Genomic DNA, 72,089 nt, shown 5'->3' with positions numbered 1-72,089 from the left:
AAGCATAGTAAGTAATTTTTACAAATTTACTACACTTCTTGTGAAACCACCATTTTTATTTTATTAACTGACTCATTCTTTTGATGCATTTAGCCTCAAAATTAACTTGCTCAGCTCTGTCCTGTACTATAAAGAATATTTTGGTTATCACTAGAAATCAAGAGTGATTGTGTAAAGTAGGCAGCACTGATTCTCAGAGGTGGCCCATGAAACACCAGCTGTAACAATGGAGTTTGGTGCTCCATTTTGTAAAACACGCTAGATAACAGCAGATAAATATTTTTTGTCCTTGATATTTCTGGGTCTCCTTGTCATTTTTAGACTTTTAGCTGTCTTAAGGATGAGGTACATTTTGGCATAGCGTCAGAAGCCTTGTTTTCTGTAGCAGCAGCTTGTGATTCACAGCTGCCATCCCATTTCTAGACACATACCTGGTACCTGTGGGAAATGTGAATCTTATCTAAGACTTCTAGATTATTTTCTGGAAAATTCTGATATTTTGAGGGACACAATGGACACAAATGGAAATGCAGAATGTTCTGTCTGAACATCAGGAAACACTTTTTCACTGTGAGGGTCACCAAGCACAGGCACAGAATGCTCAAGGAGGTTGTGATGTTTCCATCCTTCCAGATATTCAAAAGTCATCCAGATGTGAACCTGGGTAACAAGCTCTAGATGGCCCTGTTTGAACAGGGTGGGGGTTGCACAGGACAGCTGGATGTTTCTGCCAACCTCAGATATTCTGTGACACTGCCCTTCTACTTGCCCCTGGTCTGTGTCAGGCAGCTACAGTGTTTATCAACATGGGACATGTAGTTAATTAACATTTTGCATAATCAGCACATGTAAATAGTGTATTCTACCCCACTATCTGACTTTAGAGGCAGTGGTCTGAAGGGAGAATTTTACGAAGATCTTAGATAAGAATTCAGAAGAATCTTAGACTAGGTAAAACCAGTATGCAGCATTTATGTGCATTCACAACAACATCTGGGGCAGTCTAGTAGTCCAGTATCAACCAGTATCAGCAGAAGAAGCTGCACCTTTACAATAATGAATTACTCACCAAAAGAATTAAGCAATCCAGTTGTCTGAAACTTTGGAAAATTTATCTTGGACAAGGGGCACAAAAATCACAAATCAAGTAATGAGATACAAGCTGAAAGGATTAAGCTTTCTGCATAGTTCCTCAGGTGAATAGGTTTGATAAGCTTGAGGGAAATAGCAAGAAACCTATAGTCACTCCCCACCCCTCCTGCAGATATACCAATAGCAATGTGAAAATAAGGAAAAAAGATACAAAGAACAACTTCACTGACAACACTGAATGCAATCAGAAAGGTTATCCACATACAGGTGCTGTTTATGACAAAGTTTCTCTCTACTGTCTTTATAAATAGGTTCTTTCTACTGATATTTCATTTTGGAATAGTTTGAGAGACTTAATTTGTTTTGCCAGGTTCGTAATTATTTCCAGAATTAACATCAGCTCCAGTTTTAACAAGCACTAACAAGGTAAGTTCTAATGTGCCCCAAAAAACAGTTATATTCTCAAAACCTTAAGCCCACCAGTCCTGCTTAAATTGACACATGATGTCATTTTTCCAGTGTATTAAATTTTAAACCATTTTGAAAAGAAACGGCTTGAAACTTGTTGCACCAATGATGTAGAAAGTGTTTCAATGACCAGACAAAAAATTCATTTGAGGATACTAAAAACAATAACAGAACTTTTCCTTTCACTTCTTTTCCAAGACTTGATGCTTCAATCCCCTTCTGTTTCCTGTATTTCCATTCTAATATGAAGGTTGTAAAAAGCATAACAGGTATGTAATAATTTATTTATAACTGGTCCAAGGGGGAGAGCCAACAAACAGAAAGGATAGGTTAACTGGGGCTTATTCACCTAAATCTTCTACTTTAGCACAGAAGGAAAATCATTCAGTCAGCAGCGTTGCATTGCAGGATTGCATGTATCAATGACAGAGCAATCAGACCAGATGCTTCTCCACTTCTAAATATTTTTTTTTGTTTTTCTCCTTTTATTAAAATAACTGCTGTTCTTACCATAGATGTTCTTTCACAGATGGAGACATAGTGGTAATAGCATTCACACGTTAAGTCCTATTTTAAATCATTGTTCTATTATTACCAGGGGATTGATTTCAGTAACTACATACCTTATCAATTCCCTCCATATTTCATGGAAAACACACCGCTACTGTTTTCTGCTGTAATGTTTTAACTTGTAGTCTGTATGAATTCCAGTGTTATTTAGCCTAAACTGAGTCCAAACTTTTCCTTTCCAGAGTGTTTGCTCAAGCACTAAAGCAGTGCAAGACCTTCTGTCTTCATAACAGATGCCTAACAATGGTGATGGGCACCTAGCATTATTTTTTAAAGCTATTTGAGTTCAGATCCCACCAGCAAGGATAGGATGGGTTGCAACTGGCTGGAGCCTATGTAGGAATTGAGCAGCATCAGTTTTTAAACAACAACAGGAATCAACCATGTAGAGACATCCTGCTCTCTGCCAGCCAGAAACTAACAACATCTTGGTCTGGGATTGAACTCCCACCTGTCCCATGCTTATGGAGAACTAAGCAAGAAGGTTTGGCATAGTGGTAATTTTATAATAAACTAGGTAGGGGGGAAATAGAATTTGGAAAATATTAAAACTCAGTTTTTCAACTTGTTGTTGCTTTCTGAGTAACATTTTCTGTTGATTTCTGAGTAACATTTTTCCTCTTGTTTTAATCAAACTGTAATTCTGTGTTCATACAATATTCTCATGAGTGATTTTTTTAATGCGAAATGCTAATTTTATTTCTCAAAAAAATCTAGAATCTCTATGTCTACATCAGATAAATGTATTTCTCTCCATGTGCAAAACCACCAGAAAAAATTCAAAGCTGATTTTGATTAGTTTTTGGTTCAGTTTCTTCATTATTTTTATTTCCTCTATGATTTGAGGAAGATGTGGTGATCTTCTCTTAAATTTTATTTTTTTAAATTCTAGGCTTTGTTCTTCAGTCTAGAGTCTTCAATGCCTGTCTATGTCTTCTAAAAGGACAGAGATAAAAATGTGCATGTGTGAGATATAATTTCAGTTTTATGTGGTTTATTGTAGGGCTGCCTCTGACTATATCTATTTTAATTTTTTTTTGACAGAAAAGATAAAATGTGAACTCCAGGCATTAGGAAACCTGCCATATCTCTCAATGCATGAAAGACTGCAGTGAGAAAACCTCAGAGGTTTCTACATTGCAACTGAGGTAGAATAGACTGCAATGACATTGGGGATTTAAGTATTCTGCTGTCAAATATAGCAAATAAAGTAGTACCTGTCACTACTATTTTTTATGACTTTCATAGAGGATTTCTGCAAAAGCTTTGTTACTCCCTGAATGTCACTGTTCACATGGAATTAATAAAACAGAGTTGGAGAATTAAAGTCAATATTGAAAACAAAATACAGTATTAATGGTCTCAGTATAGTTCATGACATGAACATTTAAAGAAAAGGATACTCCTTATTCTTTTCCTGAAAAAGGTGAAAACTAATTCCCAGGTTTAAATCTCATTTCCTCTGAGCAAATTTCATTTCAAGCTTTAGGTGTAAATTCAGCATAAGATTACACAATGATGACAAGTATTTATCAGCCCTTTGCTGATAAATCTGTATAAGGGATTTGTAAAATCCTGATGTTACAAATGGGCAGCCAAGCCCATTTGCTTTTTGGGGTTCTGCAAAAACAGACATACCCTTTCAGTAGTAATCTTCCAATAAAAAGGTGTTTACCCTGAATTGGAACAAAATCCATAAATTTGAGTTTTTCCATGGAATGTAAATTTTCAAAATATTTTCTTTTGGGAGAATGAAATGGAATATTTCAAAAAATCCAAGCCGCAGAGCCAGCTGGCTAAATATTTTAGATAGAAATCACACCAGACCATGGATTCAGCTGCTCCTAGGAGTGATGAGCCCCATAAAACAGCAGGGAGGCCCAGTTTGCCCATCTGGCAGACTGGAGTCTGTCAGGGATTTCAACAAAATTAATGTGTTCCTGTAAGATGATTTCATTTCACCGAATCTGAGTTTTCCAGGGAAAACCAATGCACAAGAACATTTGTCTAATTCTATTGTTCATAGTCTGCATTGCAATAATTTATTGTGTGTTTGTCAAGGGTTTCCATACTCTTTTGCAGAATTTGTGGTCACACCATGATGGGTGTTGGTGTTGCTACCAGGCAACCCAACAGATACAGCATCTACAGACACTGAAATGCAACATCTCCCCTAAAAGTATCTCTAACAAAGAGGAAGGAGGTAAATTCCATATGCCTCCTACATCCTAAGGGTTGCTCTTCTCTTTCTTGTGGCTGAGTATGAGAAATGAAAATGTACCTCATTTAAAAAGGATAATAAACCCCAAGTTTACAGTAGTATAAAGAACAGGTCTTTGAGTCGAACAAAGAAAAAACGAGTGGAATAATGGGCTCTGCCACTGCTATTACAGCTTCAGAAAAGCTGAATTTTTCTTCCTTTTCCCCCAAATTATTTTTCTATTATATTCTGTTATAACAAAAAAACCTTCCTGTCATTTGTACGTAATTTAATTTCTATAACATACATATGCACCTAAACATAAGCTCTGAGACTTGAAAATAAAATCAGGAGACAGAGGAAATCACAGGAGCTTTTGTAGAAGGCTGGGAAAAAATCATGTGTAACATTAGTAATTAATACTAGAAAGTCAAAGATTAACAAGATAAAGTTTTGCAGATCCTAACTAATAGCAATGAGCTTGAGACATCAAGTACTGCTTTAAATGATATCAATAACACTTCGCTGAAAAAATTTCGAAACCAAGCAATAAATGTTGAAGCAGAAGTCGAAAGGTTGAAGCTGATTCCCTGATTTCAGCAATTAAACCGCAGAGATATGTTAAAAAAGGCTTGAAGTGTGAAACTTTGTTGCTTGTCTTTGAAAAACAGAACACAAATAAAAGTTATTTGGTCAGAAGGGTACGCAAACATTCCATATAATTTTGTTGGTAAAGGTGTTAGCAATTGCAGTGGTCAGTGATGTATTAATTTTTCAAAATTCTGTGCTGAAGAGTTTTGGCATGGCAAACATATTTTATGGTGTACATACAAAAATAGTGTGGAAAATTTTATCATTAAACCTATCCACTACTCTTTCTTGACCTCTTCATTGAAAAGTGATAGGTAGCAAACTAAATTCTTGAATATTGTGTCATCTCATGAATATGACAAACGCATCAGTTTCTACAAAAATATAAGCTTTTCTTCTTTATTGAAAAAAAATTCCAAAAAGTTACTTGAATTCATCCGTGGAATTTGAGTGTGTCCATTGCCAATATGGAAAAGGTGGTGGTCTTTAGGTTATTTGGTTCATTAAGTTTATAAAATGGTATACACTGATCTTTTGTCAAAACGAGACAAATATACAAGAATGTGATTTTAGTTGATGGAGAAATAAATAAAAATTATAAAATCTCCAGAGGGCAAGTAACAAAACTGTTATTGACTTTTTTTCACAATTCTTACACACCAAAGAAATACAGTATGTGTTCACATAGAACATATTCACAAGGAAGACAAAAATTTAGATTTTACCTTGGTTCTTGCATGTTCTTGTACTCCTAATATTTCTACCTTTAAATACCACAATTTGGGGAAAAATATATACGTCAATAGAAGTAACAACTTTTTAAAGAAACTTATTTATGTTTCACTGACCCTATCGTCATTTGTCTTGATCAGTCATATTGTTCTAATTGAGATTCCCAGATGTTCAGTCTTTATTTCATTATGCTTAGAGTTTGTGAGGCAGAAGTCATCACAAACAGCTAAGCAGTTTGTAGCACTCAAAGACTGATTGCAAGAAGTTCAATTTTGGGCAAAATAGCTAACATGGAGTGTAACCAAGGAGGCCAAAACACCACTGAAAAGTGTATGAAGTCTTCATATTAGCAGTAGTAGGGTTTCACTGCTAATTGTGTTTCAGACTTTCTCATGATTCAATATTTTCAACGGAGACTATGTACTGTGATATTCAAGGACGAAGGAATACACAAACCAGATTATTCTACCCATTTTCCATGCTGTAAACCATAAGAAAATAGTGACCATTATGAGTGTTTCTGCAGGATGTATATGGACAAAATTTATTCTACCTTTGTGCATTTCACAGGAAATGATCTCATGGAAATACTGAACAAAAGAAATTGAGAACTGGAAGGACTCTGCTTTTCTCAGCCAAAGTATAACATAATTAGCAACACAGAAAACTGTAATTGTCCAGTGGTCTGACCTCTGTGAATAATTTCAAACAAACTGAAGAAAGTGAGACTTTTATGTGAGAGTACCTGTGTTTTATGTGGGATATTCTAGTCATGTAAATAAAATCAAAATTAATTGGTATAGAATAGGATATTACAGTGAGAGACAGTTTTGTGTGTATCCATGAAAACTAGCCAGTGTTTGTACAAACTCAAGATAATGGAGAAGGTTGCAGTTTGTGGGATGATGGGGGATATATATTATCTCAACCCGTAAAACTAAAGTCAACCAAGTATCTCTCAGTTTGCCATTTTTTATGGTTCTATCGTATTATACTCTGAATATGTGACAGACTCCTTGTAAAACAGTGTCTTTTCAAAATATACTAATATATCTGTTAATTCCAGAATTAGCTGAGTTCCCTGAAAAGATATTTGAATTATCTTTATTTCCTTTTATTGAGAATATTTCTAGGTACAACCTATCCAGTCATATTTTCATATATTACAATTTGTTAGTAAAAGTTACTCCAAGCACATCACTGAAAAAAAATGTGTAGGTGAAGATCCAGAGTTCAGTCACCTTTCTGTTTTTAAGTTTGAAAAGTGCAGGAAAATCTCTGCCTTTGTGAAGAAAGAGTGAAAGAACTTGCTGACTTCAAGGCAGTCAGGATTTTAATATAACTGCTTTAAAGCCTTATCCCGCACTTCATCCAAATTTCTCTAGGATTTTGGAGCCCAGTCTTGGGAGCTGCATAGGTAGATTAATGAAGCTCAACCCCTGAGCCATGGGAGACTGATGCAGGCAATCTGATGGGGGTTCCCATGAGTTTTCCAGCCATCCTGCTTTGCACACCACATATCTGAAAGCACTGCTGAGACTGACCTGCAGACACCTGCTTTCCTGTTAATAAAGTACAACTTTATTAACTTTTGTAATAAACCTGCATCATCAACTGAACACCTTTTCACTGGTAGTCATTACAGCTGGGTTTAACTAAAATAAATGGCTGATAAGTCAGGAAATAGTGCTGACTCCCCATTGCCAAAGTGCAGCTGGAACACTGTAACCTCACAAAACAGACTGCTCCTGGGGTTATCAGATCAAAGTGCAAAAAAGTCGTGAAAAGTACAGACAGGTCAGTTATGAAATATGCAGATAAAATGTTGTTTGACCACAAAACAGCTTTCAGAGAGGGGTGAAAAGGAGTTCAGGACCAAACTCACTTTACATGTTTAACTGCATTCTGTAAAACCATTAGTCCCATCAGGCATTTTTTTTCCAAATAATATTTCTCTTTTAAAATGAAGCACTTAAATTAATTCCTTTGGTTTCTTCTCCTTAAAATCCTTCTAAATTGTGTACAATTTATTAATCAGCTATTGTTCCTTTATAGGAGACATATGTCCCAATAGAAGCAGAGGCACATGGAAAAAGTGGAGTATAAATGGCAAAAGTAAAATGCTTAATATTGAACAGAATGCTGTCTCACTCTAAATGTTCCAGATGTGAAAGTTGACATGTATGATTTGACATTAAAGTACAAAATAAGACACTTTCAGGCACATTTATTTTTTTCACATTGAAATATACCTTTTTGTTTCACACATAAAAACTATATTCAAGCATCCTGCAGATTCTAATTACTATTTTTAAAAAGGATATATATTATATAGCACACTTGCATGCTGTTCCTAGGCTCAGAGTCAACAAGTGGTATTCGTAATTACTAAGAATTACAGAAAGGTTTGCCAGTAGGTCAAAATTCTAATCTTGTCTTGGGCACCTTCAGAGGAATGAAACTAAACCTAAACAAGGGATTGAAGATAGAAACATGGGAACCCCTATATTTCATTTCAGCTAGAAGTAAGAAAACTCATCGTGAGAAGAGACTCTACATAAGATTAATCTGTACTAATCTGAGTTCCCCATGAATTCCAAAAATTTACAACACATCTTGTTCAAAGCAGAGGACAAGCTGGAAGTAGAAAGATTACAATATTATTGATTAGAACTGATCAAAGTAAAGTTCACTAGACATACTTACATTTATTTTTAACCTTGAACGAATTAGGGGAATAATATTTTTGTCATTATTATATTATAAGTGTATAGTCTAGAGACTGGTGAAACACCAATTACTTTGAAACACCGAACATTTAGAGTCTGACTTCTTTCCTTTCAATCATTTCAAGTATCTGAACCACAAAAGCAAGGTTCATAAAACAAGAAATTTCATAAGAAACTCAGAAAGGTAAAAAAAAAAACCTGAAAAAGCTAGCAAGTTGTATTGGACATGAACAGCTTTGGTAGGTAATGAAGGAAGAAAAGTGAAGGAAAATAAAGACAGTACATTTAGCCCGTGACAAGTAGAGCAAGACCTAAGTCTTTGAATTCCCAAATTGCACATTATTTTATAAAACTGAAAGTCCTCTGTGCAACATGGTGCATTCTTCTGCATTCTACTGTCTTAATTCATAAAGATATATTGAGTACTTTTGCTGATAATCCCAGGACACTAAGAGCAATGAAGTAAAATCAGAAGTACATTTCTTCATCCAGGAATCTGATCTAGAAGCCAAAACCCATGGTAGCATTAACAGTGATCAGGATGTAGAGTTTGACCTCATGCTTTGTTCATGGTTAAAGAACAGAGAACATCTGGATCCCAGAAAACAGAAACTTTTAAAGGGAATTGTACCTCACACTAAGAAGCCAGTAGAACTCTACTCAGAATTACAAAAATCTTTCCTCAGTCATCTCATCATCTCATTTCATATGAGCAAGAGACACAGCATTCTAAAATGCATAAAGTAGACCCTGATTTCTAATCAGTGTAAAGAAAACCCAAAATTTTTTGTATATTTTTACCAATGGACTCAGGTACCAAACAGTGGTTGTAGCAAAAGTATACTCTTATGGGCTCTACAGGTACATTTGCACATTTACCTGTTTCTCACATAAGACGATCATAAATACATTCACTTTACTCTCTCTTCCTCCAATATCTCCCTAAGCAGTAATTATACTGTGTCTGTAGTCCTCTAAAGTGTAAGTCAGCTTCCGCACAGTAAAATTAATGAGCAGCGTTGCTAAGAGCCAGGTGCTGCAGCCTAAATGAAATGTCTTACGGAAGCTCAGGTTTTGGACCATTAACCATGGCTAATCATCATAGCTATTTGATAAACAGAAACAGATGTCCCTCCAGAGCTGTCTTAATTTTGTTAGTGTGCAGGTACCAGGTACTACTTTAAGCCAAACTTTATGCATTGCTCTGAAGGCTGTTGGACAACAGGAGTGGTGACATTGATACACGTTTTATTCTGATTGTATTCAAAAATATTGCTACTCACTGTAGTGGTTAAAGACAGTGGAGAAGAACTATTCTTTTGTTGCAACTGGCTGAATTTACAAGAGCTTCCTATGCACTTGTGACTAAATGCATAGTATCTCTGAAAGTACACAAAATATGCTAAGGTATCTTTTTTTTTTTCTCCAAACAAAATGCAACCTTTTAAAAGTGTTCTGGGGAAAGAGAATGAAAGATGCCAGATGACAAATGCTAAGTGCTCATTGCTTAGCAAATATGCTGAGCAAATACCCCAAACTTGTAAAGCCATTAAGTACAGTAACTCATTTCACTGAAGCCCAGTGCAGGAAGACAAATAAAGGGTTAGCACTACACTCATGATAATAAAGGCAACTGAGTTAAATCCCAGTTGAATGTGAAGAGACATTTATTTTGATGCAACTGTATTGTAACACATTGCTTTATATTGCACTCAAGTATTTAATTTAGAATAATGAAAGAAGGCACGACAAAAATGACACCACCTTAAGAAAACTCAAATGATATAACAAAATAAACCTTCTTATGTGAAACTTTCATCTACTATTTTTACTTTCCTCTCTGCAACAAAGGAATAGACTATATATTCACATGGATCCAACTGAGTATCATCCAGCTGGTTTACTAACATATAGTATCATTAATCGTTGAACCACTAGGTATTTTCCATTGTTACTCTGCAAGTTAAGCAACCAAACTACCATCCCTTTCAATGTTACTGAGTATGAGAAAAAAACAGAAGGTGAGAGGGTTGACACAAAGATGTGTGGAAAGCTACAGTAGGGAGGTGTGTGTGTCTAGCTCTCTGACAAAGGCAAACTACATAGAAAATAAGAAGTCTGCCAAGTTCATTGAAGACACAAGGTCTGTCATAACAAAGAATTTAGGCATAAGCCAAGGGCATTTGTCTGAAAGTAGAAATTATTTACTTTTCCAGCAGAAAAAGTCTCAAAGAAAATTTGCACAGAATAGCATACCTTGCTCACCAAGGTATAGTACAATTATTTTAGTAGCTGCACCCATGTATTACTCTGATAAACATATCTTATGTTTTGACAGTCAACCTATAGCTCTGTATTAACTAGCAAAGAATGATTTCAAAAAGGTAAACTGGCTACCTGAACAACCCGAAATTTAAATCAAAAGGTAATGTCTTTTGGACACAGACTTTATCAGGTCTTAAAATGTCATTTAGTATGATTCAAAGAGAATTCTCTGAGATTTTAAGAGCTTTATAATGAAATGTTCTAGTTCTACATTATTTTTTATGAATTACAAAATTGTTCATGAATTGTAGTCACTACGAGTTGTTTGCTCCCAGCATACCATAACCAAAGGACATGCTGGGTCATCTGAAGGTCACCAAGTCAGAGCTGGAATTGGTGAGTGATGTTATCTAAACCATGTCACTCTTCTGTGACTGCTACTAATGCTGGTGGGGCCAAATATAAAGCACAAAGTGCGAGATTACGAGCCAGCAGCTAAAGAGTTTGGATCCTGCTTATGACAAAAGGGAAAAAAAAAAGGAGATGAAAAAATGAGTATTTCATTTCCACAGCTAAATACCAAACTGCCTGGTGTGGTCAGTGGTCAAGCAAGGTTGACCAGCACAGATTCCTCCTGTGCAGATAAATGAAAAGATATGGATATGCTCCCCTCACACCCACACCATTCTTGCCAAGAGATCTCAAAAGTGGTGTATTCAAGCATTCAGAAAAAGGCCAGTGTTTACTGGAATCTACTCTGAGTCGCAAGAGGATATGTATATTATTAGGCCTCAGAACACTCATTGGCTCCACCTGGGGAAACAGTTTCCATCCCTCAATGCAGGCTGTAGCCTCCGAAGGAAATGCTGCAAAGAAAATCATTTAAATGAATAGAAGCAACACAGCACAATGTGAGCCAGTGAAGTCGTACACTTGACGACAGCTGGCTGCTAACCCAGAATGGTTCCTAACCAGTGTTGTTGGTTGTTAGCACTTCTGTTTCAATATGCACAACAACAAATTCTTGCTCCATCACAAAAGGTGGTCACACTACCAAATGCACAGGTAACCCCTTTATGATCTGCAACCAAACAGAGCTGTGTATCAGACAGACCATTTTGGTAAATGATACTGGAACATCTGTCAGTGACTAACAACCTTCTGAACCCTACCTGGAAAAAGTAGGGTTTTTTCTTACTTTGTGAATCCTGATCATTGTGCGATAAGTTGTGGACTATTTTGACATTGAAAGTTTTCAGAATTAACTAGTCTTTATTCAATCTGGAAAACAGCAAGTATGTTTATACAAAGCTGTAAAGAATAATAATAAAAAGCAATATAAGCTTACCAAAGTTTTCTAGTTTCTAATAGATCTCAACCCCTAGTCTGTGATAAACTGTTGTTGACCTTAATCATCAGATTTTGGCTTTCTAGAGCAAGCAGATTTCATATTCAGTTCATATATTATATAGCCAAGCCTGAATCTGACTATGTGCTATCAGTGGGCTCAGACAGGACAAATGGATTTTCAATATTTAAAGAGAAAGGGTAGTACAGAGCCTTAACTAAATTGCCTTTCCAATTATATATATACGGTCATCAATTTTTTTCCTGTTGTGGATACAAGCAATCCTTCCCTCCTTTCAATGACTATATTAGAACTCAGATTTTTTTACAGTATCCCTGATGCTACTGTGAAGAAAAAATTTTGCATTCTACATAAGCAGTTGTTGTAATCTTAGCTCTATAGCAGAGAAGTATCATTCTCAGTTGACTCAGATGTCTTAGAAAGCACATGTACAACTAAAATTAAAAGATTTTATCTTGAATTGCAGGTGGTGACACTGTCTGCAAAGCTTTGCTTGTTCATTTGAATGCATCATGTTGGAAAAGAAATCAGTAAAATCCTAATTACAAGAATGTCAGGAGAAAAGTTTGGGTTTGTTTTTCTTTTTTTCCTCTTCGCCTATTACTTTGAGTCAATTGTCATGCCCTCTTAGATAAAAAAATTGCACACATGAAAAAATCACGTTGAGACACTGCATAAAATAACAGAAGGGCAGAGAAATGAGTGTTTTGGAATTGCAAGTTGTTTTAATATGAAAATATGTTTTGAAATACTATAATATTTGCTCAAATAGAATGCAATTTCTGCAGTATTTTTGTGTTCTTCAACTTAACACCCTTGGTGCACTTCACATTCTCTTTAGATCTGAATTCTTTCTTTTTTCCCTTTTTCAATGAAACCAAGACAAACATCCATTAAGAGGCCAGACCACTTAGTTAACACCACCTTTTTAAATAATAGATGAGGAGGAATTTCCTTGTGAGTAATACCTTACTGTTGAATTAACATTAAGATGTTGAAGGAAAAGAGTCACTACTATCATAGTTTACATTGGAAAAGGCAGGTACATTAACATTTCTACCAAGCCACAGTATTATACTGAGCCAATTTTAATGTACAGGGAATAGAGAAGTAGCTAGGCACATTTTACAGAAAAAAAGTATTAACATGGGCACATCAGCCAAGAAATACTTATATTCTTTCCTTCTCCTCCCTCCCTTTCTATTCTCATCACAGATTTTCTCTTGTCTTAGGAGTTCTTATTTCTTTTGTTGTATTTTATTCCTTAGGACATAGATAAGTTATTTAAATAAATCCATCTGCTCCATAATTGTTGCTTATTCTCACGGACAAATGTATGTTGGCTATGCTGATTCTCAACATTGTCATAGGATGTGGTATGAGAAAATTAACTATAAAAAGAACAAGGATTAGAAAGCTTAAGTTTTCCCAATCTGTTATTCATTTCTCTCACTGAATGCATTAGATAATAACTTGTAATGGTATAATTTGGCCCAGGTTCTCAAGTGTGTGTGCTAAATATCAGTGGCCTGATTTTCAGAAGTAAGATACTCTCTTGAAGACACACAGACATGTTCAAAAAACATTTAATACTTTTAGGAATGGGCAAAGGTTGCCATGTCTAGATCTGCATTTAAACCCTACCAAAGGCAGAATTCAGTTTGGATCATACCCAAATTTTGGCAGCTATTTGGAAACGAGCTCCCATGAATTTAGAAAATAACATTTTTAGAAAGAAACAACAAACCCTGCTTACCAACTTAATATGTTTACCCTATCAAGGCTCTCCCTGAGTCAAAAGGCTCTTCATCACCTGTAATGTGAAACAATCTGTAAAGTGAGTGTTTATGAATTTCTAAAGAGGAGTCTCTGAATCAAACTTCAACTGAAGAGCTTGTCTTCTCTCTCTGTCATCTCTTAAATCCATATAGAAATGAAAATAGTAGCAGTTAACAGAAGAAACTCTTACAACTGTCAAAGAACAACAAGGAAACATTAAATAAATACTGTTGAAACTGAAAATATGGATGCTGAAATATTAAGTGATTAGTCTGTTAAATTCATCAGTGTACTGGTTTCATGAAATACTCTCAACATTGACCTGTGTCGGTGGAAGCCAACCAGCCCTAAATTCCCAGTAAGCTGCCTCACAGTCACTTGCCAAGCTCTCTTAAGCAGAACTACTGCCTTTAACCGGGTAAGAGTAGAGGAGGCTCACAGAAATGGAGAAAACCTCTGGTTGTCAATTTTTCAGACAAAATGTGTCTCATGACCCTTCACAATCCTAGAAAACAGCCCTGGTCCTACCAATGAAAAATGAGCAAAGATAGTGGTGCAAGCATCTTTCAATTGATATACTACTTGATAGGACTTCATACATTTATATAAAACTCTGTTTCCACTGTCTACGTACATTTGTGTACATTATGGATACAGAAAGAGAGCATGAGGTGCTCTCACAGAACAACAATACTTTTTTAACCATTGCTACACTATACAGTATGTGACAATGGAGAATAAGGTTGACATTATTTGAATTACAACCTTTTGAAGTAGATGACATTTTCATTATAGGAAGATTTTTCATTGCCATTTCCAGGAACTAAATTATACCTATAACTAGATGCATCATAATTATAAATCACTGGCTCATAGTATTTTCCCAAGTATTTCCAAGACATTTTCAAAAGTATTTTATTAAAATTATAATTTTAAAAAGAGAATGCCTTAATATTTCTAAATGTTCATACCAAAGCTGAATGCATATTTGCAGAAACATATTTATGGCTCGGTAGTAACTTCTCCATCCACATAAATTTATACAACCTCATCAGAATTGCACAATTTAGTCATGTCCAGAAATAGCTAAGCAATATTCTGCATAATACACTTAAAGTGTATCTTAGGGTGTTTGTTAACAGAGTTAGATGGTCATTTCCATCAAAGTGTTGGGTACAGCACTTGCAGAGTCATCCAGCGTATATTCACCAAAACAAGTGTGAAAACAGGACATCTGGGAGTTGCACAGAGATTTTCATAGGCTGTGACAAAACTATCTCTACATACATGTTTTTAAGATTAACATGAGCTGAGATCTGCACTGCCACAACTGTACAGTGATTATTCCCCAGGTTAAAGAGTTTAAACTCTATAAATTCTGTAGCTAAACATTTGGCTGCAGTGTAAGCATATCCTTAGGGAAAAGTTCTCATCATATGGATGCACAAAAGTCAACAAGAATGTATCAGTAATGCTAAAATATTGTCCACAGGATTTTGGTGAGATCATGAGCCTTAACAGAATGGAAAAAAAAAAAGTCATATATTTAAGTAATTATTTCATTGTGTTTACATTTTGTTTCAGAAACATTTAGAGCATTAGAACGTGTGGACCTAATAAATGTTTCAAATTGGATACATTTTTAGTTATTCAAGAGTGAGAAAGCATCTTAAACAATACACTTTTAATTCTATACTTTGTATGTAAAGGCTATTCCACCACCACAAAAAATTTTCATCGAAAAATTCAGTCCTAAAAATCCTTTTCTATTCTAAGGTTTAGAAATATTATAACTTACTATTATTATTTAAAAACACTGGAGTGTTTAGAAGCAGTCAAGAATGCATCTATGTGGCTAAGTACATACACATGAAAAACACACTTCATGATGGCAACACTCACTCAACTCTAACTTTAACATAGCCAGAGGCAGCATTATAATCATGAAAACCTCACTTGAGATGTCCTGTCTGCATGCACACGTTGATTTTTAAATACCAATTCCCAGTTAACAAAATGACAGGTTCAAACAGCTTATACCACAAATTCCTAGCAAGCTACAGAATTAATTCATTTATCAAGAAGACTCTAATTCTGCTTCCAGTGATTATGAATCATCATAAAATCCATGATTTATTAGATGAATTGTATGATTCACAGTAGCTACTGTACTATGAAAACAAAACTATAGGGCTGGATACAATATAGTTTGGCTCTTTTAGGTTAATCAAGATGTAAATCTCTGGGATTCTATAGAGTCAGCTCCAGCTCAGATCTCTGAAAGGACTTCTTAGCTTAAACCTCCAAGGTAGAGGCCACATTTATTTCCACTCTACATTTATGTCTTCTAACACCATGGCTTTCAAAATAGAAAAATATTATTTTTCCAAACTGAGAAATGTCCATGTACTTTTTGTATGTTAGCTTTAGGAAAAGGTTATAGGGTGCATATTGCTCAGAGTCCTACTCCCTGTTTGGTGCCTCCCTGGAACACTTGAAGCATTCCTGTAGGGTCAGGTTTTGTGAGATGAAAGAGATAAGTAACTAAAGTCCTGGATCTCTGTGGGCAAAACATGTTTTGCTGCAATGGCAATGCAAAATAAAAATGGTTTTAACTTTTGCTTAAATGAAAAATGAGCAGAACAGGATTTAAGCAAATGATGCGAAAAAAGGCTGACTTCACTGTCTTCAGTAACATGGCTTTGATTAGCAAGTTGAAGAAATGTGGTGTGGAACTGAAACACATTCAGCACGTATCCCTTCTTTTTTTCTGAAGGAGGACTATAACACTGACAAGCAGACACCAAAAAGTTGATGCTTATAGGATGTCTTTGAAAAGATTACTTTAGGCAGACAAATCTGCTGGAGGAGCAAGCCGCAATCACCCATCATGGCAGCTCTGCCACAATCAGCCTTGTAGTCATGAGAAGTCTGACCCACACCACCAACCTCTGCCAGACTGTAGTCACAGCTGCCCTTGCTCTAGATCCTTTTCCTCTGGTCATTGTGAAAGAAATGTACTGTTTGCTATAGTCTGCTCACTGCTGACAAGCTAATCTCCCATGATAGAATGCCTTTCCCCCAACAAACATGCTCAGGCTGTGTTTGCTGTCAGCTGAACAAACCCTGCAGAGCCCGTACATACTGTATTTTGAACTCTGATATTAAAAATGGTCTAACGATCTTCTGCATTTAGGCTGCAGTGAATCTGAGGGAATGTCAGTGGGTTTTTTTATTTTTATGCTGCTAATAATCTCCACAAACTCCAGAGCCCTTTCTTTTTTTAATTAAAAATTGAATGCAGAAAAACATTTATATAATCCTCACAAATTCAAAATTAAGTTGACACAATATCCTAAATTCTAGTGGAAAAACTTAATCTTAAGGGCAGCCTGAGACAACCACTTTCTTGCCCAGAAATGTATGAGATGAATAACATCAGTGATAAAGCTCTTCTTTCCTCTGCGCAGTCTGGTTGTGGGCTTCTCCTGTAACTCTGTGAAGCCCCCTCTGGGAAGCAGCAAGCAGTCAAACTCCTTTCTGATTGAGCTAATGGAATCTGACTCATATCAAATGAAAACAGAGGATCCCTGCACAGATGCACCACTGCAGTACCACTGATAGTCTGATGGGTAGATATTTATGTTCCCTGACAATGACAGACTAAGGGGGTTGCAGACAAAGAATCATTGATTAGAACAAATAAATTAATTCAAATTCAAAAAAATTGATCTCATAGTCAACAATGTTTAGCACAATTATTTCTCGTCAGGATCATCGGTTCAAATTTTTGTCAAATATTGATAGGTTCTTGGTCCTGTCAGACCATTTAAGTGAGTGGAAGAGTTTTGTCTCTTTGCTGAAGCTTGCCCTCTATGCAAAGACACTAAGATGTTTGCAGGTCAGGATATAAAAAACTATAACCCTGAAAAGCAGTCAGCCTGGGCAACAAAATTGATACCTCATCATTATTCATTATTCAAGTCCAGATTTTGTCACAGAAGTTTTTACTTCTAATAGAAAACCTGTCACAGAGCAAGAAAGACATGAGGCTGCAGCAAAGAAAAGTGGTGGTTCTTTATAATTATGTTTTTCACAGAGTAAGATGTGAAATAGCCTTTTTCTTACTCACTTTGGATGTTTGCTGTTTTTTATGGCTCAGTATTTCTCCCAACTGAAAGTCTAACATTTAATGGCATGATGATTTAGTTGGCAGCAAATGACAGGTTCTTGCCAGGCTCCCCATTATGTTCCCGTGGCAGGATTAGCATTCACCTCTCTTATATTGATTTCTAAAAATTAGGTGGGAATGAACTAATAGAGTAGGTGGTTGGGTTTTTTTCTTGTAGAATGGTGTGTTCCTGTAAAAAAAAAGTCTTACATTTACTGCTCTAAACTATTTGCTAAATTTGAATTAGATAATGAAAATCTCTTCATGACAAATTTTAAATTTACAGTCTGAGACGATATTCATACACATACCATATACAATGCTTTCAAATGCAGTCAAATAGTTTTTGTGTATTACACTTTGAAAGAAGGAAACAACAAACTTGGCTAACACAGTATTTAATTTCCATATTTTTCCATAACTTTCAACTGTTTTAAATTGAAGACAGTAAATTTAGCTTGCTAATAATTGCATCTTGTCATGTTTGAGCCTACATAGTATCTATCTGGGGAAGAGAGGTTCTTAGGTTCTAGATTTGTAGGGGAGGAATAATAACAGCTTACAAAATTCAGCAAACCACTGATGTAAAATCCTCTTATTGTGTAATAAATAGTGAAAAGGCTTAGACAATTACTTTCACAGTCAGCTTTAGTTGCATGTCAGCTTTATTTATGTTTTTGTTTTTTTTTTCTGCGCAGACTAGGAATAATCTCCTGCCTGATGAATGCAAATACTCAGGATTAAGGGTTCTGGGGCAGGAAGGGCAAGAGGAAATAGTGAATTGCTGTCATATGCAGAGGTTTGGGCTGGTGTCAAGTGCTGTGCAGGTGCAGGATTAGGATGCAGTTCCCTGTTTTTTCAGCAAGCCCTTCTGTTCATGACTGTATTTGTGCTTGCTGTGCAGGTTACCTCTTTCAGGGGCTTAGCCACGTCCCTCCCTGCCAGAATTCAAATGCACTGTGGGAAACAGGGGAATTTTATATAAAACTTCTCCTGTTGCTTAACAAAACAGTAGATTCCCAGATGTTGTTACAGCACTAGATGCTTTGTATATGCTATTTATGTAACTGGGTCTTTGCAAGTAAATTTCTCTGGTATCTCCAATATATAAACCCACATATTCTTAAGGAAATCAGTTTGGAGTTAATTAAACATACTAGGGATATTTTTGTTAGTACTGTACTTTACATCTCAGTCTTTCAATTACTAGCAGTTACCTGTTCTGAAAGAGGCATGAAAATTCCCTGTACAGTATTTGGAGAGAGTTAAATATCTAACACCTATGAAAGAAACACATACTATCCAATTCACTGGGAGAAGAAATATAGAAACTACCATTGAAGAGAATGTAGTCCTGAAATGCAAATTCTCCACGACTTCTTTTTGGGGGAGACTTGGGGTTATTTTTGTTTGTTCGTTACAAACCAGGAGTCCCTTGACACATTTTCTTGACAAAACACAGTTAGAATTTTGAATACAGTGTGCAGACACACACTAAGTGGTTTAAGTCTATAATGTTCTTTTCAGAATTAAATTCCACAAACATTACATTATTTACAGAAAATATTATGAAGATGGCAAATTGTATCTTGGCATTAATGTGAATGCACATGGTAGAAAGCGAAAAGGATCTTGGAAAGCAAAGGGATCACCTACATAAAACAATGAGATACAAACAGCAGAGCTTTCAGAAAATTATTTAAGCCAAACTGCATATAAAATACCATGAGACAAATTCTTAATTACCTAGACGATTAAATATTTTCCCGATTTCAAGCAAATAACTTTCAAGTGGTAGGGATGCTCTTAAGTGTCTTACTAATCTTCTGTACTCATGTAAGAGTGTTTGCAATGGAAGAAACAGCACTATTTCAACACTGAGGTCTGGGGGGAAAAGACTGATGAATGCATTCATCAGCCAAGTTCCCAGGACCAAAGAGTTTATTGAGTACTGTCTCTCATAGCTCAGTAGAGATCTGGCATGACCTAATCAGCACCTAGGAGGACCACTCGTCCTTCTCTGGCTTGCTAACAGTTTCTAGGGGTCACAATGGGGGCTTTTACAGGAATGACATCTCTTTTCCCAGTTAGAAAATGGGAAAGTCCATAGAAACAAGAAATGGAAATTCAAACACTTAAAATCAATCAGTTGAAACTAGTGAGTAATCAGCAATCTCAGGAGCAGCTCCTCTTAAGGTATGTATAACTTGGGAAAACAAAGCTACTAGCTTTGGTCCTATCATGCTCAGGGGTCATCCAGCTCAGCCTTGTCTTCTTGTGGGCTCTCAAAGAACATTTAGAATAAATATCCAATTCAACATTTTTCTGCTTTTTTCCTGCTTGACACCCTCCCTTTCTCCCACTGGTATGCCATTATTTTGCCCCAAACTAAAGCTTTCGTTCTTTTGTGTTCCCTTTCTGAGTTACGGGATCACTGTGATCTACCTGCCTTAACTATATCAACAGTTTTTCTAACAGTAGATCTGAAGCTCAGAATTTATATTTGATTAAGGTCATCCAACAGCTCTGACTCTCAAAAACTAACTAAAAAATTTCTGACCACGTCTTTGAGAAGATTTTTTTTTCCCCCAAATCTAAATATGTTAGAAACTTATTCCCTCCTTTTTGCACTGAAAATATGCTATACATTCCTGTAAGGCCCATTCATTACCAAAGAAATACAAATACTAATTGGAGGAAGTAACATTTTTCACAGTGAGTGTGAGATGCAAACATCTACCAGAACCCTCCTGTTATATTCCACATAAAAGATGAAAAATACTTGGGAGTTAGCTAATCCAGTTCATCCATTTTCTCAAATATTTATTTAATTCCTTCTGACTGTACATAATCAAAATATCTAGATTCATTTTTTTTCCTAACAAGACAGGTAAAGACACCCCTTATTATATATGTACCAAATGTACAGTATTTCCGTTCCTACCTTCTCTCCTTGAAATACACTCTTTGTTTTCACAAAGAGCCAGAAGTGTCCCCAGGTGATAATGAAGAATCCCTTCCTATTGACTTCCGTGGGAGCTGGGAATAAAGCAGACCACCCAGAATCATAGTTTTAAAGAAAAAGATCTCTTCAGTTTAGGAGAAGATTATTGCAGGCTCCTTTCCAAGTCAGTTCTGACCTTTAAAATTAATCTTTAGCAAACCACTCACGCATCGCTAACTTAAACAAACACTATAGCTTTAGCTAAACAGGAGAGTATATTTCCTTCCTGCTGATTTGTTCCCAATTATGTGTTGTAACAGAGGGAAGTGGAAGATTCTCAAAGGAAGTAAGCAACAGATGCAAGATATTTGGAAAGCTATTATAATTTGTGTAAACATTATCCCTGAATAAACCAAGCATTAGCCAAATTAGGGAAATCAATCATATTCATAACCAACCTTTTTGTCCAGCAAAACTGATCCATGTCACAACATGGATGCTTTTCCAAAACAAAAGGTGGAGTCTTATAAAGTCCTGAAGTCCTTTTGCTCCCACTGAGTTCACTAACAATTGAGAAGTTGAGAAGGCTGCAATTCAGCACCCAGACAATGGCCTCTCCAAACTGCCCAGAGTGAGAGTCATGTTCATAAATACCCTTTCATTTACAAAGAAAATCACAGTTCTTTTTCTGCTCAGTAATACACAGTCTTTTTAAAACAAGGGCCAACAAGGCAAAAATTATTAACTTTCTCCCAAGACTCAAAATTGATTGAAAATTTGTGGAAGAAAATGGAAACGTGTCAAACTATTACTTTTTTGTTTCAGTACCTAGGAAATATTTCTAAGGGATGCATGAAAAGTGACTAGGAAAGGCTTTTTCTGTCAGCAGGTTGAAGCTCACTATGAATCCTTTAGACCTCCCCTGGGATGTGGTTTTTTTCAGAGTGTTACATGTCAGAAAATGTGGACATGGTGCTCCAAGGGCATAGGTTAAGGCCATCCTGCAAAAAGAATGACAGCTCATCCAACTGCAACTAAGTAAGCTCATCTACTATAAGTCATCTGACTGCAATAGCTTGAAGTAAGACTGATTCATACCTGTGAGTAAAGGTAGCTCAAGGTCCTGACAACACCCTGGAAGGGGGTCCATGGGAAGCAGAAGATCTGGCATACTCTGTCTCTACCAGCTTCTCTGTCATCCCATTTTCAGAGCAGCTCCCAGGTGCTCCCCAGGGTGCTGGGAAGGGCACTAGCAATGCACTGAACTTTGTGATTTGAAACACAGGTTCTGGCAATACCTGCAGCTATCCTTGAGGTCAGATAGTTTTCACAACAGTTTCACAACAACAAGATTTTGGGTTTTCATGGCACGTAGAGTACAGGTCTGATAACTAAGTGATGGAAACCTTACTCATAGGACAACTGAAGGGGTTAATAGCAGGTCTATTAGCTCCCAGGATGGAGATATCGACTGGGAAAATTTTCGGGTGTATCCTTGATGATAAGGAAGTCAGCAGCCTAATGGAGTAGCCCTAATGGAGAAAACAAAAGCAAAAGCAGACTGTAAAGTTGATAGGCCTAGGATGTGGGAACTGCAATAAGGCCTTGAGCTTTGCCAGATGTATCACCCATAGATCCTAGCCAATGAAAATGCTGTTGCTTGCTTACCTAAAATAAGGATACTGCTTGCTGCTAGCAAGGGGTATAAAAGGCAGATGAAAAAATAAAGAAAAAAGACATCTTTTCTGCACATAACTGACTCCTTGTATCTTTATTGGCCGTCACGACTCTACACTGACAGAAAACCTTACTCTTTTCCCAATAGCAGTGCAAATCTCTGTAGAGTGAATAAAACAAGACTAACAATGGCTTTTTTCCCCCTACAGTATTACCTACCATGGACATCTCTAAACTCCCCCATGAATTTCTCTGAGGCTCTAAACCATCAGACGACAACTACAGATTGACATATTAGATTCAAATCTCCCCTCCAGCATCAGCACAACAATGATCTTGCATTCGCTACAAACCTATATCAGTCTTAACTCAAATACCGGTCCTACTCCAAGCCTCACCTGTGCATGGAAAATTTTAATGCATGTATATAAAGGAATATATATCAATGTAGGTATGGCCAGTCTTCGCAAGCGAAGATTTGGGAAAGGTCATTACCCTTCGAGCCTGCGCAGTGGATTTTTTAGGTGAGACACAGTGTGCGCTGAACTGAGCCCACCCTTTAATCCTGAGGTTCATCTGCCGGGGCCAAGGAAGCTTGGACAGTGGCAGTGAGGTCCTCAGGACATAGGTTTGTTTAGAGTGACCTTCTCTTAGATGGATGGCCTTACAGGGCTGACGAGCTCCATCTGCCCAGGGGAGTTTTTCCCTGGCCGGGAACCGAACCCGGGTCACAGCGGTGAGAGTGCTGCAACCTAACCACTACACCACCATCAAACAGCTCAAGGTCCATTTTCTAAGCAACCGGCACAGAACAATCCATGTCAAAGCTATTAAATTCCCTTCCTCTGAAAAAGCAGGATAAATGGAAAAGACCTATAATGTTGGCCCCAACATGGGCATGGAATGAGGCTGTTTGTGTGCCAGGAGCCAAGGGCAGACCTCACAGCCAAGCAGAAGGTATACTGCCAGACACCAATTTAACAAGATAAAGTTATATTTATTTTTCATCTTTATATCTATATTTATTTTAAAACAAAAGCCCATCTTGTGTAATGTCGGTTTTAAATTTTAAGTGTCTCCATCAAACTTTATACATTTAATACCAAATATATATTTATTTAATACCAAAGGATTTCTACCCTTTTTTTGGTCTCTTTTCCAAAGTAAAAAGCAATCACAAAGCATGAGGTGTGCCTGTATATGAGAGTACAATGATATGTGTTTGGTAAACATTAAGTTCTTGCTAATGTAAGAAAAACAGGTAGCCATGGAAAACAAGACAATCCCGTGAGTTGGTATAGTTATGCTTGAGTAGAAGCTTCTTCAGGCACTTCTATGTTATTAGATACCAATGAATGCAAAAGGGAAATTCAACCTTCCAGTTCCCAAATTAACAGAAAGTCTGGAGTTCCAATAATGAGATCATAAAAAAGTGAGAACTGTTAGTTTGGGTACTAGTGATGTACTTGATTTGGCTATGAAATCCTGTTTCATAGATTGGCTATCTTGTAGGAAGTATTCAATGGTGGTACCACAGCCTTGTCTATCTATGCTGACCGCTGAACATGAAGACAGTGCAATTTCTCATTTGACTGAGGATGTGTTCATCACAGTGCAAAATATTGGTGTCAATTCTCTATAGGTCACTAGTTTAAAATATTCTGGATCATGTGTAACCAAACACCACAAAGCCACAAAATCATAACAATTTGCAGCTGCTTAGAGCACTTGTGAAATAGCAGAGAGGTCCCAGTCTGGTGAGTCAGATGCTCGCATTGAGATACCTGGCACCACAGTTGCTTATTTACCCTTTTGGGTAAATTGTTCAGAAAACAAATGGTTGGGAAACTCAAGACCTTTCCTAACTTGTCTGAGTTAGACAACACGTGGCATGCAGAAAACATAGGAGAACTATGAGAGAGTCAAGGTAGCAAAAGCTGGAATGTTACTCTCCCTCTTGTTTACCACCCATATAGGACCTCAGGTTTTTGCATTTCAGGTCTGAGGCCATCCCAAAATGCAGATGATTATCTACTTTGTCAAACAAAATAATTAGAATTTAAATAATGCCTTTATTATACAGGTTTTTTCCTATTCATCAGTCTCAACACATTTGCATATGACACAAAATTTTATTCTCCTGTCTAAATTAGAATCCCTGAAGTAAAATGTAAATACAGATTTTTCTCAAGCTGTTGCTGCTAACTCTCCTGTTGCCCAAGTGAGATGAATAACTTCCCTTTATGACTATGCAAATCAGATATGAGCACAGGTCATTTGACAAAACTTACTATCATGAAATTTCAAATATCTATACATAAAAAGTAAATGAAAGGATAAAACCCCCAAATATCTTGAGAGATGGCCCTTTCTTTGGGAAGAGGCTGTAACTGACCTCTCCAAACCAGTCAGTTGTTACACTTGTACTGACCAAGCCAATTGCTGAGTTTCCCTACAGGATCTAATCAACCTAGTTAATAAACTGTCAACAACTGTTTTCTAGGGTAGTTTTCAATTGTGAGGCTCATGCTGCTTTTGTAGGTAACCCTATCCTATCCACAGCTTTTGAAATAGGACAGAGATTCTCCTGGAAACTGCCTCCCATCTTCCTCACTTTTTGATGGGAGATGTCATGAACTGCATTGTTCTACAAACTTCAGTCTTTTCATCCTGGGTATTCATTATATTTGCAAAGCTCTTGAATAAATCACTAAGGTCACAGAAAGTGTCTGCTTTTTTTCTAAGAACACCTTGGGAGTGGCACAAAAATATCCTGAAAACCTCTCTTTCCTTTATTGAAAATGTGAGCAGCACCAATACTTTTCAGTTATTTTCCCCAGGTGAAAGATGCTGTGGAAGCCCTGATACAAGGAAATGGGCAAGTCAGCTAAAGACTTTCTCTTCCTTTATATCTATTACTATCAGGTGCAGCTCAAATCAGATAACTAAGTAGGCCTATAGCTTTAGGATATTCATTAACTACCCACATTAATATATGTCTATACACCTACAGAAGTACCTACTCACTTCTAGACAATCTGTTCTTATCAAATTCCTTCCTCTATCCAAGGAAATGCAGATTTGTAATATAAATATCCTACATACAAATTTTGTAAATAGACCAGACAGCTGTAAAAACCTTCAGATGATAATGGAGGTGATAGCACATCCAGTTAACTATGATTGTAATAGATTTGTGAATAGATTTCTGCACAGGACCCACATTATTTGTTTAGCATCAGTAAAAACTTGTGTCCTTATAAAGTGGTGGCAGATTTTTCTTTTTTTGCACACATTAAATATTTTATCCTATAAATGGCTTTCTAAATTCATAATAAAATCAAAATTTTTTAAGAAAACTTCAGGTGAATAATTTTTTCAATTAGAAAAACTCTTCTGAAGTTAACCTTTTTTTCCTCAACGATAAATAACATTTTATAGGTCAATTGTAAAATAACAGAAAAAAAAATTAAAACAGTTCTGGATTATACCATTCAATATATTTTGAAAGGACAAAACATTTTTTTCATCAACAATTGCACTTTAAATAAGATGTTTTCCTACCTTTATAAAGGCATAGATTATTAGGACTGAAGCTGACCAGATATAGGAGAGATATATACTGAGAACTAGCCTGTGATTTAGAGTCTCCTATCTGTGAGAGGCAGGAAAAGATAATATAAAAAACAGTGAAAAAACAACATACATTATCTCAATCAGAACAAATAATTCGACTTGACTTATTCTTTCTCTCTTTTATGTAGCAAAAACATTAAAAAGCATTTTGGAAGTGTAGCAATGCAGAGTTGTTCCTATTTAAAATACTTTGGACATTTTAAAATAGTACAATATAAAATTGCACTGTACAGATGTATTGCAATATAAATACTGAGGACTTTCAAAAGTATACTGGACTTCTGAAAAAATTAGATCTAGGCTTTCCTGAGCCCAGTGCTGAAATATGGTAATGACATTTAAAGAGAGAGAACTAAGTTTCATCGGTATAAATCCCTGCTTTTACCTCATAATATCTTATGACAAATCTTGCTAATATGCAAATTTAGGCTGGATATGCAGCTTCTGCTCTGAATTTGTATGTTCATTTGGTTTCGGTCAGCTCTTTCCTTGCAAAAATATGCTATCTTAGGGATCAAAAAAACCCAGAGATTTCTTGTAACTTCCACTTACCTTTGAGTTTGATTAGTGCAATGTGCTCTGGGATGACCCTGCTTGTGCAGGGAGGTTAGACCAGATGATCCCTTCCAACCTGACCCGTTGTGTGATTCCATAATTGGAACATATTGTTATCTAATATATAATTTTGTGTTTTCCAAACCTAAAACTTTTCTCAATGCTCTTTGAATTATGGAATGAAAATTGTCAAATTTGGTCTCCCAAAGAGAGATGAAAAGATGAAGTAATATAAGCCTTTACTCAGAAATCCAGGTTTCACTTCCTTTACAGGAGCAGAAGATACTTTACAAATGAGAAACAGCACTATGTCCCATCATTGGCCATCTGGTCGTTGCTGCTACACCTAAACGTAACATTTTCTCTGAAACCATACTCCCAATAACCTCAGGTTGCCCTGACCATTAAGGAGGGTTTCAAATCCTCTCTCTGGTGGTCATGTAAGACAGTCAGAAGAATTCCCATGCCAAAACCACGCAGTCTGAATTCCCATGCCAAAACCACAGACTTCTTAAGATTGAGTGAACTCAGTTGAGCCAAACTGCAGTTCCCAAGAGTTAGTTAAAGGCACCTACTATCTTCAGAATAAGGCGTAAGGATGAAAATTTACAGAGTACATCTATAATATAATGCAAGTAGTCCATTGCCAAATAAGGAATTTATGGGGATACCTGTGAGAAAAAAGTTACTGCCCCAGTTATCTGCAGAACCAAGTACTTTCTAATGGAATTCTGTACATAACTACTTTAAAAATATTCTCCCAAACACTAAAACTGATGTACATTCCTATGTGCCTTCAATTCTGTATTCATTGTCCTTACTAAAAACAAAACCTTTTTCTCATAATAATTAGAAAAAAAAGAATATCACTCCATAATAGGAGACAGTAGAAGGAAATACACATTCTAGCATTAAGTCACTTGTCCAAGAACAGTACTCCTGACATCCAAAAGTTAAAACCTGAATTTCCAGATTCTATCTCACGTAATGAAGTCAGAGGGATGCTCCAGAGAACAACTCCCTCCCTACAGTTCAGACATGGGTTTCTTTGACTTGGATGAGCTCTGTGTTGACTCCAGAAAAGATGAGACAAAATGCCTCACTTTGAGGTAGCTGAAAAGAAGGATCCTACTCTGACAAATTTTTAAGGAGAAAAAGTATTTGGCCTTTCACCAACATATTCACCATTAACATTTTCTTTACAGACACTCTGCTGAAAAAAATAGCCCACATTTTTTAACCTCTTTGTATAGATTTGTATTGATTTTGTCCACCCAAACACAAGTTAGTTTATTTTTCCTTATTTAATTTAATTTATTTCAACGATGTGCATTTTTAATGCTACTTTACATATTAAACATATTGCATATAAGTATTTTTTAGAAATATGAGACCAACATTACTAAAAAAATATGCAACATCAAACTAGCTGCAATGCGTGCTTTATTAGTATTCAGAAAACACACAACTAGTCATGCAGAAAGTTCAAAGTTGAGACCTGCTCTCTTTTTCCCCTCTGATTCTCAGTGAAAATTTCAGCCAACAAGTAATAATAATTTACTGAAATGCATCTGCATTACACCACCTCATTAGAGCTTTCATAAGTTCATCTGACTCTTACTTTTGGTCTTTAATTGATAGTTTAAGCTTCTTGCCTTTAGTAAGATAAATCAATTTCCTCTCTTAAAACATGTTATTACTGCTTTCAACCAAGTCTTTACTGAAAGAAAACCAAAACTTGAGCCTTTTTCTTATTCTACGTGAAGTAACATTTGTGACTTTGAACCTTTTCCTTTAATAGAGCATTTTTTTGTGTCTGCCAGAATTTTGCTGTCAGCTTTCTCTAGTGACGATGCTCTCTGCCAATGTTTTTACTCCCCTCTCTCTGCACAAACTAAACTAATGAAACAGTATTCTACCTGTTATTATGTTTTCTCTCTATTAATTTAATCCATTCTTTTTGACCTCAAGAGGGGGACAGTCTAACAGTGTGAGACATGTCGTTGTCTTGAAGAATAGAAGCATGAGAGTGAAAACAAGAATGCCATTGTTTTCCGACCTGGGCCGAAATACTAACTCACTTGTCCTGAGCAAACCTCTCTTAAGATTACTTTTCTGCTTTCATTTTTCCATATGTCAGCTGAGGATAATGTATTTTGTCACAATGAATGTTTGCATAATTAAGGCTTTTAATGCAATCCTTATGTAATAATTTGGCTTACTTTAAAGAAGTAAGGATATTTCTAGCAAACAGGGAATCAACAGCCTCAGGTTCCAAATATCCCAAACAGTCCTTGCAAAATAGCAGAACAGTTGAATGAACTGACTTTTGATTCACCACATGAGCTGAAACAAAATGTTCCAGTTAAATAAAATATTTTGATCTGGATTTTTCTTTTACTTTAAACTTTTTTCTTCTGTAAAGACGTACTCAGATAAAATTGGAAATGCTACTTTGAAAATAAAAACTAAAATATTTTTGTATGCTGAAATTCATCTCTCAGTGTATGTCTCATTCTCACTTGGCATATGGCCTCTGACATTCCTAATCTGTAGTTTAAAACAAATAATATTTAATCAAAAAATTTGTAACCAGCCATGTTAGTCCAAAAAGGGATTAAGATTATATTAATTCCTGGAACAATAAAGACTTGGAAAGGGTTTTCTTTGTATTTGTGAATGAGTCACTTTTGAATGATTATTGTAATGCTGCTGGATTACAGTAATCACTGTTGCATGATAGAGCAACTAATGTCTTTGTATAGTTTTAGTCCAAATAGACATCATGTTATTAAACAACATATACCAAGCTAACAAATAAAACAACTGTGTCACGCTTCACCAGGAACATCAAAATATTACCAGCCTGAACATTTTCCACCCATCCTTCAAATTTTGATAGAAAGCATGCTTTGAGTTCCCAAGTGAAACATTGTCAAAGTCTCCATCAGTTCCGCAGGACTACCTTTCGTACGGCACTGAGGTGGCAAAACCCACAATCGCATTTTGGTGGAGTTGGGAGGAGCAGTCTTGAGGGCCTGATGACAAGGCTGGGGCAGCATCCCATGCCATACTGCCATCTCCAGCACCCCTAACACAGTAGTTCCTCAGAGGATGCTGAGAGGACTGTGCATTCCACATTAGCGTCTGCCTGCACAACATCTTCCATCAAGGAGGTCACTGTGCCTTACAGACAACATTGTATCTTTGCAGATGGCCAGATTCAGGCTTGCAGGAACGCAGCTGCTGAAAAGATCCTATGTCGGAATGGCAGTGAGTGAGCTCATTGCTATTGGATCAAATGTATTTATTTTTGCCAGCATTTGGATGATTCATGAATTGCTTACTTTTCTACTGTTGGAAAAAAGTGTTCTATAAGCAAAGACTGTCTCTGTTCCTTGACTCCAATCCAACATCTAAAATATTCCCATTTTAGAAATCCTTCTGTATTTCCCTTGCTCAGGGGACAGAGTTCTTAATGATGTGAGGTAGACAACAGAGATAAAAAAAATAAGAGGAAGATGCAAGCCAACAAACAACTCTCCACATGGTAATGCTTTAATTTGCTAAAGACTTCATTGGGAGTGAGATATGAATAGGGCTTTATTAACAGACATTTCTGAATGAGAAGCCAGAGTCTGGGTCAGTTTGCAACATGGAAAGATTTTATTTCTTTTAAGATTTGCTTTATTTCTAAAGGCACTGTATTTTTAATTAGTTCTAAATAGACTTTATTTCAAAAGTTACTGATTTCCTTTTTATTTCCCTTGACATAGATTTGTTGAATGGCAAGGGTCAGAGATAGCACAGGATTTGGACACCTGAATAGATCAGCACAGGAAAATCAATAGTTCTGGAAAAGCCCCTACCCCCTTTATGTACTTGTTAGACACCAGGTCAGTAATTGTTGTGTCTGCAGCACTTTGTGGGGGTCAGGCTCTATGTGTGTGGAGGGGGAAGAGAAGGGTCAAACCTCATGGAGGTGAGGTGGCGTCATATCTCTCATGGCAGGTCCCTGGAGCCCACATGGGAAAACCCTGGAGTAGCTGTCAGTGACAAGCAGCCTGAGGAAACTTCAACACACCACACCTCCTGGAGCTCCTCACCCAGCCTCGGATTGTCAGGGACAGTGAAAACACTGCCCCTCACTCTCTGCTCTGGAAGCCCAGAGTGGCCAGTGGGTCGGAGGCCTTGCCTGGAGGGGTTGGCCATAGGGACCAGAGCAGATAAAACCAAAGGTATGTGTTTGCCTTGTGTGGCAGCCCTGCCATCTGGGTGTGTGAGAGCTGGTCTTCCACAAGGTTCCAATGGTAGCTATATAATCTGGTCTCTCTCTTTGTCCTCTCTTCTTGCTCCCTCTGCTTCTCTTTCTTTGCTCCTTTCTTGATGCTTTGGATGGCTTGGAGCTGGAGAGGCTGGATTTTAACTTAAGTGTTTTGGATTAGTATGTACTGGGTCAGTACTGTGGTGGAACAATTTGTCTACCTTGTGTAGTGCCCTTTTGAACTTTTGCCAAGTTCCCTTATTTTCTCCTCTAAATTATCATTAAAAATACCTCTTAGGAACAAGTCTGTGGCTTATTCTCTTGAAGCTATCTCGAGGTATTAAAGAAGCCTATTTTAAAGTAAAACTCCAGGCTGAACCCATGAGCTTGCAGCTCCGGGGCCAGAGTGTTACACTGCGACACAGGTAAAGTCAGGCAACTCAGAAGGGGGCTTGGAAAGGACATACAGTTACAAAGGGTATACAGTTACATTGGGTTTTTTTGGGAATCCTGTGTCTGCTATGTCACTTCATTCCCTTCCAAAACATCTCCAGAGCTGCAGAAATGCAGCCTGATGCATTAGGAATGCAAGGCAGTGCTGCTCTGCACTTCATCCAGTACCACTTTGAAGAGTCTTGTGGGTACAACATTTTGGCCAGTCCCTCATGAGCTCAGGAGAAATTGGGAGCCACAGGACTGACTTTGAAGTGACAGGGTGTTATTGAACCCCACCCAGGGCTCCTCAACACAGTTCACATAACGTAACAATAGTCTGCCATGTACAGAGACATGACAGCACGGACATAGGTCAATTCTACCATGCTCCTGGTGGACCATACTCAGAAGTATGCCCTTGCTTTTGCTCACTTGGGGGTCAGACAAATTTCATATTCTTTCATGCACCTACTCAAAAGGAGGGGCAGGCAGTAATTTCTATCTAGGCTAGCCTATAGTCCAGCTCTTAGTGGCTGAAGCTCTTTTCTGGGAGATGAGAACATGAACTTCTTCCTGAAGGGTAAAGTAATAGACACCAAGTTATGTATATAAGGTGGGTCCTCTCCCACTGTGCACTTTAAAAGTTAGTAGTCACACTGCTATGCTACAGAGTCTGCTTTTATTCTCTAGTATTAGGATTAGGCATTATCTTGGAGCCCAGCTATTCAACTCCATGAAGAACAAGGTATTTCTGCACAGAATAAGCTTTTTATCATCTCAGTTTTTCTTAATTAACAACTCAAGTCAAGACTCCATATGAGTGTAGAGATGGACAGTTTGAGACATTTACTGGTTTTCTCAGTATTGCATCTCTGGAACTGTGATCCCAGGCTCCCCATGTGTGTCACTCATGGTGTGACACCTGTCCCAGCACCAATGGCATTGCAGGAATGCTGAGCAGCCACTCAACCAGCTTCAGCAGGGCACTTATGCTGAGCTACTGGGATGAGTGACAAGAGACGTAAGGTTTTGCACTGCTGGAGTACCAAACCTTGCTGCAAGACCTGGGCTGCTGGTTTTATGTTCTGCATATCACAGCTTGTGGATGTAGCAGCTGTCATTGGTGTGGTGCCGAAGCATCCCTGCACCATGATTCACTGTGCAGTATAGTGGATGTTCATCATTTCTATAATCCTAAATTGCTAATCAGATTTTACTTCTCAAATATTGTCCTCACTGAGTTGTCTCCCATTTTGAAATACAAGGCCAGAAAATGCCAGTGGCCAGTACAACACCCCAGTAAAAAGCTTAAAAACTCTCTAACCACCCTCGCAAGTGTAACTAGTGGCAAATGCTGTGGACTTCAATTTCATTAACTCCTTCTAATGCACCCTGTTGTGATTGCACTGGCTAGTCCCAGCTGACTTTGGAAGGACCATTTACCACTGAAGTACTGACCTTGGTTGATTTTTGCAGAAGAAAAGTCGTTGGCCAGAAGAAACCAAGAAAACTGCCAGGGAGGAATTGCAACACATCACAGTCTTATTCAGTTACGGATTAATTGTGCCAAGTTATAATTTAAAAGGCTAGTTTCTCTCCCTGTTCAAGTCAGAATAGTTATCTGTTGGCAGCAATGTTCACAGTGACCTTTATAAAATCATTAAGATTTTCTGTCTTTGTGCCCATGACAAAAAGGAACAATTAAAATGCTGAGATAAAAAGATCCAAAAATATTTTAATCCTAGTGTCTTGCAATGCACTTGGAAGAAATGGAATATCTGCAAAAGTAGGAAGCCTCTTCATCTGCTTATCTTAATCAGGAAACTATTTATCCAGGTGACCTGTGCCAAGATCACTGAAAAGAGCAACTCTGTATCGTTTCCTCGGGCTTGTTTCCCAGCCCTCATATTTTTGTGAGGGTGCTGAATTTTTAGCAAGATTTTCATACATAGTGACTTTAACAGATGCACGTTCCAACTTTCATAGGAGCGCATATTGTAACCAGCCTAAAAATATGTGCAGAATTGTGCTGAATTTTCTCATACAAAAGCTTTAAAATGTCATGTCATACCTTATCATATGAGACAACCTACAAATACTGAAGTAAACATGCCCTTTGCAATGTCCTTATTTCTTTTTTTCTTTTCTTTTTTTTTTTTTAGTAAAAAAAAGAAATTTTTACAGTGATGCACAGTCTGTATCTACCTTTAGTACTATAGTTAATTTCATGTAGAGGAAAAAATTAAATTGATTTTCATTGCTTTATTAATCCTACTTTTATACACATCTTCTGCAATATCAATCCCTTTCCTATCTCAATAGAGTGCTAGGGCAAGACAGGCCAGAGCAAAGGGCATATGAAAGTGAGACACAGGGCTCGATATGGAGGAAGCTGTGAACAGAGGCAAAAGATGTTGGGCTGCATATGGCTCTGGACTCAAGCTCTTTTGTGAGGATTAATGCAGATTTTCAGAGATCGGCAGAGTGTGTGAAGTAAATGCACAGAGTTCAGAGATCTGACAACATTTCTCTCCTCTTTTTTCCAGAAGATGACCAGTAGTAAAAACTAGGGCAATAAAGGACTCTGAAAAGATGGTCAAAAGAAAGGGAAAGGGAAAACAGTATATTTAATAGTGATAAATATGAAAGCAGTAAAAAGCTAAGAGAAGCAGAGCAGCTGAATGTCAGAGTAGGGAGATGAGGGTACATTAGGACCACTGCGTTAGAAAATGAAATTTGCACACACCCACAAAGAGTCAGCAAGACAAGATATCAAAAAAAAGTAAATGGCTCTAGCATAAAGCAGATGATGATATGAGCAGCTTTCCTTCTTCTGGGAAAAAAAAAAGCTTTGACTTGAAGAGAGCCATGAAGAAAGTAAAATAGAATAAATATGCCAATACATTTTTATAAAAATTGAAAGCATATGTGTTGTGTTAAAACATACATTTTAAACAAAACTTAACTTATGAAGATCTTTCCATTGAAGGAGGTAATTTGGGGCAGTTGGAGACTTACCCAGTAGCAAAGACTGAAAGAGATCTGCACAATGACATTGGGGCCCAAACTGGGGAGGTCCCTTCTCTGTAACACCAAAAGACATTGCAGCATTGCACAGGAGGCAGAGATATGATGCTACCACCAGCCCTTGGAGGAACTCACAAGAAGGGAAAACTTCAGAACCTGTCCTTCTTAATCAAAAGCATTGCAGTTCTTCCCTGGTCCATACAGCACTGACCTGATGGGTGTTCAGCTGTCTGGTTGTGTGTGTACTGTAGCAGTGTAGACTTGGATCCACACTCACCAGGTGGCCACTGTCTGCTTATGTATGGGATTGAAGAAAGCTAAGCTGGGATGCAGAGAAAGTCATGGTACAGGGCCCTCTCACACCCTCTGCAAAGAGACCTGGAACACTGGGCTCATACTGGCTGCACCCAGGTCCTCCCTCTGCCCTGGAAACAAAGTCATGTCACCGTTACCAGACGGAAAAACAGCTCTGGGTCTGACTGAGAAGAATCTTGATGTTACTGCTATGAAAGAGATGGGAACTGTAACCCTTGGACATGAATATGCCTCCAATAAGCAATATGAAAATACAGAGTCAAATTACCCTCAGCGCTTTGCAGCCCCATAGGGCTCAGAAAACCTAGTCACATTCAATCACTTTCAGGAGTCAGCAGACACAGCAGCACATCTCAAGACGAGACTTTAATGCATTTTCCATAGACTTAGGAGGGAAAAGGGGCTGTTTTGTCTGAAAATCCCTGTCTCAGGTGATACATTTAAAATGTGCCTGCTGACGTTCTCTTGAGACTGCCCCTAGCACTGCTGTGGGGCTGCAGGGAAGTACTTTGTACTGGGAAGTCCAGATCTAAACACACTTCTTTCTGAGCGAATGAAACTTAATGAAAGTGTCAATTAAGAAATTTAGTATTATAGAGGCCTAGCCAATACCAAACTCAAATCTTATGCAGACACAGTAGAGTGCATACGTTAAAATACTAATGTGCCACCCTTCAGCTTCTCTTGCTCCTTGTTCCATTTAAATCTTCCTCCCAAACCAATCTTAATGTGTCCTCACTCGACCTAAGATAAAGTATTATTCAGACTCAGCATTGGCCCACATTACGTCTAGTCTTTAAGTTTCCACTGGTTTCTGACCCAAGGCATTATGTGTCTCCATCTCACTGTTACTTACTTCAATATTTATGGCATCCAAAGCTGGATGTCTCAAAGTTGCTTAATGTTCAATTCCATTCCCATAAAAATTGGAGCCCCTCCTTTGGCAAACAGGGCAGCTTGTCTACTGCTCCTCCCACCTTTCCACTCAAATGGTGAGCACTGTTCTGCTACCAAAGAATCTGGTCGTTTTAATGCTCAGTGAAACTTTCAGCACTGCACAGGGTGTTTAAAACACTTTTATATTTCTTTGCCATTTAAGAAAGAGTGTCACAGCAAAATGGGTTCTCCTCCCTGCTGACTTTCACTAATTCTGTCGATTTATCACTTCACCAAGTGACTCTCAGGCCAATTTCTAGGTGCTGTTACTTGGCCCCTCTTTGGGGAGGCAGGAGGCTCCGGCCAATTTAGTATTCGGAGGCAACTTAATCGCTTGCTGGGGAAACTGTTTTTGCCTCATTCACTTTGTGGTCTTTCTTTTCATTTAGCTATTTGGCTCATCTATAACACCACCTCTTTGTCCTTATATTAGTTTCTATTCCTCATTCTCAAGTACAAAATTAACAGAGAACCTTTCCAACCTGGACTGCAGATATCACAGGCTTGACATAAATATACCAGATCAACGTCCATTATGTCCTTCAAAGCATTTAAACATTCTGACTGTGACTGCTTTCTGTTGCACCAACTATCCCTCTTCCCTTTGCACAGAAGCTTGTGATGCCAGTTACTATTCACACTACAGAAAGTGCTGCACATGAGCAATAGTATGATATTCTTGCATTTGATTATTAATTGCTATTATAAAAATGGTATGATATCTAGATTTGAATTGCACTTTCAAGTTCTTCAGTATGCTACCCATTTTGCCCTACTTTTGGTCCTTGGGCAAAACTGCTATAATGAGAAAGGATTTATTAATGAAGTAGTAAAGAATTGTTTATTTACAATAAATGTTGTCTTGGGATTTCTTCAATGTTGTTTTGCAATTTCTTCAGCCTGTGCCTCAAAGATCTGAAAGTTTTCGTACCCTGCTGGAACTGGCTGTCCAGGTGATCAACTGTGATGCTGTGGCAGCGTGGCAACCACTGTGTCTCAAAACAGATCCTCTCCTCCAGCCAGCTCTGGGCTCCAGAGCAAATTCAGGTGATGCCCAGAACAAAATTCTTTTCCTCTGGAGGATACAGACAAAATTTCGGGAAGGTGGAAATTATCAGGGGAATTAAGCTTGGAACCATCCTTAAAAGCAGAACTTGGAAAATTCATGAACTTGTAAGTCACAGAGGATAAGCTTCTTTATAGAAATATATAATTTGATAGTTATATACTGAGTCACTGAGTAAAGAAAGAACTAAAAGTACATGATTACCTAAGCATAAAAGGCAAGAAAAGTACTGGTTTACAAGTAATCAGTACACTCTGCTCTTCAAAGGAAAATATTTGATGTTGCTGAAAAAGATTTAAGAGTTCATAATCATATTTGAAAAAAATAAAGTTCTCTAAAGGTGTGTTTAAACAGACTAAGAAATGGTGTCACTTTCCTCACTGCTTATTGCCAGTCTCAAAGACTGACATTGGGGTGGTTTCCTTCTCCATGGAAGCTTTTGTAAAGGTAACATCGTTGGGAAAATACAAGCAGTGTCTAGACCCATGGAGATCTTGACACTGATATCTGCTAGAACCAATAGGTGCAATCCTATCCTGGCATGGGTAGGGTCCCACGTCACTTCCTGTGGTCACCTACATTGGTGTGTTGCCCAAAAACCTCACCTCATTCCTGTTCTTGCCCTTTGCTATGACACAATTTTCAATCATACTGGAGCAACAGCCAAGTCCCCTCCTGCATTCACTGGGAGTTTGGTTGCCTGAGACTTTGCCTCCAGTTCATTTCCACAAAACTTAATGACATTGCAAACCAGGTGCAGAGGTTTTGTTACTTTCCTCCTCATCCTGTTTTTCTGATTTCATGCACATGAAATTTTTTCCACAAGAGATATGGAAGATTCAGATCATAAATAGAAAACACTGTCCTTTTGCCATGGTGAAATGGCAAAAAATTAGTGCAGTATTAAAAAAAAAAAAAGGCAAGAAACCTATATTTCCACATTAGGAGCTTTGCAAAGCAAATTCTGGAAACTTTAAACAGCTACTTTTTTCTTAGTATTTTAACTTTTATGCTCAAATTTCATCCAGGTAGTAGGAGAAACAACAAAACCAAAAAAAATGAGCAGAACTTTTGAAATATGATCTAAACTAAACTGCTGCTAGACTAGCAGCAGTCTCAGAAGCACTGACTGAAGATTAGAATAAATGCAAGAAATAAACAGATTGGACTCCTCGCATTTTTCCTTTTTGCTGTTGTTGTAGGTTGTTTTGAGAAGCCTTTTTTGTTGTTTTTTGTATGAAGACGTATGCACAGGTCTTCATATAAACTGCACAGCAGGGGCTATACACAGCACTCACAACATTTTTCGAGTACCAACTGCAGCTTTTTTCATTTTACAGACCATTATGAATTTGATAGAATGATTATACAGAGACAAATGTCCATATCCTGCCTGATTCTCCACATGTAAGTTGGTTAAAATAATTATTTATCTTGCCTGGGCTAAGGGGTGCATAGTTCAGAGGGACTCATTGCTTACTGTTGTTTAATTAGCAATCAGTGTTGATTTCTTTAAAAGTGATTCAGTAGTAGTATCTTTCTCCTGTTAGTACCCATTAAAGAAACTTAGTTAAATCTTGCAATAATTATTGCTAATGTATGCATTCCCACTGTGCACTATTTTCTAGCTAGTAGATTCTAGCTATGGTCCTCTTCTTTTTTACTGACAATTTCACATTTTCTCTGATAGGAAATTAGGTCTCAAAATTAGGCATACATTGGGCAGAATTAGACAACTGTGATATAAACACAGTGAATTGTTTAAAGGAACCATTATATGAACATGGACAGTGGCTTGAAAAATGAGGATTCTGAACTCAAAATTAAGCTATTTCTCACAAAATCATTGAAATCTCTCCTCAGTGCTCAACTGTTTAGATGAAAAAAAAAAAAGCAAAGAAAAGAGTAAAATGATTTTCTTAATTTCTGAAAGCTTCTAAAATTTTCACATCTGTGAGAGATCATGGGATACTCCAGACACAAAATGACTTGCAAAAATTGTACTGAAAGCAGTTATGAGCATATGGCAACAACTTACAAAGTATTAATGTAATATTGACACACCAGTTTAGAGTGAACTGGCAGCAATTTTGTCAGGTAATGAAATTGGTATTTAATGGTGCTTTTAGGATGGCAACACACACTCTAAAAAAAAATAGCTGGAGAATCATCAATTATCGTTTTTAGCTTTTATAGAGATTAGTAAACTGAAACTCAAGATGCCACCTACAACATCACTCTTCCTACATGAAAATGCTTTGGTTCTGTTAGAATGCACTAAGCTCATCGTGATACAGAAGATACATGAAGATTACACCATGCACACTGGAGGAAAAGTGGGCATTCATTTTACTGCTGAAACAGTATCATAAGCCTGCTGCTTTTCTCCACTATGTTATATGATTAAAAACTTCTGAATTTAAAACTGATACCATTTGCTTCTTAAAGGACAATATATTTCTGTGTCATTTACAGTTCCATCAAGGCAGTAAAATAAACAGTTTGTGAACCTCAGTCAAAGGCTGTGGTATTTATTACTTGTATCAATAGCCATCCATGCAATAATTTTTATGTGTGGTGGTTTGGGTTTACCATTTGTTTATATGATACATTGCCACCAGATACAGAGATGCAGTATCCATCTTGATACAGGGATCCTGCAGATTATTTTTACAGCAACTAAATGGTATTCCATATCCTTAGTTAAATTAAATCAGATGAGCCCCATGAGGAGCAGTGAAGACAATGATTTGTGTCAGATTAGAATTGAGCTTTTCTCAAATTCTTCCTTTTTAGGAAAAAAAAGTTTCAAACCAATCTCCAGATGTGCATCATGGCAGGACAAGGTTGTCTCCAACTGTCCAGACTGAGGCCAAGATGAGTTTTTAATAAGGCTCCTGTATGTCGCAGGGCTTTAATTTCTGAGGAAACCTTGGGGCTGGTGTGTACTCAGGTCTCATGCCAGCGTGGAGTTAGAAGGCAGCCAAGGTGTATACTCGAGAACTCACTCGGGAGCCTAGACATAGAGACTGCTGGCAGCACAGTGGTTTAGCACACTTACTTATGCCATTATAAGTTTGTGCTGGTTTAAGAGTTAACCAGCAGGGGAAATGAACTCAACTCAAAGGAGAGATTATAAGTCAGAATAACAATTTATTAAAATAATACAGTAAGTACAATCGTACAAACAAACAATTGGTCTCAACCCACAAAACCCAAATGTATAACCCAGTGCCCTGGGGCATGAACAAAGTGGTGTTCCTTGGGCCCCGTTTGAGTCCAAAGTAAAGGGAGAGGGGAAGAACCTGCTGGTGGGAGAGCTGCTGCAGTCTGGCCAGAAGTGGTGATCGCAGTCCAGTGATGGTCTAAGTCTGGTTGAGAGCGATGAGATGCAGCCTTCCTCTGGATCCCACAAGCGGGTTAGAAAAAATGTTCCAAGACTCCAAGATTATATATCCTCCAGTTCAGGCAGGAATGTTCAGTGTTCCCCTCAGGGCGGGGAGTTCCACAAAGGGTGTGAGGACAAAAGCATCCTCCTATCTCACAGGCCTCTTAACACCTAGTTTATAGCCTGAGGAGTCAGGCTCTATGGGCAGAGGGTGCGAATAGTCTATTGACAACAATAGTCTAGTTTCTGGGAAATGACATGGAAGGCTGTAGAATACACAGTTTTGGGTTACACCCACCATGATGAACTGGTCTTCAGCTGTCCTAACTAGGACAGTTCTTCTCTCCTTTCTCCAACAGTTTGACAGTATATGGGATCTCATGGATTATTTCCAATGAGAGGCAGGTAGCAGGATTTGCCTTTATGCAGCCTTGCTCATTGATGACATTAAACCCCATTTCTCAATGTAAACATTGAGAAGAGTGGCTATGAAGAGAAATAAATTTAGTGTATTCTTTTTCATGAACACAGATGTGTTGTGAGATGATGAGGTCATCACTGCCCTCAAAAAGCCTTCTGTAGCATGCTCTGGGGTAGGGCCAAGGTCCCAACCTGTGCCTACAGGAGGGATGGTGGATTTATAACTCAGAAACCTGCAGCATGAGGGAGCACCAAGGGCTGATCCTGTGCTTCTGCTGAGCCTGCCTTCCAGGGAGAAGTTTACCCATGGCTTAGTAACTGCTTTGGTGAGAGAGCTGTGGGGCCTGTATTTGGGAGGCTGAGTCTTTTAGAAAACTATTTGTTACTAGTGGGAGAGCAACCTTGCAGCTAACGGCATGAAATTTACTTCTTGGTCTGGGTCTTAAGGCTGAAGAAGGTTTTTTAAGACAGGGACATTCTCTGCCCACTAAGGCTCAAGAAGAGAGCAGGTAGCAAGTCAGATGCCATCTTCTCTAGGATACAGAAGGGGAGATAAATTCAGGTAGCTAAAATAGAATGTCTCTATTTTATAGAGAGATTAAAAGATTTGCAAAAGGCATTTCATTCACCTTGAATGGTCAAATAAGTAATGGACTGTGTGCTTTTCATGAGCCTGTCCATAAAGAAAGCTTTCTCTACTTGATGCTAATGTATGGAAGAGAGGTCACACCACAGATTTGTAGTAATAAGGCTGTCATCAGTGTATCTTTATGTAGCACTTATACTAATAACAACACTGCCACCACATCATGACTGGAGGCTGGGACAAGCTCTCATAGTCTGTGGACCCAGATTTACTAATACAGGAAGAAAAAGAGTGAGTATAATACATAGTACTAGATAAAAGAGTAACAGGTAGAAGAATTCAATGCCAAGATACATATAGCAACTCAATCTGAGTTTTAGTTTTCTGTTGTGACTTCTTTTCTCTATGTCATCATACCTATGCAGAAAAAAAGATTTAAAATATGTATCCATCCAGTGCAAGAATAATCTGCATTTTGTTCTTTCAATAATATTATAATTACTTTAGATTTATGAATAATCATTTCAAGAAAATTAATAAGAGCATCCTTTCACCCACATATTTCATTCAAAGTCTTACATGGGTTAATTCTTCTTCACTTGTAACTGCATGTCTATGACATGAAAATGGTATTGAATCCAGGATTTAAGATACAACAGTAATGTTGACTTTTAAATAATTATGCAAATTAACATATAAAAAAGTAATTATAGGGTTCTTCCCAACTGCACTAGAAAAACATCTAATTTACTACAAGATCTTCTAACTGCAAATACCAATACATTAGTACTTTTTTTATTTTTGAAGAAAGCATTCTTTTCTGAATGGTTTTTCAAAGAGCAAACTGCTGTTTATTTATTTAAATTAGCAGAATAAATCATTTGTACATAGTATGCTAAGAGAAATGGAAAACCAGAGAATATTTTCCCTGGCACTATTAAGCAAGTGTAATATTTTCATTTATTACAGAAATATGAATAATGAACAGTGACATAACCAACATCCTAGGGGAGTGTCCAAATTGTTTGTTTAATGAGAAAACAACTATCTTTGCAAGCTACTATCTCCTCTTTATTTGTATTTGTTTACAGTTACAAATGTTAGGAAAAATTGCAGTCCTTTTTAGTGAACAGTTTTCCATTCACAAAATCTGGTAAAGGACATACAGAGAAAATTAGTTGAACTGGTTTTGGAGGTTTTTTAACAATTATTTATTTAAAAGTAGAAAGGAGCCTACACCAAAACCTTTCTTTCAGTTTTTCAGTTTTGAGGGTTGATATGTCTTGGAAAAAACCTTGCTGCAAGATTGAGCCATCAACTCAACTTCATAGAATCAATCTTGTTTTCTCACTCTCAGCTGGAGAAAATCAGGGTACAGATCAGAATTTGAGTATGGCATGATTTCAAAAAAAAAAAATAGAAAAACCCCAACTTATAAAATTCTCATCTATTATTTCATTTGTTCCCAGCATATGTAGTAGAGGTAGAATTCATTATTCTAAATATTGGATAAATACGTTACTGTTAAAGCTTTGGTAGTTCCAAGTACCCTGGTTGGAACTGGTTGGAACTAAGCACACTGGTTGGAACACGTGATGCCTCACATAGTTCATTCTGCTATGCTGAAGCCTATACAAAGAACTTGTGTGCTGACCACCCAAGCCACAAGAAAGCCATGTAAGTTACTTTCATGGGAAGTGTTCATATTTCCTCTTTTTGTCTATGATTTTTCAATTTTCCTGAAAACGAACCCAGCACATATGTTTTCTTCCTTTACTAATGACAATTGCGAGTTATGCACTTCTGTGACCAGACATCTGCCTCTGTAAAGGTAAACTGGACTACAGAAGAAAATACACTACATTATCTGAAATTTCAGAAGTTTCAGTGACAGAATCAGAGTTTTTTCCTTCACTGAGGACCTGCCAGCTGATGCCCTGGGCTATGGCTAGAGGTACAGGTTGAGCTACCAGAGCTGACCAGAGCAGTCCTCACCTCCCGCACACACCATCCTTCCGCACTGTATTAAGAAACCATGGTGGCTGAAAAATTTATGCTGGCAGCAGAAGACAGTTGTTGCCCAACACAGTAAATGTCCTGATCAGCTCAGCTGATGGTTTAAACTGGCATGAGACAGGGAACAGGGTAGGGGAAGGACTGAATGCTGGGGAGGAGATGAGTCATTCCCCCTGGAGCAGCACAGGCTTATGCGAGCACTGCCCTACTGCCTCCTCTCCTGTGGTCCACTCTGCAAGCCCTCCTCTTGTGGTCATGCTTGTATCATGTGGGAAATGATCTCCTTATTGAAAAACAGCTATTTTTTTTAAAGTCATGGAAAAGAAAAACAAAATTATCTGAACGAATTTCTTTCTACCATGGGAAATAAAAGTCTGTGAAATCTCCATCCTCCCAGCAATTTGAACCTCTTTGCAGTGGTGTCTCATCAACCAAACCAACAGACTATACTTTGGTAGTGCTATAGCTGTTATTATATCATTATATTTCATTGCTCTATAGACAGAGGCATACTTCATACTGATACAACTGTAGCCAACTAGTATTTTATTAATATACTTACCATGATAAAAAAAAATTATAGCCTGCCATCAAACAGGAATGCCTGTTCAAAAATGTATTCAGTGAAGGTGTTATAAAAACATTAGAGAGGGTTGCAGTTGGTGACTCAGCAGAACCATTCACATAATGGCTGTTAAACCATCTGGAAAGTGAGGATTTCCAATTAGAAATAAGCAGGAGAAAAAAAATTCATTCTGAAACACTATCATGTTTCTATACAAGCATCTCTTGTAAATAAAATGCAGAAATCATGTGGAGAAGGCCAAAGCCTTTCTAATACTGCATCTGCAAAATTGTTTCAAAACACAAAGTTTTCCAGAGATATCCCTGAGGTGTCAACAGCTTTTTATAGCATTTTTTTTTTATTTAAACAAGTTGTTAAAACTGGAAAGAAATTTAACTGACATCACAGCAGGATCATTTACTGGGACAAGGGAAGAGAAACTCAGCAGCTGCCAGTTTGGATAAGGAGATGAGTTTTCTGTCTCTGGAACTGGAGTTCCAGTGCCTTTAATACTGAGAAGTTGATAGTCCCTAAACCTCTCCTCGTCTACCAGATAGATCATCATTGCCTTGATTCTCTGCCCACTATAAGACCCACACATTTTTTAGAGTATGAATGCCAGCTTTCTCTCTCCCTCAACATTTGAGCAAGAAAAGCTCTCTTTTCTGCTTGGGTACATATCTGTTCTCTTCATCTTCGTCAAAAGAAACATGCTGTCATTTTAAACTGTTTAAAGCAGAAAACACTAATGTACATAGCTTGTTTAACTGAACAGAACACTTTTTTTGAATAGTGGGCTGGCATTGCTTTGCATAGCACCTAATAAGATGAGAGCTGGCTCTCACTGTGAATATTATCACTGTAGCATGTAATCATAATAAATTATAATTAGATGTTATAATTGTCACTAATGTTTCTACTACTCTGACCAGTTCCATTCTGGAATATTCAGTTCTACCAAGTGTAGATTTATTTTCCAAGAAGGGATGGGTTCCCAATTCTCCACGGGTATATTTAATTTTAGACACTGTTAGTTGACCAAAAGCTCCTTATTCTCTTCTGAAACATCTTTATAGGTGTGATTCATTGATCATTACCAATCAGCTACCAATTTTGCATTGTCATTCCTGCTAGGACTTTGGAAAGAGGTCTCGCAAAGACCCTGAGCAAAGTCTTCTTCAGGCAGTTTGAAAATTTTAACTTTCATAATGTTTTAAATGATGTAAAATGATTTGTTCCAAAGAAGTTTGCTGCAGCTCAGAAGAGTTACAAATGAAGATAACTCCTGTAGATAACATATTTTCAAGTTTTATTTCTCTCCCTTTAGCAAAGTTCTCAATTATTTAGCTGCCAAAGTAGACATGCAAGAAACTCAATCCAAGAGGCTTAGTCATAGGCTAGCCAAGAGAGAAATAAATCACAAAAAGTAATGAAGGACACTGAAAAAGACCCACATGTATTGATCTTTCACAGCCTTAGAGTGCTATCAGTATCGAGTCATAAATTTAAGACCAGCAAAGGCAACCATATTAAGGGATTACCAACAACAAAGGTCGGACTCTGCAAATCCTGAAATGAAAGCAAATAAAACTCCAAGGATCTGTCTTATTAGACATTTACTTCTATTTTCATTCTTCTGTATTCCCCATAAGCCTCACTGAAGAAAAAATAATTGGCCTACAACATGGAATCAAGCAAGTACCTTCTCTTTCGGGCTAGTTTAAACAATGTGAATCAAATTCTATCCATTCATCCACACAAAAGGTCAGTTTGCTTTGAATCTCAAATAGTTGTACCAAAACAAGAATATGAGCTTGCTTGTGCAGAGCTTTTTATTGTAGAACAGAAGTTTTAAGTAATCACACTATTCTCAATATTCAACACTTCCTTCTCCTCCCTGCCTTTCTTCCCCTCCACATCTTTTATTTTCCAGGAAGATTTAATGTCACACAAAGCATTTTTCTGAAATCTAAGTCAGCACAGTGGACCCTGAATTCCATTTCTGAGGGACATCAAGCTGATCTCCTCCTCAAAAGCCCCCAAATCCTGTATCAGGTGATCAGTAGTAACTGAGTGGGATTTCATGGTGTTGTCAGCAGACAACTTTGTGGTAAGAGTTTACTGCAAGCTGCATAGTACACAGCTTTGGAATTTGCTCTCCCCTCTTCCAAACACATGCATTTCTACAATGTACCTCTAATTTACTGACATCTAATACATATTTCAAAGTTCAACTTAAATGGAACCAAGGGAAAAGGAAAATTCTAGTGGATTACAATGTACTATAAAAAAATAAATGTAAGAAAAATCATATAGGAATTGAATTTTCACTTTATTCTGACATAGCATCTTTCAATGCTTGACAGGAATCGCTAGCTGTTGCTTTCACTGCTTTTGTATATTATGTGTCAGAAAAATGTGCTGTTTTCTGGGGGGCATCTTAATGCAATCAAATTGCCCTGCTGAATGCATCAACCCTTCTGGCAAATTAAATAATTTCTCTAAATATTTCTCACTTAAAAGCATCCTATGAAGACAAATATACTGAAATGAATGTCTTGGAGTCATAGCTCACCTGTACATGAATAATACAGGAGTGGGAATAGATACAAAAGTACTGGGTTTTTTCCCATGTCCTTAGATGCTAGACTGTACCATGACTGTATATGCAGAAGAAACTAGATAGACATTTATGAATTTAAAAGAATGGTATTAAGTTGAAGTACAGTCAACTTAGTCTTAGAATATATTATCAAGTTCAAGTCTTGTTCCTGAACCCTAATTACTATGCAATTGTTATATAATAACTGTAAAAATTACTGTTTCAAAATAGTTCTTTTAGTTCAGTATGAGAGATTTCAAAAAGCAACAGCATAATAGGAAAATTACAGTCTTGGCACAAAAGGTGCAATATGAACAAAGCACAGAAGCAAACCAAAGAGTCACTACAATATTCCAGCAACCAATAGCTTTAAATTACACTCTGATCACTGTTAATTTTTCTGCAAATTAGGAGTGAGCTGAAATTCTGAGCTGTGAGGTACAAGGCAGAAACCTCTCAGTGTTTCATTGTACTGATCTGGCATGTTATGTCACATGCACAAACAGAAACCCAGAAGCTGCAAACAACAACCTAAGTCAGTCAAACTGCCTTATCAAAGACAGGAGACAACCCACGTTGTTTCACTGTTACAACCATTTTTTTAAAGCTTACAGTGAAATGCATAATTTTATCCTATAAGCCAAGAGCTTGCTGAGGACCTGCTGATTTTTACAGGTCAGAAGAGGCACTATAACATCAGGGACTGTGCGTAAGGGCTTGGCAATCTTGATCCCAGTGGTACAATCATGGACATTCACCAGTGACCTTCTCCAAGCTAAGCTCCTTCACTGTTCTGTGAATAGGACCATGCAGCAATGCTGTCTACAAAACTCTTTTTTCTGCTGCTGCTTCACCTGTACTCCTGATCCTAGTGTAGGTCTCACAAGATTCACACGACACAAAGGACTTCTGCACTGGGCAGCATCCCTTTCATGGTTAGATAACCATCCAATGTAAAAGCAACTGGAACTCACTTTATGTCTGCAGGAGAAAGAAAATTTTCATCTTGTAGTTCTCATTCAAGTGAAATAATACACAAAAATGGAAGAAAGCCTTTATCTAATCTTTATATTTGCATTCTTGTCTTCATGAATAACAAGAGTTTCTATTAAGCTATCAGTTAATATGCAAAAGTAAACAATTTGAGTGTTCATCAGTTATATGAACACACATACGAAGGGCTATCACAGGTCAGTTCATAGGCAGAACCTAGTAAAGTCACTGTATTGCCTTAGTAATTTTGACCTTAATGAGTACATCCTCCTTTCTGTAAGACAGCTGCTTAGCAGTCCTGGGGCAGCAAAGTGCCAACAAATGCAAAGTGAATGGTGCCCTGAGTTACTAAAGGCATTTCAGGACATAGAGTAGGGCAGAGAAGGAGACAGGCTGCTCCTCTCCCAAGGGCCTCCATAAAGCACTAAAGATTAAGAACACAGTCTTTACATGAATCTGGATGGAGACACCATCGGACATCTGAGTTATGTTAAAATAAGTAGGTGAAAAAGGAAAACAGTCATTGGTGATATGAAAGCTTTTAATACTTAGCAGATCCAAGTATGCCACAGTGACACAAAATTATCATTCTTTATGCCACAATTGAAGAAAACAGTAGGATTCTTTCATCTTTGATTTAAGAAAAAATGTACTTTTGAGGCTGGAGGGTTTTATTCACATTATGAAAGAAAAAGAAAGAGGAGGTTAATTACTCAATGTCTATTAAAGAATGGTTGACATAGGAAGGAAGATTTAATTAATGTAGTGAGGTCTGAGTTTTCAGAAAAGTTTCACAACCTTTGATCTCATCAGGAGAGTCGAAGCTCTTTGAGCTAAGCACAAGCACCTGAAATAAGTAAGAAGCACTTTATTCAGCATCAGGCAAATAATGAACATATTTCTAGTGACAGAAACAGGATCAGTGAAAGCCCTGGCTTGCATATACCACATTAGGTGACCCTGGAGTGAGGATTGAGTAAACCCACATATCTGACTTCACTGCCTTACCTTATCAGTGCTGAAGTCTGGATATTAATGTGATTGCTGATGCCATACAGATACTTCCGGAAGCTGTGGGTGAAACATGGCTAAGGTTTCCTGGCATCACACAGAACAGCATCTGCCTAGGAACTAGAATGTGGTACATTGTGGGGAAAAACTTCTCCCCCCAAAGAAAAACACTTGACTGTAGACTCCATTGGAAGTCTGTAGACTCCATTGGAAGATTTTCCCTTGGCTGCAGGTGATGGGTTCATCCATTTCAGGAGACACTTAAAGACTTCTGGAAACACAAAACGCCACTGAACCCTGATGATGAGGCCAATGCATTCCTGGTAGATGTGGCAGAAATCTTTCTCCAGCATCACTTTATCTACACAGCTGTGTTTATCCATTTTGTCTAGTTTGTTGCAAAATAATTTCATTTTATAAGTGAACTTGCATTTTCTGATATTTTAACAGCATTTTCTTATGTAAATGAGGCCATTCATTTCCCAAGAAGAAAAGCTAGATACATAGAAACTACTGAGGGCTATAACAAGTCAGTGCAGCTTTCAACTTGTTGCTAAGGGTCTGCTGCTTACAATTGTCTTCTCCCTTAGTAGAAACCAGAAACTAGAAAGCCTGAGGAAAAGGACAGTAGCCCTTGTCCCTTCATCTCACAAAAAGGGTGGATCTATCCATTCTATCACTAAATTCTTAGCAGATGCTTACAAAGTTTGCTGAAGACTTTTTTTCTTAAAAATTTTGCAACTCCCCATCTGTTAAAGGCACTTCCCCTCATTAAGACTATTTACATGCAAAGTTTTAGACTGCAGCTGCTTTTGTCATGACACCATCAGAATATTTGGAATGATTTATTTTTTTAAAATGTATTTTCCATTTGTACTTGGCATTACATTACTAAGAATCTTTTCTGGTAAAAATCAAGCTGAATTTGCTGCGGTGGCACTAGCATAGCTAACAAAGCTTGGCCCAGCACTGTACCCCTAATTACGTTAATATGTTTCAGAATCCTTTTATGAACTGAAAAATGGCCATTCCTTTTGTCTGACTAGGAAGGAGAAAAAAAACCTCATCTATACATCTGCCTTTTCAGTCTTGTACTCCTTATTCAGTGATCCCACACAAAGGTTACAAGCCTTAAAATTTGTTTCTAAGGCTCATTTCACTCTTAACAAAGTTTGTGTGTTTTATACTAAAGGAAATCATATTTTTATATATTAACTCTTAAGTGTGAACCCAAGGAAAGTCTGTAATTCAATACTAATTGTTTTTAAAACTTGACTATCCTATGTAATTTATCCATGGTTAGCTTGGTAAACTGAGGTGCTGTGCATGATGTTTGCTCTGTTGACACAATAGAACTTTTTTTGAACAAATTAAACTTAATTCTTTCTAGAAGTCTGCTGTTAAGGTTAAGAGAGGGAGAGAGCTAGAGGGAATGCATTTCACAACAATGTTTAAGAAGAAAAGAAGCATTCAGGATGGTGGAGACAAAATATTGGTCTCCATGTGTTCATGGCTTATTCATGACTTTCCTAACTGCCACATCTTTCCCTCTCTCTAAGCTTCAGAAAGCTTCATACCACTTTCACCTTTCTGGTCCTGTGCAGAACCTCAGCTTGTTCATTTTGGTGTCATTAATTTACTCCTATTTCAATGTTTCTTTCTCTGATCTCTGAGAGCACCACTGTAATATGATCTTCTCTAATGGCTTAGTCCACTCCTTAACAGGCATTAGGTACATCAGAGAAACAGTTCAAAGTACAGTCACTCCGGGAACTAGCCCACATGCAAATAGCTGCCTCTAGGCCAAATGGTGTCCTGTTTTGCTACACTTACCTGCCTATAAAGAGTTAGCAGATTGCAAAACACCAGACTCGTTTAATTTCTTAATTTTAGACCGACCTTGAACAGCCAGGTCGTCAGCAGATATAATTTTGGTCAGAGGTGCCAATGCCTGACAGAAATAAATATCGACACAAAAAGAAGCAATTTCAATTTCTAGCCAAATATAGGAAAAGTTGGTTGGGAGGCAATAGCAGTGTGAGCTTAAAGGCAAATGACTTCAATTGCTGCGATAACAGACAGAAGGCTCTGTTAAAGCTTACTATTGATGTTAACAGTGGGAGGAAATGTCTGTCTTCAGCCAAATCACAACTGTCTCCATAGTGGGGTACTGCAACCATTTTCTGGCAAATTCACAGAGAAGAAACTGTAGAGGCTTCAGCTTTCCTTAAACAATAAAAAAAATATGGAAAGAAGGAAGGAGGGATCCCATTTCAGCCTAGACTGAGGTATGGTTTTTGTTCTGAGCTCTGAATCCCTTTCTCATAATGGGCTGTAAACTCACTGTGGGTGAGCTAAGGAATGGAGGATTGCTCCCAGTAAAGTCAGTGAGTCCAGCTTTTTGCCTTATTTTTCCCAATATGAGCCAGAAAATTTAGATTCTGTCACTGATAAAACTCACCAGAATTGAAGCCCTGAAAATATTCTGACAGGAGATTTGAAATAATTCCCCAAATGTCATCTTTCTTTTGGTACATCATACAGTTGAAAGTTGTAGTTTATAAAAAAAAATTCTTTGATTTTCCAGAATTTATGTACAAAGACCAAGAGAAAGAGAGAAACACTGGTGCAGTTCACATGCAATATACAGAAATAAGGATGAAAGATGGTTTTGGAATTAAAACTGGGATGAAGGAGAGCTTCACTCAGTGTCTATATCTTTGAACAGGTGAGTATTTCCAAGTCAATTGATCATTCCAACCTCAGGTTTCCTGGTTGAAGACCTAGATAACTAATAATGTGTCTGAAACAGATATTATCAGATAAAGTTTGTAATGGCCTGTTCTTGGACCAGTATAGAGATCTATTTCAAACCTCTTAAACTTTCTATACAGATTCTCTGTGAGAATTAGGAGGTTCAAACAGCACCACATTTTGTTGAGCACTTTGAGTTGCATGAGAGAAATGCAAAGGTTGTGTAGGTTTATATTTTCAAAATGCAGATTTCATAAACATCAAGAGAAACTTCGGAATATTTTCATGAACAGAGGTGAATATACCTAAAAAATCCAATACTTGGTCTAGTTATGGTGTTGTATTGGCATAATACTAAAACTTAGGTAATGAAAGTTGAATCGGAATGGACCACCCATTGGTCCATTGGGGAGTTGGTCAAGAAATGACTGGATGTGGCACTTAGGGCTATGGTTTAGTTGTCAAGGTGGTGATCAGTCAAAGGTTGGACTCAGTGATCTTGGAGATCTTTTCCAGGTTAGATGATTCTATGATTCTGTGAATTGTTCCCAAGGGAGAAGAAGATGGGACAACTTGCCTTTTCTAATTTGCTGATATCCTGAAAGGACAACAGAAGAAAAGATTTTCTAACCTTTCACCAAAGAAGTCCCAATAGACAAAAAGTAAGATAATGTTATAGAAATTATATTTCTTGGGAGTCTTTATTTATTTTATTCTTTGGGAAATAGGTGCATATGTTTTTACAAGAATTTATTAACCTGTAAAATTTTCTTCTTCCTTCTTCACAAGCAGTCATTCAAGTGAGTGAAACACCTCATCAAAATAAAATTAGAAGTTGCATCTACCCAAATGCGATGGCAATCCTCAAGGTATGAAGAGAATGGAGCCAGAAGACTTAAGCAGACATCTATAGACACATAAAACCTGACCTCTCCAGAGAAGGCCTGAGAGCTCCCTATCCAGCAGCTCAGAGTCAGTGAGGCACTCAGCTGTCTGCAGCAGCCAATCAGAAGAGTAACCAGGGTCTGCAACTTTAGTAAGTAATTTTGCAGGAACTATAAAATGTTTTTAGTGTGCCTCATTGCATTTTAATAGTCAGTCTACTAAACCTGAGGGTGACTCAGCAAAGAACTTGAAATAACTGTTTCTTCAAGACTGGGCCTAGACATATCTGTTGATTTTCAGTGTTTTTATTTCTACCCCTTGTATCACTTAGGATATCTACATGAAAATGTCATTGATTATAAGACCTCATTTATTATTCCAGCAAGCAATGCTTTATCAGACATGACAGAAGGGCTCATACTTCTGATGCTATATACAAACAAGAACAAATTATCCTCTGTACTTACAATTAACAACCAAAGAAATGGGTTACAGGTGACATCCAGCTGACTCTAGAGATTGTTTAGGAGGATAAAATTAGGGGTTATAAAAACACCATATTTCCAATTAGTTTGGAAGACAATATCTATCTTTTGGTTTCTCCCTTTTCTCCATTTTTTGGCTTCTCTGTAAGATGTTGGCAGCCTTCATGCTCTGCTGATTTTAAAGGGACTAAGATTTTTCCAGGGGTCTGATTCCTGTTTAGAAATTCTTGTGTTGCAGAAGTGCTGGGTAGTTAGCGGCTAGCAGGGTAAAGCTTTTCTTTCCTCCTGGTTTGCCCAGGCATGAAGTTCTCACCATCAGGGACTAACATGTGGTCATTAAGTGTCAAAGTGATTTGTACCTTCCATAAGGCTGGCACATTCAGAAGTCATTCAACACATGAGCAACTCCTACCCATTACTATTGTTTGCAGGGTGATCATCAACATGGCTCATTGCTATATTTCAAGGCTCTGCCACAGCACAAAATATGCTTAGGTTTGAATGGACAGGAACAGGGAATTCAAAAAGGAACATAAAGGCTTCAAACTCCTCCTAACCTTCAATTAAAATCTGTCCCAAATCATGAGTGAAGGCTTATTATTGCTTCAGACAGATGTTTGGTTGCCACAGAGAAACAAGCTGTGGTTCTCATTTCAGTGTCTAGCAAGCCAGTACTCACATGCCAGTATCCATCCTCAAAGCAAGAACCAATTGCCGTGCTGTCTCAGCAGAAGTTAAAATGTGAACGGGAAAGGTGAGAAGATGAAAATGCTGTGCTCTACTGTGGTAGGAAAACACACATGCTGCTATATGCTCTAGCTAACCAGAACTCGAAAGTCTCATACCTTCAGTTTGAAGTACAAATAAATTCTTACAGAGGAAGCCTAAGAAATTACCAAATTTATATATGAGCTGATGTGCATACATATGGTTGCATCCCAAACTTCCCTCACAAACTTTCTAAATGCTCCTTGGTTACGATGACATAAAAAGTTATTGCTTGGCCCAGAGAACTGACATTTATGACTATACTGAAAGGTTTCCTCTTGGGGGCAAGAGGTAAAACCAGTGTGACCATTCTCCATAATTCTACCCCTCTAAATTATAAAAACACTTGTTTTCTTGGACCAAGGCTGGGCAGACACCAGTCAAGCTCTTTTTTCTTTCCAAGCCTCCATGCCAGTTGGTCCTGCTCACCCCACAGAGTCCTTGGAGTTTACTCCAGGGTCCACACTTGGTGGTTTATCCATAGCCCTGCTTTTGTTTATCAGCTGTCTCTGCTCCAGGCAGGCACTGCAGCATCAGGACAGGGCGCATCCCACGCCCAAGGCCATGGCACACTGGCTCCAGCTTCCCTGCTGCCTTCCCCACCTCTTCACAATCTCACTCTGCCCCAGGGCTGTGACACCCTGGCCAGCTTGGGAATCATAGAATCATAGAATTACATAGTTTGAGTTGGAAAGGACCTTTAAAAGTCATCTAGTCCAACCTCCCTGCAATAAGTAGGGATATCTTCAACTAGATCAGGTTGCTCAGATCCCTGTTCAGCTAGTCCTTGAATACTTCCAGGGATTGGACACCCACCATCTCTCTGGACAACTTATTCTAGTGTTCTTACAACCTTCATCGTAAAAAGCTTCTTCCTAATATCTAATCTAAATCAACCCTCTTTTAATTCAAAACCATTTAATCACAGCAGAGAGTTCCTCCTGCTCCTCTGCATCTTCTCCCTGTGCCTGAGTGGCACCCAGGCATACACAGGCAATGAGGCATACAAGGGTGCCACCTTGCCTCCCAAAAATATTGTCTAATATAGACTTTCTATAAGCTGCCATATGTCAATGCTATTTAATGGTAACAGAAAAAAAATACACTAAAAACATTACTCCTACATCCACAAGATTCAAAGGCAGAAGATAAACCTTGTGGCTGACATTTCTTGGGAATCCACTATCAACTCTCTAATTGTGTAAATATTTTATAAGAAATTTTTCCCTACTTTAGATGACAGAAAATTTCATAACTTCTGCTAGCTCTGATTGTACCATGGGTTACTTTTCTGTACAGAATGTGACTTTACTCCCTTAAATTCTTTGAAAAAATATGACCTTAATATTACTGTGGTAGACTTTGTAATAATTGTCCTTTCTTTGGAAGAAGAAAAAGAGAAAAATCAGCAGGTGCTCCTTTGGGATAGCAGAAACGTCAGTAACAAGAAAACTGACAATTTTTAGAAGAAAACAAATGTATCATGGATAAAGGCTTTCTGTACATAAACAGTTTGATTAATAACACTGTTGGAATGTTCATAGAAGTGTTATAACAATTCTGTGTCAAAGATGATATATTACTAGTCAAAGTATGAGTTCTATACAGGAAGGTCACCATCAGCCTCAAGACTGAAGACTTTCCCTTGGTCAAGGAAGATTGCTTTAGAGAACACCTAGACAAACTTGGCATGCACAACTCCATGGGCCCTGATGGGATACATCCATGGTGTTGAGAGAGCTGGCGGACATCATAGTAAGGCTGTTTACAATCATCTTTGGAGGGTTGTGGAGATCAGGAGAGGTGTCTGAGGACTGGAAGAAAACAAATGTCACCCTAATCTTCCAAAAGTGCAAGAAGGAGGACCCAGAAAACTATCAGGTAGTCAGCCTCACCTCAATCCCTGGAAAGGTGATGGAGCACCTCATTCTGGAGGCCAACTTTATCCATGCGGGAGAAAAGAAGGTGATCAAGAGTAGCCATCTCATCATGGATTCACTAAAGGTAAATCACACTTGACCAACCTGATTGCCTTCTACAATGAAAAACTAGCTGTATGGATGAGAGGAGAGCAGTGGATATTGTCTACCTTGACTTTAGTAAAGCTTTTGACACTGTCTCTCACAACATCCTCCCAGGTAAATTTGGGAAGTGTAAACTGGATGAGTAGACAGTGAGGTGGGTTGAGAATCAGTTGAATGGCAGGTCCCAGAAAATCATAGTCAGTGGTACAGGGTCTAGTTGTAAACCTGTCACCAGTGGTGTCCCCCAAGGTTCAATACTGGGGTCAGTATTGTTTAATTTATCCATCAATGACTTGGATGAAGGGACAGATGCCTCCTCAGAAAATTTACTGATGACACAAAGCTGGGAGCAGTGGCCAATACTCCAGAGACCTGGGACTTCGACAGCCTGGAGAGACTGGCAGAGAAGGTCTGAAGTTCAACAAAGGCAAATGCAGGTTCCTGTGTTGCGGGAAGAATAACCCCAGGTACCAGTGAAGGCTGGGGGATGACCTACTGTAAAACAGCTCTGCAGAGAAGGACCTGGGGGTTCTGGTGAACTATAAGCTATCTCTGAGCCAGGTGTGTGTCCTTGTGGCCAAGAAGGCCAATTGTATCCTGAGGTGCTCTAGAAACAGCACTGCCAGCAGTCAAGGAATTTGATCCTACCCCTCTACTCAGCCACAGTGAGGCCACTATCTAGAGTGCTGTGTCCAGTTCTGGGCTCTCAGAACAAGAAACATGGAGCTCCTGGAGCAGGTCCAATAGAGGGTAACAAAGATGATTAGGGGTCTGGAGCATTTCCCTTACGGGGAAAGGCTGAGGCCCACTCAGCTTCAATAAGAGACAATTGAGAGAGGACTTAACAATGTCTATATGTATTTGGAGGGAGGGTGCCAAATAGATGGATCCAGGCTGTTCTCAGTGGTGCCAAGCAATAGGACAAGTGACAAAGGGCAGAAACCGATGCAGAGGATGTTCTACCTGAATATGAGGAAGAACTTTACTGTGCTGATAATCATGCATTGGAACAGATTGCCCAGAGAGGTCATGGAGTCTCCCTTACTGAGATATTTAAGAGCAGTCTGGATGAAATCCTGTGCAATGTGTCATAGGATGACCCTGTTTGAGCAAGGAGTTTGGATAAGATGACTCCCTGTGGTGCCTTCCATCCTCACCCATTCTGTGATCCTGTGGTTTGTGATTGTATGTTTCTGTGATTTTGTGGCAGCTACATTTAGCCTTGAACCCTATTGCTGTAGTGTTTCCCTTTTTTTTTTTTTTTTTTTTTTTTTTTTGTAGCTTGAAATTTGTATGTCTATAACAGAAAAAACCCTGACTAGTTGAGTGAATAATGCCATATATAAATGTTGTCTACTGTCATGGAGAGGACACCCACCAGCTCCCTCTGAGGAACAGCAAACATATATGAAGGTGGATGCTTATGCAATTTTGCTATAGTTAAATCTAGTGTCTAATCTTAAAGAAGGGATATCCATCAGATTCTTAAGACTGTGATTTTAAATATGCATCTGTTACACCCTCTCAATGCTGGGACACATTGGGAATGTTCTGTCTTCTGGAACACTTGGAAAGTCTCTCAGCTTTTCAAAAATAGCAAGGAATGGCTATGTTAAATCAATTTGTTTAGACTCGATGAAATCTTACTGATGAATCTTTCTTGATGGATGATTTTACCTATATCGAGGATTTGCTGTCAAAGCCTTTTTGTCAAGAGGGTCTTTTGTATCATACTGATGGCATCATCTCTGGAAAACTCACCTGAGGTAAAATAATTTTGTTTAAAAATGTAGTGATTAGAGTTCCTGACTTGTGAAATATAAAGAAGATAGGAAAAAAAAAGGATAGAAGTAGACATTAAGCAACAAACAACAAAAGAAATGTAGCAGTAAATATACTGCTTCTGACAGTACACAGAAAGCAGCTGGAGTGTGGCATGTTGTGTAGCTGGGTCACCAGCTACATCTGTGCAGATCAGACAGCCAAATGTTGCATTTACAGCATGCTAATTAACCAGACCATTCCCGGAATAAGGAGAAAGAAATTGCCCAAAGTGATTGCACAATATTTCATTCTTTTTCATCTATCCATTCATCTAAGCAGTTCACATGCCAATAAACTTCAAGCACTTTGAAAGAATGTGGATTACTTGTCCAATTGTTGAAAGATCTGAAGATATTTCTCAAGTACTTGTAGCTATCCTGAGTGTTTCTTTGTCAGCTTGTGGCATTGCCTTTTCCCAGTTACAGAGGGTGGATATTCAATATTAAACTGATGAAATTTATCGACACTTCTGCAGTAGACCAGATGAATTTACACTGGGAGAAAAACATTAAAGTTACTGATTAGAAGTGTTGTCTCCAAGACACATTTTCCAGGACACCTAAAAAACTTAGCTGCCCAAATTCTACTGCATGATGGTGCAACAATCCACTTTCTGCTAGAAAGAAGTCTCTTGAGGTTTCATCCCCTTCACTTTAAGATCATATTTCTTCTGATGTTTTGATAAAAGTGTATGCTGCACATATGATATTTTTAACATCCACCAACTGCATAAATACTTTGATTATATAAGTGATTCAGTCTTAACAATATTTGAATAAATTTGTCCTAACTGGGAACCAGAAGCTGCTCCTTTTCAGAATGATTTTATTTTAGGGAATAAATGGACCTGGAATGGCCTGGACCATTTCTCAAAAGTATGAATTGAGATTGTTCTGCAGTTAATTCACTCCCCAGCTGTGACCATCATCAGCTGTCAGTCCATTTCACCAGCAGCCAGAATATATACATCTTCATTTAAAATGTTAAACTCAAAGCATAGACCATTCTGGAAAGCAGTGCCAGACACTGACACTTTTTCAGGACAAGAGTTTTTTAGCAAATAGTATATAAAGAGCTAAATATAGTACTGCTCTACCACAAAAGTATGTGGTTATCCTTGCTTTTGCTCAGACAGCCACAAAAGTGGTTTTCCAGCTAAATGATTTGTTTATTTGTCTATACCAAAGGTTTACATGTTTTGGATAGGAAAAATAAATGTAAGCACAATAAATGAAAGGACAATTCCCCTCCTTCGGGGAGGTGGGAAGATACATTTTCAGAGGAGAGTTGTTTTTGTTAATTAGAATGCTAAAAACAAACATGTCTATACAATCAGCTTCTATCTAATTAATTTAAATCTAATCAAATGCAGCATGAATTCCAAGTACAAAGGAATTGATCTTATTGTCAGAACTTTTCATAAATAGGAACATTTGCAATTGCCTTAGCAATTAAAAACCAAAACTGTAAGGAGGCCAGCTCTTAGTCATTATAAATTAGCATTGCTCTATTAATTTAAATATGGCAGTATTGATTTACACTAGCTAGGGTCTTGACCTCACATGGAGGTAAAAAATATGTGAGCAACTATAGATAAAATGTATAAGCAACTATGGTGAGTAATATCCAATTGCAGGCAACACAGTATTGGCCATGTTTACAAGCCCATGGAAATATGTTATAAATCCTCAGTATGTCCTCTTCATCCATATAAAGCTGCCTGTGAAATCTTAAGTATGTCTTTCACTAAGGCTACGCCATTAATGTTCTCGTCCATAACCACAAAACATTATCCTACTTCGTGTCTATTCCTGCATGTGCAGTGCATAGACTAGAGAACATGCATACATGTAGACCACAGAGAAATCTTTTCAGCATCAAAATAAGCTGCTAACCAAGGCCTCACAAAAGCACAGGAATGGTCTTTAAAATGAGAGGGGTCTTATGACATGGTACCACCAAGGAAGGAGCTAAAATTTAGAGAAATATTTGGGAGCCAAGAAGATCTTCTCCTTGAGGAGCTACCCCTGTGCAGAGGTGCTGATGCTGTGAAGGCTTTAGGTTATGGTGACTTGGTGATTGCTCATAGAATGGTGGTTTTGCAGGGAGCAGGAAGCCATGCAAACAATGCAAGTGAGAGAGAAGGAGGTCACTCAAGAGTTTTCATATCTGCAGTCTTTGTTTCTTCAAAGATGAGGAAAATGCTTGCTTCAAAAGAATTAGCCAGACGGATCAGATTTCCCACTGAAAAACAAATGAGACATTTTTTCAGGTCTTTATCTGATATTCCTTTTTATCTAAAGTGATTCAGGAATGCTGCTTCAAATCCACCATCTGCACATCACTTGTAAGAAGAAAACCTAGAGTCTTCTATAACCTAGAGTATCACAAGAGAAAGCCTGGCATCTAGCCCCAGTAAATATGAAAACTGAGTAACCTCCTTCTCTCTCAGTTGCACTGTTTGCATGGCTTCCTTCTCCCTGGAAAACCACCATTCTGTGAGTAACCAGCAGGTTTTACATAGGACTAATGTCTCCCATAGCGTAATACAAAGTTGTACCTGTGATATCTGCATGGATATGACAGTCAACTCCAGTTCCAGCACAGAAGCACTATTCAGGACTTCTGAAGTCTGGTCCTTTTGAGGTGAGGTGTCACTGTGGGAAAATGTAGCTTAATTTTGAAAAGAACAAAAAACGAAAGCATCTCTTACTGCTTGAATTAGCCGAGAGATAAAACTTCAATTTAAGGAATGTCACAATGTCTCAATTCATATTTTTCTGGAATTTTCATTATAATATTTTTTTGTCCTGATTTGAGGAAAAAAGCAAATGTTAAACTACGCAAGTTTCCTGTGGGATAGAATATCCAAATTTAGGTCTGCTACAGCAGACATAAAAGTAAAGTTGTAATAATCCAGAAAGATATGCGTTTTCCATGTGTACACATAATTCTGTACTCCTATCTTCTCCTGAATTTTCTAAGAGGATTTTTCCTACCCTAAGTGATAGGAAATTATCTTTCCTTTTTAGCCTTTATTTAGATCTGGGTGCTTGGTATTTGTGTACCCAGGCTTCTCAGACTCAAGAAAAAAAAAATTTAAAAAAAAATTGTTTGTTCGTCACAGCAAATTAGAAGAGACATACTCAGTAACACCAAGCTGTGAGCTAGTATCTGTAATTATCAGAGTTGAACACCTAAAGGAGCTTTTACCAAACCAACAAAGTACCTTAAGAGAAGGATTCCAGCCTGTACTTATCTGCAAGTTTCAGCGTCTTTCTCCTAAGCCTTTTGTATCTCTTCTTCCCAATGGTCCCTTGGGTGCTACCTCTGCTGCATCCTTGGGAAGAGCTATTTCTAGTTTATCCCAGAACTCTTACAATTTCAGGCATCCATGGAAGTGTTGATAATTAAACTGGTGCCAACCATGCAGATAGTTTCTCAGTTTAGAACCTTTGTATTTCCAAAAGAAAAACTAAAAAGGACAAATGCATGGGAACTAAGGAGCAGAAGTTCTACAGTTACCCTAAAAGTCTTTGCTGATTCAAAGGTAGAATATCAGGGCACAAAGTAACTGTTCCCTATTTCTTAGTTATGGCCTTATTCACCCAAGATTTTCATGAGGGTAGATGAGAATTAACTTCATTCTAGTCAATTAATTTAAATGACAGTGAAATTTGTACTACAGAAAAGGAAAGTCAGACCTATTTTATTGATGAGAACACTGCCCAGTACATCATACCAGGCATTGTAATGATTGTCATAGAATCAGAGCCCCGGTATAGTGTCAAAGCTGGACTGGGTCCCGTAATCAAGAGCTGGAAGAATTTCCTTACTGACAACAGCAGCAGAAGACATTGAAAGCAGCAGTGGAGCAGTCCTGAACAGAGACAACGGTGGCTAAAAGCCAAAAGATAGCCAGTAGCAACGAGATAACGTGAAGCCGGCTGAAAGATGCAGAGATGTTCCTGCAGGAGGGAGAGCTGGCAACAAAACAGAGGAAAGCTCAACAGAGCTGGTTTGAGGTAGGACTGTATTACTTTCCCAAAAACCCAGAGACTTCCTGAAGAGGTGTGGACTTCCAAACCCTTAGGGAGTCCCAAAATGCAGCAGCAGCTAGAGAGAGGGAGAAAGGAGGTGAAAAAAACCCAGAGACGTCCTGAGAGCTGAGCTAGGATGGAATGTGGAAGAGGTGGCCGTGCCCTCTGCTGCTGCTGCTGCTGTTTCTATCGTGCTGGTGAGCTGAGACAGAGCAAAAGAGCTTTGGTAAGACTGAACTGAAAGCTGCCTTAAATGCTCTAACCCAAGAGAAGTGAAGGTCTCCAAGGAAAATCCCCTGAAGGCTCGGGGTTGGAATTTCCACAAAGTAAGAACAAAAATCCTGACTGCCACACTTAAATCTGCTGCCTCAGGAAAATGGAGGACACTAACCAGTGCCACAAAAAAATGAAATGAAGGAACTGTGGCCTGAAGAGTGACAGAAAGACTTTTCTCTTTTCTTCTTGGACTTTTATTGAAGAAAAGGAGAAATTTAATTTAATGTAAATATATATGTGAGTGTAAATAAACCTTTGTAAATATTTTCCCCTTCCCCCAGTAATAAATGGTTGTGTTTTGTCTGAAAACTCTCCACATGAGGTGAAAAAGATATCAAGTCCATAACATCACTAAACCCTCTCACAGGGGCAAACTGTGAGGGGGGGGGCTTGAACTTAAAATTAGATTCTTGGGAGTTTCAAACCACCACACCAACCTAAACTTCCCCTGGTAGAGCTTAAGGTTGTGCCCTCTTGTCCTATCTTTGGTACACTTGCTTACTACTAGCATACCTAAAATAGAATGAATTTGAAGCTATCAAACCATTCTTCTGCCTGCCAAATCTGAATTTACAAGTTTCTGATGAAATGTTAAATGCATCTGTTATATTCTCATTCCACACAGATACTTGAGAGTTATTTCAGTTGCAATGTTTTCCTTCTAAAACCTCACTCCCCAAGTGAGAAAATCCTTTGCCCAGGAAGGTTTGGAGCAAAGAAATAATTTCCCAAGCTGAACATAAGCCAGTAAAAATGTCCACACTTTTTTTCTTTCTTTCTTTTTTTTTTTTTTTTTGGTAATAATATTCAGCAATTCATATAAACTGCATGAAATAAATTTCTGCATGGAGCTAGCCTCCAGCTTTAGAAATTTCCATTTCATAGTCAGTAGATACTATGTCAGTCCCAATCAATCTGGCGTCTTGCACGGTCAATAAGCACATGATATTTTGAACAGCAATGTCTGTGATGCCTGCTAAACAGCCAGCATACGAACCATTCTTTCACCAGCTCTTCTGTTTTATTTTGTTTTTAATCCAGTCTAAACAATTAGAGCAGTAGATTAAGTATATGTTATGCTGCCACCTGACCAACATCAGAGACCTGCATCAGGCCCCATAAAGGCATATGCAAAGGGACAGTTTGCCATAGGGCCAGGTTGTGACAGACACTGCCATCTCCCTCCCTTGCCAGTTCAGGAACCCTCAGACTGTGAAAGAAGTCCCAGCAGGTGATGTTCAGTAACCAGACAGTCAGACACTCAGTCTTGCTCATAAACCAAGGTAGTTAGACTTTGTATTTCCTGTTGTTGTTCCTGTTTTATTTCTTGTTGACATGCTTACTAGACATCAGAATAACTAAACATTCTCTACTGGTCACTACATTACATTTGCAAGGCCTATTTTATCTACACATACTCATCAAATTAGAAGCAAATAAAACAAAATACAAGACTTTTTATATTAAGGTCCAACATTCCACATTATAACACTCGTATTTTTCCTCAAATTAAGTTTAGAAATTGTTGTCGATCCACTTTTTTATGTGTGCATCCTTAAGCATGCATCATTTGTGATGGTTTTGCACCCTTGCTGGTACAGTAGTAAGAAAAGGTTTTAGATGATTGTCAACATGCATCATTAAACAATTTCAGCTGGCTCAACTATTCTGATTAGGGTTCTGTGGTGGGGAAAAAAAGTGGTTTTTCCCCCTGGAGTTAAAAAATTAGTAACCCCCGAGGCAGTGGTGTCCCTTGGGGTTGGTCCAATCAGCGCTCATGCAAAATTTAAACATATCACAACCAGACCAGAAAAGAAGGGTGATGTTGTAGTTGGAGGAGAAGTGGCCATGTTCTGAGACCACGAGGAGAGAGAGATAGGGGTCCGGAGCCCCGCTGGGGGCTAGGCCCCCCCGAGCCCCCAGCTGGGGGGCTGCAGGAACTTGGAACAGTGTTAGACTGGGCCAGGTATCTGTAGCTAAGAGTTGAGGGAAGTTTCTCCACTGTGAGTGGGCAGCAGAAGACAGAAAAAGTGGTGGCAGAGACAACAGTGGACAGAGAACAGTGACAGAGTCAGAAGGAGATAAGGAGCAGCAGAAACAACATGCAGCTAAGCAGAGAGACAGAAATCTCTAATGGAGAGAGAGAGAGAGAGAGAACTAAGCTCTACAGAGACTGAGTTTTGGGTAAGAACTAAACCAAACCCCCCAAAACCCTTTTGAGATCCCTCCTAAGTGAAGGGAGTGGACTCCTACTGGATGGAAGTCCTAAAATGCAGCATGCACCGGAGAGAGGAGCTAAGAAGCTCAAAGACGTCCCGGAGCTGGACCAGGACGGCCAGGTGGAATGCAGAGAGGGTGACCTTGGCTGCCCCGCTGCTGCTGCCAAGCTGGCAGCTGAGACAGAGCACAGGAGCTCTGATAGAACGCTTGAGGCAAAGACTTTCAACTGAAAGCTGCCCTAACGTTCTGACTCAAGGGAGCTTGAATCCCCTGAGGAAAGAGACCGTCACGAAGACTTCCCTGCACTTCGTGATATGACGTGGTGAGGCGAACCTTTGTCCCGGTTACTGCAGTCCACAGAAGAGAGGGAGACCTTCATTTGGAGCCGAAGGGCTGAGAGGGGGAGAGAAGACCTCCCTTATGTGTATTGGAAAGAGATCCAGCTACAATAATCCAGTTACAGCTACTGCATAGAAAAAGAGAGGTTGCTGCCCTGAGAGTGGAAAGAATCTTTCCTTTTCCCTTCTGGACTTTTATTGGAGGGAGAAGAGATTGATCCATTGTAAATACTGATTTATCATAGGAGAGATAGTTAAAATTATGTATATACTGTATTATAATATTTATTTGTGTAGTCATTGCAATATAATTCCCTTCCCCCCCATACTGAGTCTTGTGTTGTGTCTGGAAAACCCATCTCACACTGGAGTGAGATGTGGGAATGGGGGCTTGGACTCGGGAATTGGATTTTGGGAATCTCAAACCACGACAGGTTCCTAGTGCATATTTCAGGGAGTCATTTTTAAAGCTAGATGCCTTGAGAGGACAGACAAATTCAAAGTAAACCTTCTGTTGTGTAGTGTTGGGTCCACAATATCGAAAAAATAGTTAAGAGTCATCTGTAAGCAAACCCCAGAAAGAGGATGGATAAACATCCTGCAGCACAAAAAAGCACAGGTGGAGAACATTATTCTGCGAAATATTGAAAAACACCTGAAGGACAACATAGTCACTGGTCACAGCCAGCTCGACTTCATGAGAGCAAAGTTCTGCTTATCAAACCCGAATTCCTTTTTTGGCAAGGTAACCCACCTAGCTGATCAAGGGAAGTCAGTTGATATAATCTTTTTGAATCTCAGTAAAACTTTCTATGCTGTCTCTTACATCATCCTTCTGGACAAAATGTCCAGCCCACAGCTGGATACACACATCATGTGGTGGGTTAGCAATTGGCTCATGGGTTTAGCACAGAGGATAATAGTGAATGGGGTAATATCAGAGTGGTGACCTGTCACTAGAAGGGTTCCACAGGGCTCCATCTGAGGCTCAGTAATCTTCAATGTCTTCAGTAAATTACTTGGATGCAGGACTGGAAGGGATACTAAGCAAGTTTGCAGATGACAGAAAACTAGGAGGAGCTGTTGACTCTCTTGAAGACAGGGAGGCCCTACAGAGAGACCTCGACAAATTAGAGGACTGGGAAATCACCAACCATGTGATGTTCAACAAGGGGAAGTGATGTATTCTGCCCCTGGGGTGGGGCAACGCTGGATGTTCGTACAGACTGGAAATGAGATGCTGGAAAGCAGTGCCACAGAAAGGGAGCTGGGAGTCCTGGTCTGTGGCAATTGAACATGAGTCAGCAGTGCCCTGGCAGCCAGGAGGGCCAACTGTGTCCTGGGGGCACCAGGCAAAGCATCACCAGCCAGTCAAGGGAGAGGATTGTCCTGCTCTGCTCTGCACTTGTGCTGCCTCACCTTGAATATTGTGTGCAGTTTTGGGCACCACAATATAAGAAAGATATTAAGCTCTTAGAGAGTGTCCAGAGGAGTGCAACAAAGACAGTGAAGGGCCTTGAGTGGAAGCTGTATGAGGAGTGGCTGAAGGCACTTAGTCTGTTCAGACTGGAGAAGAGGAGACCGAGGGGAGACCTCATTGCAATCTACAGTGTCCTTGTGAGGGGACAGTACCTGAGGAAATGTTCTCAATTTGTGTCAGAGGAGGTTTAGGTTGGATATTAGAAAAAGGTTCTTCACCCAGAGGGTGTTTGGGCACTGGAACACGCTCCCTGAGGAAGTGGTCAGAGCACCAAGCACGACAGAGTTCAAGAAGCTTTTGGACAATACTCTTGGCACATGGTGTGACTCTTGAAGATTGTCTTGTGCAGGGCCAGGAGTTGGGCTCAATGATCCTGATAGGTCCCTTCTAACCTGACATCTTCTGTGATTCTGTGAATATGAAGTACCATGCTATGCTGGGGATACCTATAACCACTGGTATGCTGCAAACTGACAGTTACTGTTTTACCATCCACACAGCTGAACTACTCACAAAAACCAGTTATTTGGCATCTCATTTCTATGTCTGTGCAGATTTGGAAATAAATACAATTATCCTCAGTTGTCTTCAATGTACATTGTGATAATATACAGATTTTTTATTTTGTTTGTTTCAGCAGAGAAGCATGAAAATCAATTAAATCTAAAATTAAATTAGATCTGATTTTGTGTGAATAATCAAGTGGCTCAGATTAACCATGTCACAGATAACTTAGAATAGTTATACTCTATTTGGTATATAGTTATATTCTATTTGATGTGAACCAAAGAGTGATAAAATCCTTTTCTTCTGTATATTTTGGGTTTTGTTTGGTGTTTGGGTTTCGATGTTTTGTTTTCTTTTTTTTTAATGGAAAGGTTGTGTTAGCTGGGCTACTCAAAATAAGTAAGTTTTTCAATGATCTGAAAAAGAAAGTATGCTTTTCTGTGTGGGTGACTGCACACTGGAACAGATTGACCAGAGAAGTTGTGGAGTCTCCCTCACTGGAGATATTCCAGAAATGTCTAGATGCAACTCTGTGCCGTGTGCTCTATGATGACCCTCCTTGAGCATGGAAATTGGACCTGATGACCACTGTGGTCCCTTCCAACCTCACCCATTCTGTGATTCTGTGACTCTGAAATTCAAAGCTTTGACATTTTTTGTTGTTTTTTACATAGATCCAGGAAATGGTTCCCCCTTCAGCTGAATATAATTTATGGAGAGAAAAAGAGAACTGAATTTGCAGGGTCAGGACCATTTCTGTAACCAACAGAAAGGTAGTCTTACAGTTTTGTATGTTCAGTTTTTTCAGCCACCAGGACAAAAAAATTGCATTTTTATCATAGAAAAATTACTTAATTATTTAACAGTTTGGTTCAAATTCTTCTCTAAATGAAAGTTCTTTTTTTTCAAGGTCCATGTTTGCCCACCTGGCATATTGCAGAACTGGAAAGGGCAACCAGATAGGAGCGCACTCAGCTCCGGCCTGCTAAAAGACAACAGATCACAGCTGTTTGAGTGACTTTACAACCAGACCCCTAAAAAAATGAAAACTAGAGATTAAAAGTTAGAAATAGCAGTTTTAAGGAGTATAACTGAAGATTCATGCTTTGTGCTTACACTAGACTAAGACATCTACATTTAACAAAAGAGATGAAGAAGAGTTCAAAGATTTCAAGAATTTTAATCCTTCTTTCCCCAGTGATGCATGATTACTGCAGTATCCATGAAGTATGATAGAAGAAATGGGGTATATTGATAGGATTTAATGTCTTGTTTATTTCTCTTTCACAAATTAATTGATTGTTTACATTGTCAAATTTCTTATGGCGTAGTATAAACACAAGCACAATTATTCCATGGAAGTAGTCTGATGTTGGAATAGTGCTTACATTCACTCCCTCTAGAAAATAACTGTTAGGACATACATGATACATAGCTGCCAAGGAGAGAATTTATCTAGTGAGAAATTCTGAACATGAAAATAAATTATTTATCCACAAGACTGGAAGTTCTTCTCACACACTCCCATCAAATGAAGCAGCAATGATTCCTGTCAAAGGTAAAGCATTAACACACATTTCTAAAATCTGATTACATGGAAGTAATGTAATGATTAAGTAAATGAAATATGACAAAGGTAAAGATTTATTCAAAAATTAATCATGACAATAAAAATATTTTATCTTCATTAAGAACAAAAATTAGTGCAGAAATTGGTAAACTTGGTAGGTTTTCCTTTTTAATGCTAAAGAATGCTAAAGGCTTCTAAAAAAACCCAAAAGCTAAGAATAGGACAGTTAGAGGTAGCACAGGACACAAAAGACATTTAAAGACATTTAAAGACACATTGCTGTCTGAGAGGGTGTTTGTGGGGGTTAAAGAAACAGATAACACAGTTAAAGTAGAAAATGAAGAACACCACCATATCCCCTCAGCAGAATATATGTGTTTGCAGTTGTTAAACCAAACAAGTTCTACAACCAACAACCAAGAAATCAAGTTATAAGTAATTCTACTTCAGTTTTCAACCACATGTGTGGCAGCATATGAAGATGAATATGTCATAATGACATATCAAGGAATTATGACCAAAGAATATTTTTTGCAAAGTAGAGCACATGTGATAGTATGATAGTTAATTCTATGACCATAGAAATGTATGTATGAGTATACATTCATATATACTATGCTTTAATTGAAAAATTTGAAAAGTTGGCATTTAGTAATAACGAGGGTAAATAACTTTCTATTGTCTTCCCTTGTGACATACCGTAATGCATTCCTCTTACTTGCAGAGATATCCCTTGGACAAATAGTGCTCTCAAAAGGATAGATGTACCAGTTGGTAAAATTGTTACCACACATTCCTCTGCCATTTATAACTGAGCTTCTTTCCTTCCAATTATTTTTGTAGCAACTCATATTTTAACGTTACTACTGCTAGTTTGCTTTGAGGGTGATAAGGCACTGGAATAGGTTGCTCAGAGGTCACGGATGTGCCAGCCTCTAAATGTTCAAGGCCAGGTTGGATGGGTCTCTGAGCAACCTGGTACAGTGAGAGATGTCCCTGCCCATGGCAGGGGGGTTGGAACTAGAGGATCTTTAAGGTACCTTCCAAAACAAAGTGTTCTATAATTCTACGATTAATCTCTTCTATTTGTCATATTCTCTATATTGAAATTCCGTATCAACATTTAGGTTCAGTGAAGACCCTCCTGTCTATCTCCCATCTAGCTCACAAACAACTTGATAAATCCTGCCAAATGTTGTGTCACAGTGTCTGGTAATCATTTAACCTGACCAACTGGCACTGTAACATCATAAGTAATCAGAGCTTTCTTCTTCTTCAAACAAAAAGTACCATCTCTCAGCACCATCTCCATCTGCTCCTCTCTTCTTTCTCATTTGGCAGCAAAGAATTTATAAGAAGATCATCCCTATCCTTTGAGCAGATCTATTTTCCACATCTCTACTCCTTGATGTGATGTTCCATGATTTAAGAAAAACAAAAAAGAAGAAACTGAGATTTGTTTCCATCTGTATTATAATTAGATGCATAAATTTGTAAAGATAGTTTCTTTAAACAATCATTCATTCTTCCATTCTAAATTTTTTTATTGAAAATTTTATAGCCTTGCTGTCATGACATTTCTGAGGTTTGTTTGTCTTTGAGAAGAGACAAAATTACTTGGGTTTTGTTTGGTTTTATTTTTTTTTTTAGTCATAACTATCAAGGGGATGTTCTCCTGAGTCCCAATTTAAGAGTGACCAAGGGTTTGTTGTATTGTCCTGAAAAACAGAAAACTTTCTAAATCTCTTTGGTCACTGTCTTAATCTTTTTCTGAAGTCCTATGGGAACCTATTTTGTTTTTCTGCACTGGGATTTGGGTAAGGCTATCGTTTACAAGCCAGTGACAGATGAGGCTGTTCTTTTTTCAGGAGCTGTTAAATACAGTTCTGACTGGAATGTACCAATCACAGACTTCCCGATGTTACTTTGATTTAACTGCAAAGTTGAAAAATACTGGCATCAGTCCTGCAGTGCCTGTTTTCCTACTGAGCAGCTACATACATTTTAAAAGGCCAATTCAGTTGAAATCACAATGAAAGTATATCTCACCAGATACTTCTTTCCTTTAAAGTCCTGCTATCACCTTCCACTTTCTACACAAAAAGAAGCTGTTACAATTTATTCAATAAACATCTGTCATGCCATGCATTTGTCATCAAAGCCCTTTAGAAAAGAGATTTTCAGGTACAGCAAGGTATGTTCAGATATTCATTTGGAAGGATTTGGGCATTGCTGCCCTAACTTCCAGCTCAGCACCATAGATGGCACCGTGATGTCCCGTCATGTCTATATGAGACCCACTGCACATTTATTAAATTTTATAACTGCAGGAATTGCTAGAGTTATGTGATAATAATTATTAATATTGTAATTGTTTAGGCCTCTCTTATGCAAAACTAGTTTAAAAAGTAAAGACCAGATTGAGTCAACTAAGGCAAAACCAGCTGGCAAAGGCAGAAAATGTATGACAAAACATGTGTTTCCATTTGTATAGGCACACAAACAACATAAACACACCTGTAAGCAATTGCCTTTCATTATGGCTGCTTCTTATCTCTGTTTCCACTGGTTTCAACTATTATTGTGATAATGTGGTTTGTTCATGTATTCCTGGCAGCAGAGATGAGATTCTTCCCACTAACATCAAATCTGAATTTTGTTACTCTTTTCACAAAATTAAAATGAGAGCCATGCTCTCCAGATAGTCTCATGCACAGCTTTAACAAACACATGCAGTTGTCGTGATTCAGAAAATGCTAAAGGTCCTCTTGCTTAGACAGACACTCCTAATTAATTTGATTATAGGGAATTTCAGTGTCCACCAGCAAAAACTGCAGTTATTGATTGAAACAGGGCTTTAGAAAGTAATGTGCCTTTATTAGCACTCAGCTTTAAATTTTTGATTATGTGCAGAGGAAGAGGTAAGATTTACACTTTTTCAGGTTTAGTTCAGTCTGAAAAAAATTAAATCCCCTTCAGCAGGTGTGAATAGCTGATCCAGAAGCAATATAAAATCCAACCTGCCCCACACTGTCAGCTAACTATGGAAATATGGGTATCCACTCTCCGTTGATTCACCTTTCAGCACTTTAACTTCCATTTCCCATCAGTTCCCCATCTGATTTATGAAAGGAAGTACTTGGTCATCTCAACAACAGCAAAAGGCCACAAACAAAACACCCATTTTATCAGTGGGAAAAGATTTATATATGTTGTAGAACTTTTTCTTTGGGAAAACAATTGTATCCTGGTGTTAGGAAGTCTGGCACAGTAATCATAGTGTTATTTTCATCAGTGTATGGACAATTGGAGGCAACACACTCTGAGAGTGTAAAAAGAACTCTCCTCACATCTCTGAAAAGTTGTTATAGTTTCAGTTACTATCAATTTACTAATGCTGAAATGTAAACCAGAAAGGCCAAAGGCTCACTTTCAAAATCCTAGCTAAGACTGAATGTTTTAAGAGAAGAAAGTTATCTTTTTACTTATATATTAAGTCCAGACTATATTGAAGAGAAAAGCATAAAAGTTAATAACATTAGTGGTTGCAGTGTTTATCATGTTCAGAATACATCAGTACCTAAAAAAAGGTGATTCCAAAGAGCTTTTATGCCTTCTTGCTACCTTCGTAGTGGCTGTGCCCCTCCTACAGCCCTTTGGAGTGATTTAGAATCTACCATCATCATTGATGACAACAATAACTACTACTATTGCCAAAACATATCAGAAAAGTTGCATAGACTTATCTGGTAGACTCTCTTGCAGTCAGAGCAGGGTTTCAGTCACCATGGTGCTGGAGGTAAACACCCTTGAGTTAGTGAATTGAAACTGCAGAACCCATCTCAGCATCAACAGAGCACCCTATTCTTCCTCCACTGTTGCCTGGTAGCTCGGAAACACTTGTCATGGAGGAGGCAGTCTTCCCACTGAACATGAGTACTAACACAAGTACACAGGTTCCAGAGAACAATGAGAAAGCTCCCTCCTTTCCTTTCTAAGTTTGCAAAGCAGCAGCCTTCTGTCAATTAACACCTCAAGTCATCAGGCACAGCTCATTATCTGCCCACGATTATACTGAAAAGCATGGCAGAACCTACTGTATTCAAACAAAGTGGAAGTGGATCCTCAGGATAGAGTTCATGAGTAAACTACAGACAAGGCTGCAACCATGTTTGTCCTAGACACATGCTTTATCAGAGAAAGAATAAGGAGTTTCAGTTCCTCATCTGAATATGTCTTGGTTGCAGGAATTTCTGCCCAGTCTCTTCCATACTAGACCCAAAGAACAAAGTATACCAAAGTTGATGAAAGGAGAGTAGGAAAACCCACCTAAATCCTTCTTCCTGTATAGATCAATTTAATAGTGCACAAGAAGGGCATACTCCAAGGTCCTCTTCCATTCCCAGAAAGGTTTGTATTGTACAGGAAGGGCATACTCCAAGGTCATACTCCAAGGTCCTCTTCCATTCCTGGAAAGGTTGTATAATCCCAAGACCTTCTAAACGTGACCAAGCAT

The sequence above is a fragment of the Manacus vitellinus genome, unplaced genomic scaffold, assembly GCF_001715985.3.
Source record: "Manacus vitellinus isolate BGI_N305 unplaced genomic scaffold, ASM171598v3 scaffold_4_pilon, whole genome shotgun sequence".
Classification (NCBI taxonomy): domain Eukaryota; kingdom Metazoa; phylum Chordata; class Aves; order Passeriformes; family Pipridae; genus Manacus; species Manacus vitellinus.
The sequence above is the reverse complement of the archived record's forward strand: the minus strand, read 5'-3'. Positions refer to the sequence as shown.